At 38.4% G+C, this 72,089-nt stretch overlaps 2 protein-coding genes and 1 pseudogene across 4 annotated transcripts; all 3 read right to left on the bottom strand.

The window, feature by feature from the left end:
• Window positions 1-20,753: 20,753 nt before the first annotated feature.
• Window positions 20,754-24,100, bottom strand: LOC103973512 (4-coumarate--CoA ligase-like 4). The gene is made up of 4 exons (XM_009388092.3): window positions 22,290-24,100; window positions 22,146-22,213; window positions 21,942-22,044; window positions 20,754-21,098 (listed from the first exon to the last, which is right to left on the bottom strand). The coding sequence occupies exons 1-4, from the start codon at window positions 23,679-23,681 to the stop codon at window positions 20,973-20,975; spliced, it is 1,689 nt and encodes a 562-aa protein (XP_009386367.2). The 5' UTR covers window positions 23,682-24,100; the 3' UTR covers window positions 20,754-20,972.
• A 241-nt stretch (window positions 24,101-24,341) lies between these two features.
• LOC135679046 (uncharacterized) lies at window positions 24,342-43,952 on the bottom strand. 3 transcript variants are annotated; one of them, XM_065192420.1, is made up of 18 exons: window positions 42,088-43,952; window positions 41,715-41,786; window positions 41,412-41,616; window positions 41,214-41,328; window positions 36,942-37,037; window positions 36,742-36,823; window positions 36,602-36,661; window positions 36,467-36,519; window positions 36,214-36,380; window positions 33,474-33,684; window positions 33,061-33,118; window positions 32,894-32,950; window positions 32,437-32,682; window positions 27,126-27,190; window positions 26,987-27,043; window positions 26,740-26,833; window positions 24,824-24,964; window positions 24,342-24,745 (listed from the first exon to the last, which is right to left on the bottom strand). In XM_065192420.1, exons 1-18 carry the CDS (start codon window positions 43,699-43,701, stop codon window positions 24,632-24,634), a joined length of 3,507 nt encoding a protein of 1,168 aa, XP_065048492.1. In that variant the 5' UTR covers window positions 43,702-43,952; the 3' UTR covers window positions 24,342-24,631. The 3 variants fall into 3 exon arrangements, with proteins under 3 accessions (XP_065048492.1, XP_065048494.1, XP_065048495.1); XM_065192422.1 differs by having other exon boundaries at window positions 41,412-41,589; XM_065192423.1 differs by lacking the exon at window positions 36,942-37,037.
• A 1,064-nt stretch (window positions 43,953-45,016) lies between these two features.
• Window positions 45,017-48,222, bottom strand: LOC135679045 (uncharacterized; annotated as a pseudogene).
• Window positions 48,223-72,089: the final 23,867 nt, after the last annotated feature.

The following is a 72,089-nucleotide window of genomic DNA, read 5'->3' as shown; positions in this document are numbered from 1 at the left end:
GAAGTATGTTTTTACATGTGCAAGATTAACTATGATAGCAAGGCATAAAGCAAAATGAAGTCCCAAAGTCAAGAACGTGATTTTGTTGGGAGTTCGAGAGTTCATCGGAAGTACGGACGTTCGTCGAAAGTTCTATAGGAACCAGCCGAGGAGTCTCGGAGCTTACCAGAGAAGCTTATCAGAACTCAACAAGAAGATCGTCGTGAAGTCTAGGAGCTTCCCGGGAGTCCACTGGAACATTGTCGAGAGATCGTCGGAAGTTCGTCGGAAGATCACCGGAAGCTCGCTAGAAGAAACCAAGACCTAGGGACTTGTTTAGCTTAAGTATGCCTTAGATTTCATAGTTAGCATGTAATTGGGATTGGATTTGGGCCAACCCAATTAGGGGCTAGTTGGGCCCATGTAAGAACTATGTTGGGCCCAATGAAAGTCTCAAATAGTGACCCAAGAAGTGACACCATCGTGGCACAGTCTTCAAGACTGTGTCAAGCGGTGGTACCGCTAGTCTAGGCGGTGGCACCGCCAGTTTAGGCGGTGGTACTGCTCCTGGCAGAGTGCTAGGCAGTGGTACCGCCAGTATGGGTGGTGGTACCGCCTAGTGGCCCAGTGCCAAGCGGTGGTACTGTCAGTCTGGGCGGTGGTACTATCCAGCGCAATGTTAGTGTCAAACTTTCACTAGCGGTGGTACCGCCCAGCACAAGCGGTGGTACCACCTGAACATAGAAAACTCGGGATAAGATGTTTTTAAGCTTTAAGTTTGAATCAACTTGAGGCTTATAAATACCCCTCTCATCCCTAGTTAACACACACAAGACTTGAGAGTAAAAATAGAAAGAAACGCTGCTGCAATCTTATGTGAACTCCTCTCAAAAGTTCTAATCGTTAGAATAGTTTGAGAGAGGAGTAAGTGGGGGTGTAAGGGTTATCTCCTAAACCAGATAAAAGGAGAATCGAGTTGTAAGAAGGAGGTTGATCTTCGCCTATAAAGGAAGATCGATAGTGGATGTCAGTGGCCTCAACGGAAGAGGAATCGATGGAGTGGATGTAGGTCACGACGACCAAACTACTATAAAAATCTAGTTTGCTTTACTTTGAGCAATTTACTTTAAACCGTAAACTGTTATCTCATTAATTACTATGCTCCTCTTATTGCTTTCAAAGTTAAGCATTTTCGAAATCGGTTTTATCATACGAAATGAAGAAATTTTCATAACCGACATGATTTTATCGCTGAACTAATTCACCCCTCCCTCTTAGTGTTGACCCCTTTCCTAACAATTGGTATCAGAGCCTCATTATTTCTTATTTGGTTTAATACCCTAGTGAAATAGGTCTTTTTGGCTTTCAAGAGGGACTTTCTCTCATTTATCCTCCCTTTTTCAATGGGACGGACTACACTTATTGGAAAACTCAAATGAGAGTTTTCTTGCTTTCTATTGATTTAATTTTATGGAATATGGTCGAAAACATATTTCAAAGGTCTTCGCTTCTAATGAACGATTGGAATGATTTAGAGAAGAAGATGTTTTCTCTAAATGCTAGAGCTATGAATGCTCTATTTTGTGCCTTAAACAAAAACGAATTCAATCATGTTTCTTTGTGCGAAACGACTTTCAATATTTGGCACATTCTTGAAATCACACACGAAGGCACTAGTAGATTAAAAGTTTTGAAGATTAATCTTTTAATGCATGATTTCAAATTGTTTAATATGAAACCAAGCGAAACCATTGTTGACATGTATACCCATTTTACGGATATCGTCAATAGTTTAAAAGCACTTGGTAGAAGGTTTTCGAATTTTAAACTTGTAAATAAGATTTTACGATCGCTTTCTAAAACTTGGGACTCTAAAGTAACGGTCATACAAGAGGCCAAGGATTTGAACCATTTTCTACTCGAAGAACTTATAGGGTCTTTGATGACATATGGAATGATGTGTAATGTACGTGAAGAACTTGAGAACCACATTCCAAAGAACAGGAAGGATTTTGCACTTGGAATACTTGAAGACCACTCGAGCATAAGCTCAAGTGATGGTGAACTTGAACTCATGAAATTTTTAAAACAAGAATCGAAAATTAAAAATAAACTTAAAAAGAGCGGAACTACTTGTTATGAACATATGAAGAAGTTGCCAAAAAACAAATCGAGCTGCTTCGAAGACGAGGAGAAAATCAACAAAGGCGAGGTGGCAAACTACGTCTTAACGGCTTTCGATGATGAGGTAATCAAAATGCCCTTAGTTTATTTCGAAATTACATGATATTTTTTCATGAGTTATTTTTAATTTAGTTTAATTGTTTTTCTTGAAAATTATATGTTTAATAATGTTTAATTAAAATGCAAAAATAAAATTGGATCATGGTTACCTTTATAGTGATTTTAAAAAATTACATGTTTTATGATAAACATATAAAATGATTTTGATTAAAAATGCCTTATGAAATTGATGAAATAATGTAATGATGATTTGATATCATGCCTAATGAGTTTATATTTAGAAATGATGCATGATGATCTTTGCGATTTTTACCGTAATGAAAGTTATTTTTCAGTTTTAAACAAGATGGATGGTTTTCATACAAAAACTTGAGCATATTGATTTCAAATCATGTTTAATGATTTTATAATTTGAAATTATGCATGATAAATCTTACGATTTATGGATTATCGATTTTTACCATAACAAAAGTGGTTTATTGATCTTTGTCGTAATAAATCTTGTACTTTTGGTTTTAAACATGATACATATTTTGATTTGGCATAAATGAAAAAGGCATGCTTATAGGAAACAAACAACTTCAAATGAAACACAAAAAAGGAATACATTTTACATCTCTATCTTATTGATTTTTCGATAAGAGATTAATGAATCTATTTGTATCACTTTTATGAATCTCTTGGACCATGAAAATGATTTTGATGATTTAAATTTGAATGACTTTTTATCCAAATCTTTCACATATTCTTAATGAAAATCTTATATCTCTTATGCTACTTTTTGTTATTTACTAAAGAGGAAAATTATCCAAATGAATCATAAATAGTCTTTCAGTATTCATGAATTGATTACAACTTGAAAATCTTTTATGAATCAAGATTTTTTTATGATTTCCTAAGAATTCTTTTCGTCGTTTTATTTAAGAGGAGATTTGTTAAAATGAATCATAGTTTCTATTGATTTCTTAGAATTATAACTTGAGAATTATTTTTATAAATCAAGATTGTTTACTATGATTTGTTCTTTTCGCTATTTGAGTTATCTAAAAAGAATCATAATATATCTCTTGTTATTCACAATTTGTCTTCACGAATTGTATGTCTCATCACCAATTTTTATTGTTAATTTTCATATGATGATATGAAATCATACAATACTCATGATATTATACAAATGAGAAGTTATGATCATGCATGATAGGATATAATGACATTTAGATATCATCATGATTTGAAATACTATGATTTGTTACTACAATGATGTATTATGAATGTCTTAGTATCATATATGATATGCTCAAAATAATGATGAATATTTTGAAATAAATATTTATATCATATTTGATGATTTTACATTTTGATAATGTGCATGATGAGTTGTAGTGATAATTGATTTACTTTTGATATCATGCATGAAAAATAAAATGTAAGATTGTAAAATTGTGCATAGTTCAAGTTGAAGCTGATGCACAAACATATTGAAATAAGGTTGCTACTTTACCTTTATCATGCTTGGAAAATTATTGAAAAGGGAAAAAGAGATACAAAATTGTATTCCTCTCTTCTTTTTGACAATGACAAAGGGGGAGATAGCAAGCTTGCATAAGTCAAGAAGATGCAAAAACTTACTTGCTTGCTTATACATCTAACGAGAAGATGCAAACGTACTTTATGTAGCTTGCTTCATGCAAAACATTGTATCTTGCTAGCTTATTATCTTGCATTATTTTTCAAAAACTTGCTAGCCTTCATACTTCAAATAGAAGTAACACTTGCCAAATTGCTAGCTTGATTATTGTAAAATAATGTAAAATTTTGCTAGCTTGCACTTTGCAAAGGAAGCAAAAATGACACTTCTCAAAAGAGAAGAAAGAGCTTGCTATCTTGAACATCACAATCTTACCAATTTCGAGAAGCTAAACTTGCAACTTGCACATTGCAATAAGAAATAAGAATCGCTAGCTTACTCACTTCAACAAGAAAACTATCTTGCATTTGCTTTCGAAATTTTTGCTAGCTTGTATATTTTAAACTAGCTATCTTGCTACCTTGCAAATCTAAAACTTGATAACTTGCATGATGTAACACTTGCTAAATTTTCTAGCTTACAAATTGCATGATGATAAAACCTGATATTATGTTTTTTATGCAATGATTTGAACTTATATCACAAACACTTGATAGTTGAAACTTCTCTTTTCGTTGATGACAAAGGGGGAGAAGTATGATCATGTTATGCATGATGACATGTTGCATATGATCATGTTATGCATGATGACGTGTTGCAAATATTCATGATAAAATTTACAATGACTTGAATTCAGCTTGAATTCAAGATTCTATCCATATGGCATACTGATAGGGGGAGTTTGTTTAAACTCCGGGAGTTAACTCCGTCATCAATTGGTTATCATAATAAAAAAGGGATAGATTGTTGAATCTCAGATTTTGATGATGAAACCAATTAATAGTATTTATGATTTGATATACATTTTGAGTGATGTAGGATGCTTCGATTAGGATGAGATAATTAAAGCAGGAACAATCATGTTGGGCCTCGGGAATACATGTCAGAAGATTGGACGTCGAGCCAGTGGATCGGTTGACGTATCAACAGAAGGCTTCAGGCCATGGATTTGGGCATCGGGCCAAGAAGAGTGGATATTGCACGAAGGAAATCGGAGTTATAGAGTCAACTGGCCGATTGGGTAATAGGCCGCAAGAGAGGATGATGCGCCAAAGAATCGGACGAAGCGTCGATGGACCAATGATATGCCGGACAACATGATTCATATTTAGTATTAATTGTCTATATCGAAATATGTTTTTACATATGCAGGATTAACTACGATAGCAAGGCATAAACCAAAATGAAGTAGCGGAGTCAAGAACGTGATTTCGTTGGGAGTTTGAGAGTTCGTCAGAAGTACGGACGTTCGTCGGAAGTTCTGTAGGAACCAGCCGAGAAGTCTCGGAGCTTACCAGAGAAGCTCATCGGAACTCACCAAGAAGATCGTCGTGAAGTCTAGGAGCTTCCCGGGAGTCCATTGGAACATTGCCGAGAGATCATCAGAAGTTCGCTGAAAGATCACCGGAAGCTCGCTAGAAGAAACCAAGACCTAGGGACTTATTTAGCTTAAGTATGCCTTAGATTTTATAGTTAGCATGTAATTGGGATTGGATTTAGGCCAACCCAATTATGGGCCAGTTGGGCCCATGTAAGAACTATGTTGGGCCCAATGAAAGTCTCAAATAGTGACCCAAGAAGTGACACCATCATGGCACAGTCTTTGAGACTATGTCAAGTGGTTGTACCGCCAGTTTGGGCGGTGGTACTGCTCCTCGCAGAGTTCTAGGCAGTGGTACTGCCAGTATGGGTGGTGGTACCACCTAGTGGCCCAGTGTCAGGCGGTGGTACTGTCAGTTTGGGCGGTGGTACTATCCAGCGCAATGTTAGTGTCAAACTGACACAAGCGGTGGTACCACCCGGACCTAGGAAACCCGGGATGAGATACCTTTAGGCTCTAAGTTTGAATCAACTTGAGGCCTATAAATACCCCTCTCATCCCTAGTTAACACACACAAGACTTGAGAGTAAAAATAGAAATAAACGCTGCTGCAATCTTATGTGAACTCCTCTCAAAAGTTCTAATTGGTAGAATAGTTTGAAAGAGGAGTAAGTGGGGGTGTAAGGGTTATCTCCTAAACCAAATAAAAGGATAATCGAGTTGTTAGAAGGAGGTTGATCTTCGCCTATAAAGGAAGATCGATAGTGGATATCGGTGGCCTCAACGGAAGAGGAATCGACGGAGTGGATGTAGGTCATGACGGCCGAACCACTATAAAAATCTGGTTTGCTTTACTTTGAGCAATTTACTTTAAACTGTAAACTGTCTTCTCATTACTTGCTATGCTCCTCTTATTGCTTTCAAAGTTAAGCATTTTTTAAATCGGTTTTATAGTACGAAATGAAGAAATTTTCATAACCGACATGATTTTACCGCTGAACTAATTCACCCCTGCCTCTTAGTGCCGACCCCTTTTGTAACAATTTCGAGCATGTGTCAAATATCAAAAGTCATTTCACAAATAGATACTCGATTGAATCATTTTTATCTAAAGCATAAAACAAGGCATTCATAGCCTTGGCAGTTAAAGCGAAAGTCTTCTTCTCCAACTCATTCCAATCGTTCATTGGAAGAGAAGACTTTTGAAAGCCATTTTTCACATAGTTCTATAACTCAAAATCTATTGAAATTAGAAAAATTCTCTTTCTAGTCTTCCAATATGTGTAATCCATCACATTGAACAAAGGAGGACATGTAATTGAATGACCCTCTTGATTACTGACAAATGTCATCTCTCTTGGGTTCCAAACCAAATGAGAGTGACCGAGCTCTGATAACAATTGTTAGGATTAAGAGCGACACTAGGGGGGGGGGGGGGGGGGTGAATTAGTATAGCGGAGAAAATTATAGGTTTATAAAATATTTCGTTCATCAAAAACCAATTTCGAAAAGTGCTTGACTTTAAAATGAAAGAACTTGCAGTTATCTAAGAAAGAGCAATGATAGTAATGAAAAGCAGAATGGAAATGAGCATACCGGAATTTATAGTAGTTTGGTCGTTGTGACCTATATCCACTTCCGATTCCTCCTCTATCGAGGTTACCAACGTCCACTAATGGTCTTCCTTCAATAAGCGAAGACCAACTACCTCTTTAAGTGCTTTCTCCTTTTCACGGGTTTAGGAGATAACCCTTACAAGCCTCACACCTCTCTTGAATGATCTCAAAACTTAGAAAGGGAGTAGGACTCTTACACTTTTACAATACTTTTAATACCCCAAGAACTCAAGATTTTATTCACACTTTCATACATTTTCATGCAGAAAAAGACTCCAATGGCTTCAAAATTGGAGCCAAAAAGTGTCACATCCCCGGATTTCAGGGTACTAGTGGTACCACCGGCATTACTGGACGGTACTACTGCCTACAGAGCTCGAAGACCGAGCTCTGCCAGTACCACTGCCCGACAGGGGTGGTACCATTGCTGGTAACATTATCTGCTAGCGATACAATCACCCAAACCACTTGGGAGACAGGGTCACCAAGCTGTGCCACCGCCGGCCGTGACTTCAGGTGCTGAATGGGCTATTCAACCGGCCTAGTTCAGCCCTGTTAAGAGCCTAGTTAGCCCCTAACTAAGTTAGTGGAATTACCTCCCAATCCTAACTCAACTTAAGCTCTAACTATGATAATTAAGACACTTAAATAAGCAATCTCTTGTCCGGTATGTCGATTGTTCTTTCGACGATCTTCCGGTGAACTTCTCGGTGAACTTCCGATGAACATCCGGCGAACTCTCAGTGAACTCCCGACGAATTCTCGGCAATCTTCTGACGAATTCTCGGCGAGCTCCCGACGAACTCTCGATGAGCTTTCGGCAAACTTCTAGCACATCATCCAAGTCTTCGATGTATCATCCGATCTTTGACTCCGACCTAATATTTGATTTATGCCTTCATTGCTATCGTAGTTAATCATGCAACACTTATCTCAACATATAGATTAGATTAAACACTTTATCAATTAATTTCATCATCAAAATCTGAGATTCAACACTCATTTCATAGGTTATTAAAAACTCAATAAGTTCTTCAAGTGAAAAATAGTTCAAATCCTTGGCCTCTTGCATGTGTCATGCCCCCTGAAAGATACAAGAGTTCAAAGATAGCCACTCGACAAATGCAGAACTATAATGTCGTATCATTTGAAGCATGTTTTGTTCATAACAATGGAGTAAGGGCTAATTGGAGCATAACAATGGCAGATGAAACATTTTGGAACATATCAATGGCGGATGAAATACTTTGGAACATATCAATGGCATATGAAGCATTTCGGAGTATATCAAAGGCATAGGAAGCATTTCGGAGCATATCAATAACAAATGAAATATTTCAGAGCATATAGTATTTCGGAATATATCAAAGAACAAATACGAAACAGAAGCTCAAACTTCGCATTTGATGTTGCATACATTTCATTCTTATCCAAAGCATATATAGAAGCACATAACCAAAGCTCTGGATATCATATCAAATAAATAGAGGCTGAAGTGGGATCCCAAACATAATCTCCCATATTTAGGAGCGTCATCCATCCACGTCTGGATGAAGACAGAGAGGGCCGACAAAGCATCGCAGGCTCTAAACATATACCTTTTACCATTTATAGCAAAGCTCCAGATAATCCCTTTACCATTTCTGGTAAAGGTCCAAATAATCCCACAAGTACCAAAGTACAAAAGGAGCATTATGAACAAATAAGTTGGCACATATTGGAAACATATGTGGAACAACAAAATGCATGTGGCTATACGAAACATTACAAACCTAAACTTTACATGATAGATGTAGGTATACAAATAATTGAAGGACAAGAGTATACAAAAATTTAAGTAATAATGTAAAGCTCAACTGAAGTAAAGATGTTGGCTAAAATCAATTTTCAAAGAGAAGAAACAAGAAGAGGTGAAATCAACGAAAGCTCGATTCTAGCAGAATTTAAGAGGCACATTTTATGAATTATTTGGATAACCAATTATGCTCCAATTTATACAAAATAGGTGTCATTCAAATGATGTGTCAATCTAGTTTTATAAAAATTAAGTTTTGTATGAATTGGAGTTTACACTAGGGAGTTATAAATAATTTCGTAGTGAAAGATCTGAAAACATCAGCTCTGTTTTACTGAATCCACGGGATCGAGGAAAATAAATGTTTCAGTTTACAATTGCACTCTAAAAATTTCAAATCAGGTAATAATAGAAAAAAATTTGAGTCTAGTTTCTAATAAATCACACTTTGCATGAATCTGATTCCCAATAGAAAGTTACAAGTGGTTAAGCAATAAGAGGTCAGAAATTATAGTTCCTATTTTGCAGAATTTGTAGGGTTAATTGAAACAGAAGTCTTAGTAGACATTTAAACTCCAAATCATTCGATCTAGGTATCAAAATAAATGTCTTTGAGTCTACTTTCAAATGATTAGGTTTTGCCTAAATCAGAGTTTAGTGCTAAAATTTAGGTCTGAAAAAATATATAGAGGTCATATTACTAAAAAATTATAGATTCATGGCTTTGTATCAAAACGAAAGAAATGTTTGGTGCTAAGCTGAAATCTTTCAAATTATATAGAATTAAAATGAAAACAGAGATTAGGATTACTATTGGATGGGGTTAGAACACTTATCTTAGAACAGTTTAATTCCCAAATGTGGAGAAATTGATGCAAAACCTCAAGCAACATTTCTTCTTCTTCTTCTTCTTCTTCTTCTTCTCTCAAACCCATGCTGGCTGCAGCTCTTAAGTTTTCCTCCTTTAGTTAAGCTTTCCTTTAGTTTCTTCTCTAATTGTATTAAGTTTAGCTAATTCAAGGCTTGTAACGTGGCATGCATGCATGAAAGAAGCCTATGTGTCATCCTTCAAGCAAACATAGGTGGCACCAACCTTAGGTTAGCTAGTGACACATGTCCACCATTTTTTTTTCTTTATCTTAAATCTGAATCTTTCATAAATCATATCAAATTTCTAATATTTACTCTTAGGTTCCTAGCCATAAATTTTTAATATAATATTATTTAATAAAAATTTATTAAATAATCCTCATATTTACAAACAAGCATTTACTAAATTTTTAAAAATGAGGGATATTACAGAATGACCGTTACTTTAAGGTCTCAACTCTTTGGAAGAGATCTCAATATTTTGTTAATGAGTTCAAAGTTAGTGATAGAACCCTAGCGGATTCTAAGCTTGGGGTTGATCTCTTTAGGGGATCGGCCTCCTTGGAACTCTATAGGGGTTCCTTCCTCTAAGTTGCTGCTCAAAGGTCGCTAAAAAGATTCATTTATTGCTTGTCAAAAGATGATGAATACATGACAATTTATAGGGTTTCTAAACCCTAACTCATAATAGGACTCCTACTCAAGACTCCTACTTCTAACCAACTCCTAATAAGACTCCTTACTCTAAGAAGCAACCTCCCAACTAACCCTAACCCTAGCCGGCCTCTTCACCTCTTTCATAGGGGTCGGCTATGTAGGTTTTACATGAATGCCCCTTTCATTAAAATTCAATTAGGACTATCCTAGCTAGAGTCCTAATAGACCCGCCCGCCCTCTTCAAATCAGCCTTGTCCTCGAGGTTGACGATCCATGAATTTTAGGAATTTGATCTTCAAGTCGTCATAGTTCTCCCAAGTGGCATCTTCTGCTAGTAAGTTCGCCCACTATATTAGCACTTCAATAGTGGGTCATCGTCGTCGAGTCATAATCCGTCGATCAATAATGGCACTCAGCTAGGTCTAGATTTCTCCTTGGGTAGTCAAATTTGGTAGATGGCTTTGAGCTATCTCGTTTTGTCCGAGCTTTAAACATGAAACATAGAAGACTTGATGTATTCAAGACCTAGCGGGTAAGTCCAATCTGTATGCTACCTCTCCGATGCACTCTAAAATTTGGTAGGGTCCATAGAACCGAGGTGAATGCTTCATAGATGCTCTAGTCTGGATTGATGTTTGCTTATATGGTTGGAGCCATAGGAAGACCAAATCTCCTATTGAAAATTCTCTTTTGCCTTTGTGTTGATTATATTACTGTGTTATCCTTGCTTGGGCTACAGTGAGATTATCTTTTAGTAACTTCAGCATTTTGTCTCTGTCTTGTAGTTCCCTATCTACTTGTTCTACTTTAGAGGTGTCCAACATATATTTTTGGATCACAATGGGAGGTCTGCCACACATAGCCTCGTAGGGAGTATATTATATGGATGAATGACAAGTTGTATTACACCACCACTTGGCCTAGGGAAGCCACTTTGTCCACTATTTTGGTCGGTCACTGGTAAAGCATCTGAGGTATGTCTCCAAGCACATGTTCACCACTTCAGTCTGCCACACATAGCCTCGTAGGGAGTATACTCATTTTCAATTTAGTGCCCTGCATCTGGAATAATTCTGTCCAAAATCTGCTTATGAAAACCCTATCACGATCACTTATAATAGATCTCAGCATTCCATGTAATTTTATAATATTCTCTATAAAGATTTGAGCAATACTAGAAGTAGCGTAGGGATCACAAATAGCGCAAAAGTGAGCATATTTTGTAGGGCAATCCACTATGACAAGAATTGTACTTTTTCCTTGTGATAAGGGAAGCCCTTCGATAAAGTCCATTGATATATCAGTCCATATTGAGTCCAGGACAGGTAGAGGTTATAGCTTTCTAAGGCTTGCCATTGTCTCGCCTTTTTGTCGTTGACATACATCACATTGAGCCACAAATTTAGCAAAAATATTTTTCATCCCTACACAATAAAAATTTTCCTTAATTCTCTTATAGGTTCTAAGGAACCCAAAGTGCCCAACCACAGGTGTGGAATGCATCTATTGAAGGATGGTCTTTATGCAAGTAGAATTTGGAACCAGCATAATGCGTGTCCCTTATAACACAATTCTTTTGAGTCCCAACTATAATGAGCCATGGAGCTTGGTGCTTACTCCAATGTTTTTATAATCTTACTAGTCTCTAGATCTTCCTACCATTCCCTCTTAATATCCTCAAGGAAGTCGTTGGTCGAAAGTGAAACGGCTAAGAATTTCTTTCCCCTCTTAATATCCTCAAGTAGCTACAAAAGCACATCTGCAACAACATTTTCTTTCCCCTTTTTGTAAGTTCTTTCATAATCATATCCAAGAAGCTTTGTTACCCATTTTTGCTGCTCGGGAGATGATATCTTCTGCTCCAAAAAATATTTTAGGCTTTTATGGTCGGTCTTGATTTGAAAGCATCGCCTAATTAAGTACAGTCTCCATTTGGTCACCGCATGCACAATCGCGAGCATCTCCTTATCGTAAATAGTCATTATGAGATGGGAAGGAGATAATGCCTTACTAGTATAAGTGAGGGGTGACCATCTTGCATTAGTACAGCACCAATTTTGACTCCAGAGGTATCGGCTTCAATAACAAAAGTCTTGTCGAAGTCGAGTAGCACTAGTACGGGTGTTGTTGTCATGTTTAACGTAGGATTTTGTGCTAGATTTCAATCTAATCCTAAGCTATCTCATCTTAAAGCCATTAAAAGAATTCTTAGATGTCTTAAAGGAACCCCTAATCTAATATTATGGTATCCAAAATCCAAAAACTTTGAATTAATTATTTATGCTAATGCGGATTTTGCTAGATGTAGAATAGGATTTTGCTGGAACATGTCAATTCTTAAGTCATGCACTTGTGTCTTAGTCTTGTAAGAAACAAAACTTGGTTGCATTATCTACAACCGAAGCTGAGTATATAGTAGCTAGTGCATGTTGTGCACAAGTTGTATGGATGAAAAATACATTAGAAGATTATAGCATTCAACTTAAGAATATTCCCATAAAATATGATAATACAAGTGCAATATGTTTAACAAAAAATCCTATTCAACACTCTAGAACTAAACATATTGACATTATGCATCATTGTATAAGAGATCATGTTAATAACCATGATATATCTTTAGAGTTTATTGATACGAAACATCAATTAGCTGATATCTTTACAAAACCTTTAAATGAAGAACAATTTGATTTCATTAGAAGAGAGTTAGGGATGTTAAACTATCCGAATGCATGAGTTTGTTGTATATCTTTTCCGGACTTTCTCGATAAAACTTTCATGAATTTATTTTATTTCTATCTTTCTCTTAACTTGGTATCAAATTTACTTCGTACCCTTGCTCCCCATCACTCAATGATTTTTTATACACTTAGTCCCTTTACTCATGGATTTTTGGATAAATGACTTGATCTTTTATTCATTTCATTGAATCTTTCTTCCTTCTATTTACAAGAAAAGGGATTTGATTTATGAAGTTTTATTCATGGATTTTTTATCCTTCATTTGATGCTTCTTTCCCATGAATTCTTCCTCACTCTTCTCATGAAAGAAGAATTTTTATTCATGGACTTTTAGTATGTGATGATCATTTGCAAGAATAGGGATTTGATTTTGTATGGATATCTTGATCCTTTTAATGAATCATTTCTCTTTACTAAAATAGAAGCTTGATTCAATGAAACTCATTTATTATAGATTTGACTTGGTTCAAATCCTTTCATGAAATTGGTTCTTGATTTTTATGGAGAATGAATTCCTCCCTTACTCTTCTTCCTCTTCTTTTTATTTTTATGACAAAGGTAGAAAGAAACTTGCACATCTTAAGAAGAACCAAAAAGCTCCTAAGCAAACATGCTAGCTTATCCATTTCAAAAATCAAAAGTAGTTATCATGCAAAGTTTTTGCTTAACTTCTCATTTTTGCTAGCATGGATAAATTGGTGTAAAACATACTTGACATGTTTTTAAACACTTGCATTGTTGAATGGTTCTCTTTTTTGTTGATGACAAAGGGGGAGAAATGTGACAAATTGATGACAACTTGGCATTATGAATGTTTGACATAATGTTTAAAATGTATCATATTGTAAATGCTTGAATGTATTGCGAATACTTAAAATATGATTAGTATCATCAAATACATCGTAAATACTTGAAAAATATCAAAATGTATCGTATATGCATCATATGTATCGTAGATACTTGAAATGTATCATAAATGCTTGAAACGCATCATAATGTGGCATGGATACTTGAAAATGTTTCATTCTTAAAATCATTCTTGATTTCGTATCAAAATGATAAATGTCTATTATTATTATGATGTATCAAACTTATCATACTTAATTTCCTACTTCCAATTAGTATCATGCCTCGGATTGATAAATTGTCATCTTTTATCAAACTTAAAATTTGAATCTTACTAAATTTCATATTTGAAATTTGTTTCATACTTGAAAATGATCATTCAATATTGGACTTGAAAATATATGTCATGCCTTGACATCATTTTTATTGTGATAAATATGTGGTATCATATTTTGAGATGGTAAAACATGATTAGTATCATGATGTGCATGTCAATAAGTTTAAGTGCATATAACTTATCAGTTTGATGCTTGAATTCAAAGACCTTGAATTCAATAGTGTCTTTTCTCAAGTATGTCATATAGATAGGGGGAGTTATGGTTAACTCCGTCATCAATTTATTATCATCATAACAAGGCAAAGATTGTTGAATCTCAGATTTTGATGATGAAATCAATTGGTAAATTGTTTGATCCAATCTATATGTTGAAAAAAGTGTGCAGAATTAACTACGATAGCAATCAAGACATAAAGCAAAATGAAGTACCGGAGTCAAGATCGAGAATTCATTGGGAGTTCGAGAGTTCGTCAGGAGTCCAGAGGTTCATCAGAAGTGCCACCAGAATTAGCCAAGAAGTCCAAGAGCTTGCCAAAGAAGCTCGTCGGAACTTGCTAAGAAGATCATCGTAAAGTCCAAGAGCATGTCGGGAGTCCGTTGGAAGATTGTCGAGAGATCATTGGAAGTCCGCCAGAAGATCACTGGAAGCTCGTCGGAAGAAACCTAGACTTATCAAACTTATTTTATTTAGTGTATGCCTTAAAAATCGAAGTTAGCATATAATTAGGGTTAGGATTGGGAAGTAATCCCACTAACTCAATTAGGAGCCAATTGGGCCCAAAACATGGTTGAGTTGGGCTGGATAGAAGGCTCACTCGGCCACTTGGAGCATTGCCAAACGATGGCACCACCCAAGGTGGGTGGTGGAACCGCTTGAGGCTCAGCCTCCCAGGAGGTTTGGGTGGTGGTACTACCTAGACTAGGTGGTGGTATCATCCAGATTGGGCGATGGTACCGTCAACAGTTAATGCTGCTAGTCAGTGGTATTGCCTTGTCAAGCGATGGTACCACCAGAGCCCAGTCTCTGAGGCTCTTCAAGCGATAGTACCATCAGACTGGGCAATGGTACCACCTAGTGTCAGTGCTGCAGGCGATGGTACCACCTAGTGTCAATGTTGTAGGCGGTGGTACCTATAGTACCTCAAAAATTGAGGATGTGACACATTTTAGCTCCAATTCTGAAGCCAATTAAGGGCTATAAATACCCCTTACTTCTCAGCTAGTAAAGTACAGAGAAGTGATAGGAACTGAACCAAAACTATAGTGAAACAGCTTACAAAAGTTGAAAGTTCACCTCCATCGTTTCTAAGTGTGAAAGTTTGTAAAAGGAGAGTGAGCCACTTGTAAAAGTTCTGTAAAGGGGTGATTGATCTTTACCCTCCAAGAAAGATCAATAGTGGAAATCAATGATCTCATTGGAGGAGGTGTCGGTAGTGGATGTAGGTCGGATGACTGAATTACTATAAAATTGATGTGTTCTCTTCTTAGTGCGTATTTTACTTTTGTTGAATTCTACTTTACTTTGTTGCAAATTGTCTAATCTCCTCCTCTCTACTCACTTACAAATTTATTCGAGTCAAACGTCTTTTCAAAATGTTTTCGTCGAACTACAAGTTTCATTGCACGAAGTTTTCCAAAGTTGTTTAAATTTGTCGATTTTATCCGCTACACTAATTCACCCAACCCCCTCCCCTCTCTTTGTGTCGTTCTTAATCCTAACAAGTATTATGAAAAGATAGAAAGAGAAGAAAAGAATAGACTAATTCTCCTTACAGATTAACAATGATTTTTTGAATCTAAAGATGGTGCCCCTGCAGATCTGATAAAGTTCTTTCTAAATGGCATCGAAAGGTATGCGTCATAAATCTGATATATTATTATTTGATTTCAATCCTGGCATAAATTTTTTTTCATGTTATATATAGTATATTACAGATTTTATGCTTAGAATTAGTATCAGAGCCTAGTTTCTTAAAAAAAAAATTATTTATGATGCTAGAATGATCTATGTATATTATCGATCTAACTTCCTATCTGGTCCATCTTGTCACCTACTTGCGGGTGATGTGAGATTCTTTGTATCGCGGTCTTTGATGATCGCGAGGCAATGGTGGTGGCTGAGCAACACCAACTATAGTAATAGTGCTACATGCAACCGCTTGTTAGGATCATATCGGCACTAAGAGGGGTGTGAATTAGTGTTTTTATAAAAATTACGTCGATTTACAAATTTTGTTCGATGAAATCGTATCGAAAAGCGTTTAAACTTAGAGAGCACATTCGTAAGCATAGTGAGAGTAGTAAGCGTCACGCCCCCTGAATTTAATTCTCATTCAGGAGGTGTGAACCTAACTCAAAATTGATAATATTAGAATTCAACAAACAATCCAAGATCCAAACACATATTTGAGGATACTAAGAAAATATTCAAGTCAGAATTTACCTTTACAATCCACAATTCACAAAACCTATACAGTTTATAATCATACATCATATCACTTAATGATTCATAAAATACAAAGCCTACTCAACTAAACCATAACCATATCATAAATCCATAGTTGTGAAAATCTATACAATCACAAAACCAACATGTACCACATGTTTATATCATTACATAATTTTAACTTAACATTCCCAAAAGGAGGTACTTTTTAAATATTTACAAAACTCATAAGTTCATATTTACCATAAACATTCTATTAGATACCAAGTACACTTATACAACAAAAACATATCGTCCAATAAAGGTTTACCCAAAGTCTTCTAGCTTTCCACTGCCTTGGCCCAATCTAAACATTTTAGCGAGCAACAAGCTATCCTGAAAAAAATTATATAGCAATAGAGTGAACATATAAACCTCAACAAGTGACTAACATATCCGTGCCAAAGAGGACATTTTCGAACAAATAAGGTTTCAAAATACAAGGCAGAGATACAAGAGTTCAAAAATAGCCACTCGACGAATGCAGAATTATAATGTTGTATCGTTCGAAGTATGTTTTGTTCATAACAATAGAGTAAGGGCTAATTTGAGCATATCATTGGCATAAGAAGCATGTCCATGACATATGAAATATTTCAAAGCATATCAAAGATGTAAGGAGCCTTTCAGATATCAATGACATATGAAACATTTCGGAGTATATCAATAACAACTGAAACATTTCGGAACACATCAAAGAACAAATGCAAAATAGAAGCTCAACATCGCATTGACATTGCATACTTTTCATTATTATCCAAAGCACACATAGAAGAGTATAACTAAAGCTATGGATATCATATCAAATAGATAGAAGGTGAAGTGGGATCCCAAACATAATCTCTCATGTTTGGGAGCGTCATCCATCCACATCTGGATGAAGCCAATGTGGGCCGGTAGAGCATCGTGGGCTCTAAGCATATACCATTTTCCATTTTTGGTAAAGGTCTAGATAATCCTTTTACCATTTCTGGCAAAGGTCTAAATAATCTCACAAACACCAGAGTACAAAAGGGGCATTATGAACAATAAAGTTGGCACATATCGGAAACACATGTGGATCAACGGAATGCATGTGCCTATATGAAACATTGCGACACAAACATGAACTTTACATGATATATGCAAGTATACAAATAATTGAAGGACAAGAATATATAAGAATTTCAAGCAATAATGTAAAGCTCAACTGAAAGTAATGATGTTGGTTGAAATCAATTTCCGAAGGGATGAAAAAAGAATAGGCAAAATTGACCAAAGATCGATTTTGGTAGAATTTTAGAGGCATATTATATGAATTATTTGGATAACTAATTATATATAAAATTTTATGATACTATTACTTCCTTCGGATTTAAAGAAAATACTATTGATTAGTGCATATATCTAAAGGTTAGTGAAAGCAAGTTTGTTATATTAGTCTTTTGTGAATGATATTTTGTTTGCTAATAGTGATTTTGGTTTATTGCACAAAACCAAGATATTTCTTAATAAAAATTTTAAAATGGTTGATATGACTGAGGCAATCTATATTATTGGCATTAAGATATTCAAGGATAGATCTCAAGAATTATTAGGACTATCTCAGAAAGGATATATTGAGTAAGACTTGAAGAGATTTAATATGTAGCTTTATTCAGCCAATAATACACCTATTACTATATGTGAAAAATTCAATCAAAACCAATGCCCGAAAAATAACTTAGAAAAGAATCAAATGAATGATATTCCTTATGCATACACAATTGGAAGTCCATTATATACTTAAACCTGTCTAAGATTAAATATCAGTTTTGCAATTGTAATACTAGGTAGATACCAAAGCAACCCAAAAATAGAACATTGGAAAGCTGCAAAAAAAGTAAAAAAATATCTGCATTGGATAAAAGATTATATACTCACATACAAGAGATCATATCAACTTGAAGTGATAGGATATTTTGTAAATTATCTCAACGGTAGGAAGTCCACTTCAGGATTTATATTCATGTTAGTTGGAGGGGTAGTTTTTTGAAACAGTGTAAAACAATCGCTTATTGCATCATCAACAATGGAAGTTGAATTTATGACATACTTTGAGGTCATAAATCAAGCTTTGTGGCTATGAAATTTTATCTCAAGACTTGGCTGTAATCGACTCAATTATCATATCGTTGAAGATATTTTGTGATAACACTACAATAGTTTTCTTCTTTAAGAATGGTAAGTACTCTAATGATTCTAAGCACATCGAGATAAAGTATTTGATAATTAGAGAAAGAGTCCAGAAACAACAAGTACCAATTGAGAACCTGAGCACCACCATGATGATTACTGATATATTTACTAAAGCTTTATAGTCTAAAATATATATAGAATATGTTATTAGAATGAGACTTGTGAGCAAGCCAAAAAAGATACGGTGATACATATTATATGGCTACTATTATTGATATTTATTTTACTTAATTAAATTATTTATTTTTACTAGCCTGTTTACATTTATGTTTATATTTATGTATATTATAGTTGAATGTAATAATATGATTGTCTTAAGAAGATAAATTACAAGGGTCATTATGGACTATATTAAGAAAGGCTAACAATGTTATAGTACATAGAAGGGAGTATAACATCGATGACATATAACAATTATAACTCATATTGATAGTTGAACTTAATATAGTATTATTATGTTTATTGGATTTATTGACTAATTTTTAAAATTCGTGATCATGTATAAAATGCTTTTCAAAATTTTCAGAATCAAATTAGGTAAAATTATTTTCAAACAAATTTTATTTTATTTATTTTAATTTTAATTTTTTTTATATCTTATCAATTAATGGACCGAGAATGTTAGATTGTGTAGCTTTGTTTAATTGATAAGATATATTATAGACTAATTAGATTCCGATGAAAGTTATAGCCAATAGAAAGAAAGTTCATATTAAGATAGGATTCCTTAGAAGATGTTTTTGATGGGAGAAACTTTTCTAATTACTTATCTTAGACCCTCTGTTATCGCCTATATATAAACATGACTTCTAGGGACTAAACAATATATGATGTGTTCGACACATGATATATGACGGACGTAAATATATGATCGTCATTGAGAGATTACAGTTCCTCTCTCATTCTCCTTGTCTCTAATCAATCAATCTAAGTAGTACTATAAAAATTTAGGAAGAGAGGAGAAAGAAACTCTAGCTCTTCTTGCAAATCAATAGTGGTTTTTCAGATCGGAAAATGATACCCCTCCTATAGATTTGATAAAGTTATTTCTAGATGATATCGATGCACATCGTAAATCTGATTTATTATTATTTAATTTTAATCAAAAAAATTTCACATTATATATAGCTTTATAGCTTTATGCTTACAGAATCAATAAATAACGTGTCGATTACGCATTAATGTCACAGAATTTGCAAGAGTCCACTACTGCCACCTCCTCTAACACGTGTATTATTCTTTGACCATAAGAAGGGCATAGGGTATGGAATTGTGAAGCAAAGTTCTCTCTGAGAAAAGAAACTACTTGAAATTTCTAAGCTCTGGTCAGAGTGCAGAAGGTTTGCTTCAGATTCAAGTCGCAAAATCCAAAAGTCGGCACCTCTAATTTTTTGTTACAGTGATAAGCAATGCACCAAGCTTGCTATTTTAGATTCTGAGGCTAAAGTTAAAGGTAATGAATTGTAATTATTCAGAAATGAACTAAGACGAATTAATTGACCTTATACCGTATAGCATTTGATCTAGATTTCATGATTGTTCTGTAATCAATTGAGAGTAAGTAGTTCATCTTCGGCAACCAGAAAGTGTTTTGGTGAAGAATACATAATAACTGAGGTGACAACACATTTAAGGAATATGGCAAATCTCAATTGCGCAACTAAGATATGTCTGCATTTGCATTACTGGAGCAGTTCTTGAACTACGAAGGACAAAACTTCTGCATGATCTTGAAGGTATCTTTGGTCATTTAATACTTTGGCACTGCTAATAGCAAGAATTTTCAGCAAAGTGTTTCTGATTTTTGAGGGTTGTCCTGTAGCAGTAACCTCCTATCAGAAATTTAGAATCCATTGCACCATTGTGAGTCTATTCAGTGGATTTAAGTAAAAATAACCTCATTGTGATGTTCCACTTATATCTTCTAGACTTGCAAATATATTAAATATTTAGAACATGAATAAGCCATCATTTAATTTTTTAAGTTTACCTTACGGCAAGTACAGCAAACACAAACGCAATACGTGAATACCAAAATAGTTGATACGATAGATATTGCCCGTCATGTATGAAAGAATCATATATGCCAGCAGTTGGCGACTTGTATTCATCACCAATCTGAATTGTTTCAACTGAGCTTGCAGTAGATAGAAGTTGTACCTGAAAGAAGAAAGCTGCTACAGTTTTGGCAAGATGGCAGGGTGGGTTTTATCCATCAACTGTTTTCTTAAGATCTTGCCTGCAGGTGATCTTGGAATGGTGCTTATGAAAGCAACTCTTCTGATCTTTTTGTAGGGTGCCACCTGATCAAATTTTGGACAGTCAATCCATGATAGAAGAAGCCACAGTTTAACATGCACCAAATTTACTCATCATTTGTGTGCAGTTTTGTTGTTAAATTTTAGTCTCATCTAAAAGCTAAAGATAATAAGATAAGACATTCTTAGATTATTCATCATTATATGTGGAACTTAAGCCACTTCATCAAGAAGCTTAGCTGAGAGATGAGAAATTTAGATACTGGAGAATTATACTTGGAACAGAGATATCAATAATCAAATAAGCTAGTTTTTATCATTTTGCATTCTAACAAGTTCAGAGTGACAAATGGAATTGTTTGTTGAACATACAGCAAGAACAGAGAGACTCGTGGTGATGAATTATAGATCCATCCAAGAAACAGTGTTGATGATTCCTTATGAAGCTGCTATGTTGATTCAGTGTCATAGTGATTTGGTTTATAATGTCACATGTTAGCAAGATATCAAGCTGTAAAATCTGACAAATGAACCCTTAAGATCTCGTGGTGAAACTCGAATGTTAAGAGTGACAGGTTTCCAGTGGATGAACACACGGAGACGAGCAAATAAATGACAACAAATAGAAACTGGCCAGAGCCTCAGATCTAATGATAAGTGAGGCTACAAGCTTTTTTTTTTCCTGGGAGATCAACAGTCTTTCATGGTCTGAGATAGTATGGATTTCATCTAATGCAGGAAGAATAAACGAAGCTGATGATATTACAGCAGTCACTCTTGAATGATATTTGTGTTATGTTATATTGTCAATGGAGAAGTGCTTCCAGGATCTATCCAAATTACTGCAGACCTAATAATGTTGAGAGAGAGAGAGAGAGAGAGTTGAACCTGAGCTGCCACAAACTGGATGATCTCCTCACTTGTCAATTGGCTCTCAGGTGATCTCACCACATAAGCCATGGGCACTTCACCTGCCTCTTCATCCTCCAGCCTGCAATGTACTCCAACAACAACTATTATGAGGACATCTGTGTTTTATGATGGATCACCGCAGAGTCGATGATAGCTACGACCAAAGAGTGTGAGACTCACGGCACTACTGCAGCGTCAAGTATGTGAGGATGGGCTAGAAGCACGGCTTCCAGCTCTGATGGAGTCACCTGCAATCCATTCCATGCATCAGCTTCCGTTCCTTGTGTGTGTGTGCGCGCGCACTGTTCATGGCGATGCAATTACCTGGTACCCTTTGTGCTTGATGAGCTCTTTGATGCGGTCCACCACGAACAAGAAGCCATCCTCATCGAAGCGCACCAAGTCACCCGTGCGCAGCCACCCACCGCCAGGCAACGCCTCCGCCGTGGCAGCCTCGTCCCCCAGGTAGCCCTTCATTACCGTGGGCCCCCTCAGCCAAAGCTCCCCGACCCCACCGGGCCCCACCGCCCTCTCCCCCGCCTCCGCCGCCACCACCCGCGCCTCGAAGCCCGGCAGCAGCTGTCCCACTCCCCTCCCATCCGGCCGCCTCGACGCCGCCACCGAGAACGTCGCCGCCCCGCCGCTCTCTGTCAGCCCGTACCCCTCCCTTAGCTCCACCCACGGGTACCGCCGCCGGAACCCGCTCGCCGCCTCCGCCCCTACCGCAGCCGCGCCCGTCGCCACCCTCCGCAGACCCGACAGGTCCCACCCGCCGGAGAACTTCGCCAAGGCCGCCACCACCGGTGGCACAGCCGGGATGTTCGTCACCCCGTGCCGCGCCACCGCCTGCATCGCCGCCCCCATCTCGAAGCGCCGCATTACCACCGTGGTGGCCCCCGCCGCAGGCAGCCCCAGAGCGAAGAACGCCATGCCGTACACGTGGGACATCGGAACGAAAGCCAGGTAGACGTCACCCTCCGACCCGCTCACCTCCGCCGACCACCGCAGCAGCGACACTATCGCGATAAGGTTCCCGTGGGTCAACATCACCCCCTTGGGCGCTCCCGTCGTACCCGAAGAATACAGAACGACCGCCACGTCGGACTGCCCGCGAGCGGGGGGCGGCGCCTCCAAGGGGTCGCCCCACTCCATCATCTCCTCCGCGGACGGCGGCCCGTCGGGGTCCCCTGGCTCCCGTTCGGTGAGGAGGGTGGGGACCCCGATGGCGGCGGCGGCCTTGTGGGCCTCCTCGGGAGCGGCGATGGCGAGCGTGGCGCCGGCGTCGAGGGCCTGGCGGGCGACCTCAGCGGGGGTGTGGAGGGGGCTGGCGGGGCAGAGGACGGCGCCGGTGGCAAGGACGGCGAGGACAATGACGGGGTATAGAACGGTGTTGGGGGAGAGGAGGAGGACGACGTCGCCAGGGCGGAGGCCGAAGGCGTGGTGGAGGGCAGCGGCGAGGGAGAGGGCGGAGCGGCGGAGGTCGGAGAAGGTGAGGCGACGGCCGGTGGTGGAGTCGAGGAGGACGGGGCGGGTCGATTCATGAGAGGGGAGGAGGGAGAATACGAAGGAGGCAGCGTGGAGGGAGGGGTCGGAGGGAGGGCGATGGCGGGGGGCGAGGCGGTGGAGGGAGCGAAAGATGCCTGAACGAGGGCAGAAGCCGCTCCGGGTATCCTCCTCCTCGTGCTTCAAGTGCTCGACCGGCGTAGGCGCGTCCATCGTTGTTGTTGGTGACAAGCGGACGTTTAGCTATCGAGAAGTCTTCTCCATGTTTCCGGTGTTTGTATTTGGAATTTTGGATCGAACAAGAAGACATGAGCTGGGCGTTAAAACCGTTGCAGGTGGCCCTGAGGACCTGTGGTTGTCTGCTTATGCCGGCCGATGGAACCAAGAAATTGCAGGTGGCCCATCATCTCACATTAAGCTTATTTTTCAACATTCACTCGAGCGTCAATTTAATTCCATCATCTAAACAATTCGATCAATGCTTCACGGACGTCACATATGTCGCGTACATGTCAATCCAGTGAATCTGAATGATCAAACAGCGAAGAAAAAGTAATCTGAAAGCCGGCATGACCCAAACATTGGTTTAAGGTCGAAGGTCAACATGAAGACCACGAAACACCAGGTAAGCAGCATGTTTCCATCACACGCAATCCGTGAAGGTCACCCTGTGCAGGACTCCCAAATAGAATTTCCGTTCCAGATGACAGGGGAGTCACGTACCCATCTCACCACCTTGAATGGAAAACCAGATTGTGAGTGGGAAATGTTCTCCTGAGTGGTAATAACAAAGCCCTTGGGAATTTACATTCTCACAATTACAGTACATGAATCTAGGACTTGAGGGGAAGGAAAGAGAGGAAGAGAGAGATGGAAAAAAAAAAGAAAGAAACATTACTCAGAATAAGATATGCCGGAACACTTCAATATCATCTTCCTCTACGTATGTGCAGTAAATTTCACTACTCCTTTCAAGGAATCCTATGGTTCCTATTGAACTTGCATACGAAGATTGCTCCAGCTCAAAATTTGCTCAAGGGTGGCCCTTCCTGTACATAGGAGACCCTGTGTATGTACATAAAAATATGAAAAGACAGTGCAGAAAGCCACGGCTTTTCCAGCATGACCAAACAAAAAATAGCCTGCATGCTTCAGCACTGCCTTCAGTTCACTGCTGGCTCCACCTGTGAGGAAACCGGGATAGCTGGAATTGACTTGTGAAGCATAGATGTCCCTTCGAAGACTGTTGTTCGAGCACCATTTAAAAACTGATGCAGCTGCAGGGCAAATCAACATCTACAGGTTATTTATTTCCAAAAATCTCCACATGCTACTACCAGAGATCGATCACCTACCTGGTCCAAGGTTATTTTTGTAAACCCAAATTTTTTGGTCCAAATGGATTCAGCCTCGTCTGCTGCAGGGAGCAGAAAATGCTTCACATTCAGAGATCCCAGCAGTCTCTCAATGCACGAAAAAAGTGACTGGAAGTAACCCTACATGATGAACATAAATTAGTCAGATTTCAATGTTTCTAAAGGCATGTAAAGAGCACCATAGGACCTCAGAAGTTTGCATATATAAAAAAAAAGCAAGGGAAGATTCTTTTTCCATGCCCTTGAAATCTTGTATGCTACAAAAAGTTCCATGCAAAACAAGCAAGCCTCATGATACACCATGTAACACAATCCAAATCATAACAATTGGACCCATGGCATTGGTATCATATTTACAATGACAGAAGTGCTACCCGATGAAGGACCCAAAAAACTAACAAAAAACTGGGAGCTAATTCCATACAATTTTGGATACAATTAAAACATACTGTGTTTGTAGTGATATTTAATTACAAAGTATTTCTCTTGTTAAGTTTCAGTCAAATTACAACTAGGTGTATTCTAAATTAGGATTTTACAATTAATTGACTACAAAGTATTTGTGTTTCTACAATTATTTTTTTACTACAAAGAATTTCTGTGTTTGTACAATTATTTTTATCCAATTATTTTAAGATTTTCAGGTATCATGATACAGATTTCTGTCTAATGTTTATAGAGTCAGTTCAACATACTTGAATGTGCCCTTAGGTTGTCAGGCAAATGTTCTTTGAGAAGTCCCAGTTAGGTAGGAATGGCAACTAGTTGGAACTGGAAAAGGTCAGTTAAGTAGATAATAAATCATAGAGTAAAACGCCTCATTATCTTCTGTTTTCTTCCTATGTGTAACTTCTATCTCTTTCCCACCATCATTCTCATCTCTCACACTTTGTATTCCCGGGGAGGAACATTTGCCTGCTATCAGTTTCTTTATAACTTGAAATTCACTTCAAAACTTCAAAATTTTCATCTTCCTTCTAATAAATGTTGTGAGGGATATAACAAGTTCAATGTCGAATGTGAAAAATGAGAAACTTGGAAAATGATTACTTGAATGAGGTTGAAGTACACCAGATAGAGAATGTTATAGGTCAATCAATTAAAACTTTCCAACAAAGAAGATATGGAGCATGATGCTGCAAAAGCAAATTGATGCTTCTAGATTCAGAATAAGAAATTAAGTTCTAGTTGGCACTTTTAAGTTGTTCCCATCTTTCTTCTGCTACACTGTAAAGGTCTTTATTAGCTTATTATCAGTTTTTATTTGTGTATTTAGTAGTTAAATACATTGTACCTGAAAGTGTTTTTAAGTTAAAAATACATTGTACCAGCTAATTTAGAAGTGTTTTTAAATACATTAGAAAGTAAAATCTTTTTTGGTTGTTTATCACATCATATTGCTACTAAATGTATATTAACCCTAAAGATTAGATTAGAGCATAAAGCATAGTGCATCAAGCTCCTTCCCCGTGGCTCTCTTATAGTTCATCTTTCACTCACATAATATATGCATTTGGTACCCTAATGATCACCTATAAAAATGTCCAAAAACTTATGTTTCTTCGAGTAGTTCTACAACAGTAGATTTCTGAAACAGGATCCTAGAACACTAGATGCCTCAATGCCTATACGGAAAAAATTAGCTGGACGTTGTACTTGGTTCCTGGCAAACCAACAATACCTATTAGCACAAATATAAACAGCAGCATAATCAACTAACTGAAACAACTGATCTCACAATAAGCACCCCTCAAAATTGAAAATAGTATCAGCATTTGAATTTATTCCAATCCAAGATAGGATTCACTGCCCCAAGTTAGTGGTTAAAAATTATCAAAGATACAAGTTACAAGGCTTTCAGATAACAGAAAGGCACTTAAGTGGCATCCACTCACCTGTCCTTGGTGTTCCCTGCTTGTTGCAACCAACGGTAGTTCTGCAATCTCACTTCCCAAAACACGTAAAATTCCTGCTGACACAACAGATGACCTGCACCAATTAACATAAAGTTATAACATTACAGATTAGTTAACAAAGACCATTCCTCCAGAAATGACTCAGGTAAGTTATAATATTAGCTATAATATTACAGATTAGTTAACATAAAGTTATAATATTACAGATTAGAGAAATGACACTTACCCAACAGTTAAAACGGCGCAGAACATTCCTCCAAAATCCTGGTCTCTCACTGTTCTCCTATCAGATAGAAATCAATAAAATTTAGCAGGGAGAAGAAATTAAGAAAACAGAATTAGAACAAAACAGTTAAATATCATACCCATAAACCATGGAGGGAATAAGATCTCGTCCTGTTGTAGCCTCAATAATTGGATCAAACGACTCCTACAGAAAAAATAATTGCAACAATTTTAACAATATTTTTCATTGCACTCTTGTGCAGAAAAAATCACCTAAAAAGGCAAACAAAACAATGAAAACTACAGAAGAAACAATATTGAACTAGCAATTACTACTTGTGTAGAAGCATAGATCATGCAAGCGGAAAGCTGGTCATTTTTAATCATATAACAAATATTTTTCATCAACACTGTCAATGTCAGTCCCAAGCCTGGATGAAGGTGGAAGGTTCCATTGGGTCACTAATAAGCAACGTAAAACTATGTCAGATCTCATGATCATGGATCTTAACTGATTTCAATATAAAGTTAGGTTGTCACACAAGTGACGCGAGGAACCTTCATCGCCTAGGTGTTCGGAATTGCAAATGGTGCCGCCCAAATATCAGAACTCGGATGTGGTGACAACTAGGCAAGAGTTCTCTCAGTTTACTTTGGACCAATGAGAATAAAGAAGTTAGTCCAAGATTAACGAGTTAAGTTAGGAACTTGGAATATAATAACACCTTCAAGGAAAGGATTAAAATTGATAGACACTATGATCAAAAGAAGAATAAATATTATTTACTTACAAAAGACTAAGTGAATAGGAAAAAAATCTAGAGAGATTGATAGTACAAGATTTAAAATTTAGTGCATTGAAAAAGTTAAACACAGAAATGGTGTAGAATTGTTGTTGATAAGGATCTTAATAATAATGTTGTAGATGCAAAAAGATTTGAAAATAGAATTATAGTTCTAAAATTTATGAAAAGATAAGATGTTTTGAATGTCATTAGTGTTTATGCCCCACAAGTCGAATTGGATGATGAAACTAAAAAATAATCTTGGGAAAGCTTATATGATATCATTCAATGAATGCTTATAATCGAAAAACTTATAATTGAAGAAAATTTAAATGGTCATATAGGGAAAACATATGATGAATATAAAGAAGTACATGGGAAATTTGATTATGGGGAGAGAAATTAAGATGCTGGTATGATTTTGGATTTTGTAACTTCATATGATCTTATAATTGTAAATACTCACTTTAAAAAGAGAGATAAACATTTCATTACTTACAAGAGTGGTCACAACTATAATTAAATAGATTTTTTTCTCACTAGAAAGATAGATAAAGTTATTTGTAAGAATTGTAAAGTTTTACCTAGCGAAAATTTGACGAATCAACATATGTTAATGGTATTAGATATTTACTATAAAAAATGGAAGAAGAAAAAAATAGTAAAACAACTGCTTAGTCTAGATGGTGAAATTTTAAAGATGATAATATAAACACTTTTAAGAATAAGATAAATAGATAGACGACTTAGAACTTAAATGAAGATAATATTAATATTATTTGAACTACGGCTAATAAGACTAGAAGCTTAACAAAAAAAATTCTTGGTGAAACTAAAAGTACAGGTACAACCTTAAGAGAGCATTGGTGGTAGTTGAAGGAAGTTTAAAAAATATTTTTTACTAAACAAATCATGATTTAAAAATTAACAAAATTATAAAAATGAGAAAATTTTTAAAAGATATAAAAAATCTATCAAAAAGGCTAAAAACATTGTTGGTATTACAAGAAATAAAACTTATGATAATTTTTATAATAAATTAGGTACTACAGATGCGAAAAAAAATATATCGAATTGCTAACACTATGAAAAGAAAAATATAAGGATTTAAGTTATTTTAGATGTATTAAAGACGAAAATCAAAGAATACTAGTTAATGAAAATGAGATTAAGGAAATATAAAAAATTATTTTTATAAATTATTTAATGAATATTCCACACAAGACTTAGATTTAACAATAAATAATAGTGGTAAATTTAATAATCATATATTTATTTGTAAAATTAAAACTACTGAAGCAACAGACGCATTAAAGAAGATAAAAATAGCTAAAAGTGTGGGGCTTAATGATATCCCTATCAAGGTATGAAAAGTTTATAGGATAAGGAAGTAACTTGATTAACTAACTTATCTAACAAAACCATGAGATTCAAAACGATCCTGATGAATAAAGAAAGAATTTTTTTAGTGCCAATTTACAAAAATAATGGTGACATAAAAAAATATTCAAATTATAGATTAATTAAATCATAAGTCATACTACAAAATTTTAAAAAAGAGTTACTGAAACTTCGAAAGTAGGATAAAGGTTGAAACAAATATCTTCGAAAATAAATTTGGTTTCATGCTTGGAAGATGAACCATAGAAACTATTTATTTATTAAGATAATTAATGAAAATGTACAAAGAGAAAAAAAATTTGCATATAGTTTTTATTGACTTAGAGAAAGTCTATGATAAAGTACCTAAAGATTTATATGGTGATTTCTATAAAAAATGTATCCACTAATTATATTGATGTTATTAAAGATATGTATGATAATGTAGCTATTAGTGTTAGAACTATAAAGAGTGTCTAATGAGTTTCATATTAGCATAGGATTACACTAATAATTCATATTAAGTCACTATATTTTTACATAAATAATAAATGAATTTACTAGTCCCTTACATGATAGACATCTTTACTAATCGTTTACATGATAAACTTGAGCTATTGAGGCAAGCCTTAAAAACTAAAGATTTTAAAATAAGAACTAAAACTAAATATATAAAATGTAATTTTTGTGATTCTAGAAATAAACAAAAGAATATAGTTAAATTGGATGAACAAGAAGTCTCATTAAGTAAAAGCTTTTAGTATTCAATTATTAAACAAAATAGGGAGACCGATAAACATATTATTCATAAAGTAAAAACAAAATGGTTAAAATGGCGAAATACATCAGGAGTCGTGTGATCATCAGATACCTTTAAAATTAAAAACAAAAATTTTATAAGACAATTGTGAGACCAGCATTACTTTATGGATTTAAGTATTGGGCATTTAAGAAAAGACATATAAAAAATGTTTGTGCAGATGAAAACATTGAGATGGATGTATAGAGTTACTAAGAAAAATAGGAAAAGAAATACTTTTATTCATGAATAACTAGGTATCGCTTCGAAAGAGAATAAGATGAGATAAAATCATTTAAAATGGTATGGGAATATGCTGAGAAGACCTCCAGATGTAGTAGTCAGAAGAGGTAAAATAATAAATGTTAGTAATACAAAGAGCGATAGAGGAAACCCTTTAATAGAAACTATAAATAGAAACTTAGGTATTTTAAATTTAATTAAACATATGACTTTTTGCTGATCCTAATAGCAACAAAAGATCCATGTAGCCAACCCTAAATAGTTCCGATCCCAATGGAGAAGCATATTCTGTCACACATTCTATCTTCTGTACACCTTCCCACCTACTTCCACATCCTCTATCCAAACTACATTGCTTATAGATTTTAATTATTTCTCGTGCTTCTTATAAATTATTCAAGCTCCTGCAACACCGCACCTTTGTTCCCGTTCCTCTCAGGCTTCATCTTCCCATTATTTTTTTGCTCCTTGCTTCATTACCTAATCTCTTGTGTGAACTCTTTCCTATATTTCTACTTATCTACTTATGTTCACCATTTACCATATCGTAGCTAGTATAATAGCTAAATAGCTTGCTTTCAATTTTGTTATAGATAATTTTAAAGTTACTAGTTTCACAATCTTTTATACTTCACAAATGCAAACCAACAAACATGCCTGCATTCACATACCACACACGAAATCTACAATATTTCAGCTGCCTTCATATAATGTTCACTTTGCAGACCCTAGGATTCATTATATAGCAAGAGAGAGAAAATGAGTTTTCAAAATGAAACAGTAATGAAAAAGTGAATAATATAAAAACAAATTGTGGGCAAAGAAGCTGAAAATATGTGATTAAAACACCCACTGATTAGAGCAAATGTCAATCTCTGTTAAGGGTGGTCTAACTTGACTTACCAAACATGTTAGTGCCGATAAACAATAGACAAGATGAATAATGGTTGCTCTTTATATGAAAGAAAAAAGTCATATACTAGTGTAGATGGGTAAATGGCAAAGAAGATAAAAAATGGATAACAATAGATGACACTTGCAAATAAAAGGGAATCCACAAAATACGGTGCATCATAAAGGGCATGGAGCTACCATGTTTCTGCCTTTTCTACAAGAAAGGATGAACCGCACTAAATATATCAGGGACAATTCAATTTCTGTAAGGCTCCACAGGTTCACTTTAAGATCCTATTTAGTATTGGGAATTTAATGAAGTATTTCCTCAAAATCTCAGAATCTCACTCAAAAACAATTTTAACCCCACACTGAATTAGGCATTTAAAAAATAATGGCCAATCTGAACATGGGATTTTGTGTGCCAAGAATACCCTTGGAACTTGGAAATCCTAGGCATAAGGGGCTAGGAAATTCCAGAATAAACAAAAATTATGCAATAAATCCCCCATTGAAACACAAAAACAATATGGAACATTAAAATCCCAGATTAGAATTTCAAAAGTATAACAAATGCAAAATATGTATTTCTAGTGGAACTTCAATCCCCACTAAAACTAGGATTTGGAACACTTCTGAACAAAGATCCTTGGCTTTCTAATCCTTATACCAAAGAAGAGCTTGGGAATGCTGGTATATTTTATATTTCTATTTTTTGGTGTGTTGGGCATCAAAACTTATCATACCAACAGTTACATACTACCAAAATGGGTTCAAGACATGAACTAGTAATCAATTCTTTAAACCAAGGTAAGCAATACCAAATGATGCTGCCCGATACGGACGGTACATACCGGTCCGATGGCATACCGATATGTGGACCACCCGCTACCAAGTGGAATGAAAAATAATAATAAAATTATATATATATATATATATATATATATATATATTTATTTATTTATTTATTTATTTATAAATATTTTAGAAAAAGACGACGTTTGGCGACGTCGTCGAGGCTACACGACGTCGCCTTTAAATAAAAAATATATATATATAAATATATATATAATCTTATTTATATATATATATATATATATATATATATATATATATACCGAGTGATATACCGCTCGGTATACAGTTTCGTACTATATCGAGCGAACGTCGAAACTCCGGTACGGTACGAAATTGCAGACCATGCTTTAAACCATCTTGGTATTAAGCTCTAAGAGTTTCAAAGACTAGTAAGATCATATTATTCAACATGATTAAACTTTTATGAAGAGGAGATATGGTGGCACGAATAATAAAATAAGTACCAATTTATAGTAGCATTTGGTCACTTACATGGAAAATGGCAACTGCTCTTGATAGTAATAGTTTACTATCTGCTGTGTCAGTTTTTCCACTTAAAAGTCTCCATCTGATATCAACATCAGCATCTCCATTTACACCCTTGTTCTCCAATTTCTTCTTTATGATATCAGTATTCAATTCTGGAAGCGGTTGGGTTCCACGGAAAAGAAACTCTTGCAAAGAGTTCCAGATTCTACTGCAGTCATCGCAGCAGAACCACTCCCCTTCAGGCAGTTCCTGCAATCAATGACAAAGTTTGATTCTAGTCAGCTTTGATATATTCTGCAATAGGCCAAAAACTGACATTCTTTTGGCCTAGGCATCAACATGATGCCATAACTATTTTGTCTATCATGCAATTGGCACCATAGGCAGTCAAATATTTTACTTAAACTTTTAAAATTACAAGACTACAAATGCCTTGTATGGGGGAAAGACCAAGTGTCACCTTCAGATCAGCCATCATTTGCTCCCTCAAACAACCCACATGATATTCCTTCTCGCACTGAACATGTTACGAATGTCAGTCAGGACTCAATAAATAAGTTGAATCAGAACAGATGGAACAATAAACAATATACTAAAATAATTTTTTGTAAGAAGTCATAATCATACTTGATCACAAATCATAACTGTTCGATCATCAAATCTAGATTTACTGAAATCATGGCTCCTGCAGAACATAAAGAGAATTAGGAAAGGAAGAATAAAAAGAAGCATGTGTCAGAATATCAAAATTATGTAACTGACTATTTCATGATTGACCCCATACAAAATTTACATCTAAAAGCACAACAGGAATGGATGTAATGGCATAACAATGATAGAGTCAGAAAGAAATAATCTCTTTACATTTGTTGCATATAAAATTCGGTTCAGATCCAACACAAACACAGCAATCCTGATTCCTTAACTACAAAGCTATATGAGCATTAAAGCTATCTTCTTAGTTTGTTATGAACTAAGAAGATATTGCAAGTCTAAAAATGCCGAAGGAGCAGGAAAGTAGGTCTAGTGGAAAAGCAAACCTGCAAAATGCACAACCACCAACATCAGTCTGCGATGTTGTGACAATACGTATACTTCGTTTAAATATCTGCTCGATGGGATCAACTCCAGCAACTCTTCCAGCAGCAATTGCATTATCATTACATGCGACACTCCTTTCTCTTTGATGGAGGTTTATACAATACTGGCAGTACCAATCTCCCACTGGTATGCTTGGCAAACCCACACAACCTGCAACAAGCATAAAAAGGATCAAAACTGCATGACACCATAGCCATATTAGTTAACCAAATATGCACAAAAATCACTGCATGCAAGATATCATTCCCACAAATCAAACTCCTATTAATTAACAACCATTGATATCCCTTTAAATACAACGCAAACGGAAAACAATTACTCAGTTACTTTAATCTTTTCACAGCATACAAGTTAATAATAAGCATGAATACAATAACTTAATATTGTTAACTGAGGCAGAAAGGTTTAGTACCAAGATACTATACATCAATATAATCCTATAAAGGTTTCTAGTGTTGCCCTACAAAGTTTGTAGTGGGAAATACAGACTGAGCAGATCCACAACCTAGGCTCGACTCTGGGGGTCACAACATAGACCAGGCCAGGACATCATATGCCAAGAACCTGACCATAACAGTATATCAAACTGTCAAGTCTTTGGTTCTAAGGATTAAAGTTTGGAAACCCTTCACTAACAGAGACACGAGACCCCCACTTAGGACCCTTCATTTCCATCTAATGACCGCTCACTGACCACTTAAAACCAATTGCCACAAGATCTAGAGAAAAGATGTAGCTTGAGACATGCAAGAGAGCTTGGGAGCATGGAGAGATGACAGTATTCCATTTCCCTCTAATGACCATAACAGTATTTCATATTTTTCTGGCTTATTCGTTTGATTGTTTGTTTATTTTTCTTCATTACTCCTATTCCAGTGGCATGGAATGAACCACCAGTCGCAGGAGACACCTTGATACCACCATAACATAAATAACCATATAAATCAAAACAAAGGATACAAAATTTTCTTTTATAAAATACAAAGATTCATGAGATGTCCATAAACCATCCAACTTTCCCCCTTGTTTCCACTTTAGTTATGAAGCCAGCATGTGACAGAAAGAAGCAAACAAGAACAAATCAGATACACATGGAAACTTCTAGAAGACTAACAAGATTTTTCATTTCAAAATCATACCATCCAGTGTTTTCTTGGAACAATCAACTATTTTTCCAATCAATTATTTTTAGTTTTAGTAAGAACAGTGATTTAAAAGGCGCTAAGATCCCAAAACGCTCGAGGCACTAGGCGCTCGCCTCAGCGAAGCGAAGTGCTCTAAAATATTAAAAAAAATAAAATATATATATAATATAATTAATAAATATAATTATTTAAATAAAATATGATATTAAATTAAAAACAAATATTAGCAGTGCTAAAATCCAAATAGTATATTATTAATCTAATAAATAAAGATTATTTTGAACAGTAATTAATAATCTACTGTTAATAGTATATTTACCATTAACAACAATAAGGAAGAGTAGAGACCGAAGAAGTCGCAGTGAGAAGTCGACGATAAGTCACAGTGAAAGCTAAGTCACAAGCAATGGACAAAAGCGGAAGCTGTGGAGTCGTAGACAGTTGGAGGCAACAACAGTGGAGTCGTGTCGCGGACAGCAGCGGAAGCTGAGAAGACTCGTTCGGTGATAGAGGAAGACTCGAAGGCAGCAAGAGAAACCGTCAACAGTGAAGGCAGAGGGAGAAATCGTCTATGGCGAATATAGAGGGAGATATCGTTGGTGGCGAAAACAGAGAGAGAAGCGTGCATAGGGTTGGAAGTCGAGGTCGTGCGCTGATAAAACTGCATGCATTAGTTGGTTTAATCAAACCAACTAATACAAATTTAAGCAGTTCGATCGCCTTATATCAACCGGGCGCTCGCCCAAAGCGCCCGACGCCTAGGCTCTGAGCGCACGCCACCTCTCATTGAAGTGCGCCGCCTGGCCCTTAAACAAGGCACTCGAAGCACCTAGGCAAACGCCCAAACGCCTTTTTAAATCACCGTGTAAAAAAGAAAAAAGCAAAGCACACAAGCCATGTAGAAATTTTGTATAGTAATTTATAAAATGATGTATTTTGGTCATACAAACATCGGACTGTACTAAGATGTTATAAATAAATGTCACCAAAATAAGCAGAACCTGGTCAACAATTCAGCCTCAAGAATTCAACCTTTGCAAATTTCTTAATATATCAGATTAATCTAAATAACATTTTGAAGCTGAATGTAACAATCTACAGCGACCCAGCTTGCTTATTACTTGAGTGCAATTACTACATTGTGTGATCAACCTTCCAAGTTAAAGAAGCATCACACCAGTTAATGGTAATTTATCAACCAAGCTGCTGAAAAATTAGCACTATTCTCATGTCCACCTAGTAAAGCACAATGTTAGCCATGACAAGAGAAAAAAAGTATGGATAAGTTTGCTCAAAAACATCTACCAGGTTTATAAAAATGTTAGGCCGTAACCATGACAAGGTAATTCCAGCAAAAAAATAGGAAACTGACCTAACATTTCAACCAAGCAACTGAGATGTCATAGTTGTCATGCAAAGTACATTACGTATCATCCAAATCAACTAATTAACTATCAATTGTAGTTCAAATAACTTAGGCACGTATTTCTTATTAAGATATATTTAAAAAATCCCAACAAAAGCAAATACCTACCTGTGTGGAAGGCCCTGGGACATAGATCACAAAGGAGTAGGTCTCCACCATCTGCACAAATGCTGCAAAGGTCATCATTCTCATTGGCTGATAATTTCCGATCTTTTGATAGTGAAACTGACAATTCATGAAGGGAAACTCCATTGGAAGTGTATATATTATTGTAACTGTAGAACAAAAATAAAAAATGATAAAGGAGAGAGAAATGGCAGGAGTTTAATCAAAAAGTTTGGAACTTCTATCATTGACTCACGGTTTTCGACGTGCAGCTCTACCAGCATGGGCTTCAAACTGTGAAGGACTGACCTGCACAGTTAGGATAACAAAGTTTAAACTTTGAAGTATAGGGACCAAGAAGTTAGTAAATTTGATAGTGCAAATAATTAACCACAGTATTGCAGCATCGACAGTATATTCCGGAATCTTTTATATAGCCTTCAAGTAGCCTCTGCAAAATTTGTTATAACAGACCTCATAAGCAACTAGATAAATCATAATAAGAAACATTTAACCACTAAAATGCACAACCTTTCCACGAACATAGTATCCAACTTCAGTTCCCTCTGGTAAGATGCCACTCATAAAGACCAACTTGTGCAAGCCCAGATCCCTAGTAAAAATTAGAAATTGAAAACAAAGAAATCTATCATAAATTGAGCATAAAACATAATATGAATGCTATGAATAAATAGTAAAGTAATAATATTCAGTGGAGTTAAAGTACCAACTTTCTGGTTAACCTTCCCAGGCTACTTTTCTTAATTGATGATAAATTCTTAGATGAATTATTGGACATGTCTGGTGTGGAACTTGTCCTTGATAACCTGAACCACAACCCCAGTCATATAAAGGGCATATACAAAAAGAAGTTTAATAAAAGATGAAACAGGAGCAAAATGCAAGTACGGAATGTAAGAACATTTTACGCTTTATCCTAACCAATGTAAAGAAGAAGTCACGTCCTTAAAGAGGGAAACTCATACAGAAAGATAGACACTCCTAGTTTTCAAGGCCAGAGCCTTCTAGTCTATGTAAGACAAACAAAACACAGTCAACCATACAAACCTCATAGAAGCATTATACAATAACACAAACTTAGAACACCCTATATTGAAGTCCTAGCTTAAGCAAGCCTTAACACAATTTTCAGATCAACAAATAAGATACAATAACTTGTCTCACGAGGAGAATAGACTGTTATAGAATCAGAATCAGAAAACACCTTGTGTCACACAAGTACAAATTCAATAAACATATTAGCTATGTGCTCATGCATATTGTTTGTTATGCCATGTATCAAAATTGCACCCACGGACAAGGAACAATAGGCACCCAAAATAAAATTAAAAAAATTCAAACTCCATCCCTCACCTTAATCTCCCTACCAATAAAAACAAATTACTACAACCAAACTCATTATTACAGAATTAACGATTTATGAAAGCATAAGTAGCATTTCATGTGCCATTTGATAATATGTTCTTAGGATTCTCTATGTCCTACAACCCATGCCACCCATCTTCATCAAACACACTGTACAACATACAATGAGTTCAATAAGAACATTTAAAATGATATGATTCAAAGCAATATACATATATAACCAGTGATTTAAAAAGCGCTAGGCGCCAAAAGGCGCCACGGTCCAAAAATGCTCGAGGCGCTAGGCGCTCGCCCGAGCGAAATGAGGCGCTAAAAATTAATAATATTAAAATTAATAGTATTAAAATCAAAATAATAGTGTTATACTGTATACAATTAACAGTTTAACAGTATACAGTATAATAGTATACTGTATACTTTTAACAGTATACTATATACCTTTAACAGTATACAGTTAAAGGCGGGAGAAAAGTGTAAGGGAAGACCGAGGGTGCTGAGAAAAGCGGGAGTGGCTACGGCGAGCGACGACAGTGGCAACGGCAGAGGCAACAGTAGTAGCGAGCAGCGGGAGCGGGAGTGACGAGCGGCAACAGAGGCAGCGACAGCAGCGAGCAACGGTAGCGACTGCGGGAGCGGGAGCGACGAGCGGCGACAGTGGCAGCGGCAACGATAAAAGTGAGCAGCGGTAGCGAGAGCGGCGAGTGGCAACAGTGGCAGCGATAGCGGCGACAACGAGCAGCGGGAGCGGGAGCAGCGAGCGGCAACAGCGACAGCGAGCAGGGTTAGGGTTGGGGAAGCCGCGCTGATATCGGTGCTTTAGTTGGTTCAATTGAACCAACTAAAGCACTGGAGACCGAATCAGACCTAAACCGCTAGTTCGGTTGCCTAGTTTAACCCAAGCACTTGCCCGAAGCGCCCGGCGCTTGGGCTCGAGCGAGCGCCTAGGCGGCGCCTCTTTGAAGCGCGCCGCCTGGAAATGAAGCGAGGCGCTTGGGCCTCGCCTCACCTCGCCCGAGCGCCTTTTTAAATAACTGTATATAACATACGAGTCATCATTGTTTCTTACATGAAATTTCATCAATTTTCTATTCCTTTACATTATGAGGCAGCATATATATTATATACTATTATATAACATGAGAGGCCTCTTGGGAGAAGCCTTAGTGACACAGATATCAATGTCACCTTTACATTTTGAGACAGCATATATACTATTTTATAACATGAGAGGCCTCATGAGAGAAGCCTCGGTTACACAGATGCCAATGCCACCCTGGCATCAGATTCAAGCCATTGACACAATCCAATTTAATTTTTTAGGAAAGATTTAATTTTCTTCCTAGGTTGTGAGGGTCTTTCCATGCGCAATCAGCACTCACTATAAAATATTAGCAGAACTTCCATCTTTTTTATCTATAATTTTTGTTTTCTTTTGTACACAGATTATCTCCATGTGTGCAATCATTGTCGGAAATTTTCCTTTTCATTAAAGGGCGTTCTTTTCCTAACATACTTTTACTGATTTCATTGTTGATAGCATAAGTTATTGATCTCATTACTTTTTCTTAACATATTAAGAATTAAGTCAATTAGAAGATTAATCACACATACAATGCACAGACCAAACAACCATCAGTCAAAATAAGTAGCCTAAAGTAGTATACAATACTGATGGTGATAACTATTATGATAAACCAAACAACCATCAATTTAAACAAAGTAGACCAAATAAGGTATAAAACTAAAGATAAAAAAATAAAAATCCTACAAAAAAACCAAGATTTTGTTTTCTAATTCATAAAATAAGTTGATTGATATGTTATCAAGCAGAAAGCGAGCATAATTAAATTTTGATGTGCTAAAGAAGATAAGACAAAATTAAACTTTCATGAATAAGATTGAGCAAAATTAGATGATTGAAAGGCAAAAGTTAACATAAAATTATATGACAAAGTTACAATGGAAGAAGTTATTGCCCAAAGTTTAAATTCTAGCAATCATCCTATCAACAAAAAATCTGTGAACTTGTTGATTAAAGCAACTCCATTATCAACAAAAAGTTAGGAAGTTGAAGTACCATGTTTCTTATTTGTATTTCAATTTTTTCTGCCAAAATACTTGCTGCCTTGAGCCACTTAAGATTATCAGGAACACAATATGCCTCGTATACCAATACAATATATTGATTGTGTTTCTTGATTTGGAAAAAGAAAAAGTCACAAGTAATATTTTAGTTTATACCAATGTTGTCAAAGGCACCAGTCATTAAAAGGTTCCTAGCTTCCAAAACACTCAAGGTGCTAAGTGTTTGCTTAGGCACTCACCTGAGCGAAACAAGACGTTTTCCAATATAAAATTTATAAAAAAATTATAATTATGGGAAAAATATTAAAATAAAAATTTGACAATACATGAGTTTAATATTATTTCATATTCAAAATATCACCACTACTACATCTAAGTAAATTCATTTAACCATCCCTAAAGTATTAAAATACTACACTGTTCAAATCGAATAACAATCCTAAAACTAAATTTGTTATGATTCAAGATGTTAAAACTACAGTAATAGTAATGAAAAATGTAATCCTTTAAAAAATTCATAGGCTATAATTAACAAAAATTAACATTACCATTAAATTCAAGAGAGATCATGGCTGATGGGGAGAGAAACAAGCTGAAAAAGAAGAATTAGAGAAAAAGGATGCTCGGCAGCTTTGCTGGGAAGACGTAGAGAGAGGCATGAGGATGACAGCCATGGTCTAATTGCAACAGAGGCCTACCCGGGGGAGAAGCACAAAGGAGGAGGGAGAGAGATGGAGGGAGGCTGTCAGGAAGGCTGGGAGCAATGACGGATAAGAAGAAAGAGGGATTAAAGGAGAGAGGGGAGGAGGGAGAAGCATGAAGGAGGGAAAAGGGAGGGTGTCGTCAGGGACACTCAGTAGGGGCGATGGTAGAGGAGAGACAACAAGAGGAAAGGAGAGAGGGGAGGGGGGAGAAGCACAGAGGAAGAGGAGAGAGGAGGGTATCCAGGAGGATCAACGGGGCAACTACGGATGAGGGAGAGAAATAGTGGGAGGGAAGGAGAGGGGTGGGAAAAAGGAGAAGCGCAGAGGAGGCAGCATGGGGTGTCGAGGAGGCTCAATGGGCTACACAAATGCTTGGGCCGCCCAATGCCTATGCCTATGCCTATGCCTAGGGGCACACCTAAGCACCCAATCGAAGATGCCAACTTGACCCCTGTTTGAGGTGCTCGAAACTCATCTCACCTGGGCACCTAGGCGAACGCCCGAGAGCCTCGTGTTATCACTGGTTTATACCATGGTTCTATGTTTCACTCAGACCGATTCATACCAGCCCGATAGCCTGTTAGGTCAGTGGCATGGACCACAGCATGTGCCGACATACCGTCACAGGTCTAACCAGGTACCAGCACAGGTTCAGTATCTGAGAATGTCAAAGCATGATCTGTACAACAGTAGAAACAGTAACAAGAACATACCACCAGCAAATGATGGGTAAACTAACAAAACATACCCAAAGCATTATAGATCAGATTCCTTTATGACAAAGCTAGAGAAACAAAACCAATCTTTGACACAGGACAAAGGAAGCACCTGGTAGAGCTGACCACTCCATTGAGTGGGCTTGGAGTTCTCGAAAGTTGCTTTAATTCAAGACACGAGTCACATAACCATGCAAATTTCCCAACACGCGAAGTGGAAAATGACACTACAGAAAATTGGTGGCATGCAACCATGTCAATAATCTTAGTGAATGTAATTAATTCATAAACTCAAAGTAGAAAACATCACCTTTGCATTTTTGACATGTAAAGCATTTCTTTGGAGGCACTGGACCAATTGCACCTTGAATTGCAGCCTCCAACATGTCTAAAGGAGCACCATGGCATGCTTTCACCACATCATGGAGGCTATTACCATTTTGCAGGTAAATGAAATCCGCTGGGTGCTTTTTTGTGCTGCCAGCATGCTGCTCAAACACATATGCTGAAACAACCTTTATGCCACACATCCAAAAAATAAATAAATAAAAAACAATAAATTGATCTAACACGATGTTAACTAGCACGAAGCTATAACAGAGAAAATACTTACAATCGAGCTATCACAAGTAGCACAAGAGCACAATATACCATTGCCCTTAATCACACCGTGAAGCTCAATTTGCTGTAATAATAATGTCATAAAGACAATTCCTGATCAAAATCATAGTGTCCATAAAGAATGTACAGGAATAACTATATATAGAGTGACCAGCACGGTAACATAGACAAAAAGTCGACCATAAAATAAAGCACAAGACATACAGAAAGAACAAAAGGATCCAGTTGAACTAATAAAGAGTACAATTTGGCTTTTAGATTCTTTTGATGTCAGAAGATTAATTCCAAATCTCTTTCAGCAAGAAAAAACATTAAAGAAGACCAAGACAACATTGTGAATTCTATTTATGGAGGTTGCAGCATACCTTTCCATTGGATGTCATATACTTGACCGGCAATCCCTCAAGCAATCCAGTTGACAGCAATTCCCTCACATTACCAGGTAGCTTTGTCAGAGAAATCTTCTTTGACATCTTCAGTTCCATCTTATTCTTTGGGGTTGAGTTCAAAGACCCATTAACAGAGTTTTCACCACCTTTTGTTCCCTCTGATCCAGTGGACTCACCGCTAGCGCCTGCACCAACATCTGATCCAGAATCTTCTTCCTCAGACTTGATACCAGACCTCCTGTTGGGCTTCCCTGGAAATTTGTCATCATCCATAATGCTGTCATGACCACTTTCCATACTAGAGATAATCGCTATTGGACCTTCCTTTTCTACAGGAGGAACCTTCAATAATGACCTCGTAAACCTCCTCACAGGCTTCTGTGGTAGGCTATTTTCCATCTTTCCACCATCTTGATAGTCCATTACTGTTGGTGTTCCCTGTAAAGGTTCTTCATTATTCATTGTCAACGCTGGAGGAGGGCTTTCAATAATTGATACTTGTACTGTATCCTCAATTTGTGATGCTCTGGAGCTTTCTAATTGATTCTTGGATGCCAAGTGATCCACATTCAACTCAGCATCACAATTAATCACTATCTGGTTCTTCACAGAACAACGATTATCAAGGGAGATGCCATTCGATTTGCATGCAGCAACATCATCAAGAACAATTGGTGCATCAGCAGCAGATGCTAACGCTTGGACCCAACGATTAGGAGATTTCAACAGACCACCAGCTTTGCCCCTCAATGGAGATCTGACAAATACTTTGATAGGTTTCACCTGTGGAGCAGCAATCTCCGTTGCAGATTCACCACTACTATCGATCAACACGGGGTTTTCAAAGATACCACCATTTGCTAAAGAAACAGCATCCGATATGGGCTCATCGTCACGATCCACAACGGTAGGGTCTTTGACGGGCTTCATCTGTGGAGGAGCAGTCTCCGCTGCAGGTTCACCACAACCGTCAATAGACACTAGTGTTTCCAAGACAGGACCATTCGCAGAAGAAGCAGCATCTGCGGTAGGCACATCGTCACGATCCACGACGGTTGGGGCTTCAACGCGGCTTATCTGTGGAGGAGCAGCCTCCGCGGCGGATTCACCACAACCATCAACCGGCACGAGGGTGGCCAAGGGGGTCCAAATCGCTGACGGAACAAAATCCGCCGTGGGCTCATCGTCACCATCCACAATGACTGGGGCAGCCACAGAATTCATCCGTGGAAGAGCGGCCTCCGCGGCAGATTCACCACAAACATCGACCGACACAAGGGTTTCCAAGGGGGTCTGGTTCGCTGATGAAACGACATCCGTGACAGGCTCATCGTCACAATCCACAACATCCGTCACGGTCGCAGCCGTCTGCAACGGCAGATCCCCACCAGATTTCCTGCGCTTCTTGCTCGCTCTAGGAGGAAAAGCTGCTGGGGCGGCGGGTGACCTGCCGGAACGGGTACGGCCGAGGGAAGACGGAAGCTGGGCCTGGGACCTGAGGGCAAAGACGAACTCCCGCTTCAGTCCAGAGCGGACGGCGGAGCGGAGCACGAAATCCTCCGAATCGGGGGGCCCGCCGGCGCTGTCCATGGGATCCGGCGGACGGGAGGCAATTGGTTACCGGAATGACATGCGGAAGCGAGGGGTTCCACGGGGCCACCGGCGGTATGTGCGGCGGCGGCCGATGAGGAGGAGGAAGAAGAGGAGGGGGGAAACGGGAGTCAAAGAGTTGGGAAAATTAGGGTTTGGCCTCGATTTATATACGGGAGAAGATAGGGAAAAGAGAGGGGCCGCGTGTTCTCTGGAAGGGGGAGACGAAGCGGGCAGGCGAGGAAAAACATTAATAATAATCATAATAGGAGTAGCCTCAAATAATAACAATAGCAATTGGAGCGAGGACACAGAGAGCCGAAATAAAATGGGAAGGGGCAAAACGAACCCGGTCGACATACCGAGTGACTAATCTACTCACCGGACCGGCTCAAACCGGGCGGGTCAAAAGGCAAGTGATCGGCCACGTTTTGTCAAACGGCAACACCGAGGCTGCGGGTATGGCCGAGCCTAATCGAAGGCCGGTTCAGTGAACCGGTTGCAAAATGAGCCCAAGCGCGTGGGTATCTTGATAAATGAGTAGTAAGAAAGGAGCCTCGTGGGGGGTTAAATTGTAACACGAGACGGACAAAGGTTTTGGGACGGAGGCGTCACGAGGAAGATGCAAATGTTGAAATGGAAAGCGGAAGAACATATTTATATTTATTATATAAAGAACGCCCGGGAATTTTTGATTTGGAGAACCGGAGATCGAATCGACCACACGTTTCCTCGATCTGCATCCACCCCTTGGGCCACCTACCACGCGATTGGAGGAGTGACGGAGGGCATGCGGGACCCAGATACGAGGGACAAAAGCAAATTGCGGGCGTCACGGAGGGCACAGTTTCGGGACGTCTAAAACTTGGGAACCAAGTTATACTCCCCAGGTGGGGCACATTGTTTCTTTAAGATATTGATTTTTATTAAAGCACAATGTTAAAAATTAGACACCTATTTACCAAAATAATGGACCGGAAGTTATACTCATCCAAATTTGGAAGAATTTGAACTATATTAATTGGTAAAGAATATGATAGTTGATAATAAGATTTTAGGATCAAACCTTATCTTTATCGACATCTTGTACATTAGTGTTGGCGTATATAACAAAATCACAGAGGGACAGCTGCAAGTGACTTGTTTTATGTCTTTTATATTCAACATACCAAACCTACAGATCTAACATATTTACATAATTTAAAGGCAGTGAAATAGGTATGGTCCATGCAACAACATGAATTCATTGGAGTCGTGAAAACGTGAGAAAGTGAAACAACACATTTCCAAGCAGTAGCTGTTGTAAGGCAAATAGTAAACAGAAGATGAATCAGAACCAAATATATAGAGGTACCTGCTTGGAAATTCTCGAACAGAACCCATGATTCCACCAAATATGTTACAATGAAATGCAGTTCATATCAAGAGACATTTGCAATCTCATCTTTATGAACTGTACTATCTCTGAAAGTCAAATTCATGTAGCCCAATTGAATTGCTTCACTGTAACTTGAGCAAAGATATTAAAAGGTGGTTCTGATACTTGCCGTTGGGATTTCAGATGAGGACACTCAGTGGTCAGTTGACATAGGATCCTCCCTTGACGTATATGAAGCAAGGCAAAGTGACCTTTCAGCTTACACCTGATGCTCGGTTGGGAAGAATTTCCAACTCTTCCAGATGCTCAGTTGCTGTGTCGCGGCCTTCTCACTGGCCCACCAGTCTGAACCAACATTAGGCTCTGACAATACCCCGTCCATCAAATTTGAACTCTTTAGCCGGAGAGAGGGAAACAGAAGCCAGTACTTTCTCAGGCAAGTCATGGCAGGTATCATCAGTGCTGATTCTCCTGCTATCTGCTACTTTCATTTACAAGCAGAACGAAAACTCTTGTGTAGTTATTCAAATGATGCTCTCTGATCCACCAAGTGTTCATTATTCTTAGGCATGGTAGCAGACTCCTCTATTGATGCAGCTGCCGATATCTGACGATCTAAAAGTGACCCACCATTTTGAGTATGTGCTGGTGTAAGTTGCCGTGCAGCAATCCCTTCAGCAATTAAGATTTTTGGTGGTCCACCAATAGGGAACAATTGGAAGTAGCCACCAGCACAGGAATAGAATTTGGGATCAGGGAAAGGCGATGAACTACCTGAACAACCCGAGCTTGGTGATATGAGGCAACCTATTGGGCTTCCAGGATAGAACTGGTAGGATTGCAGCTTATACACCTCACTCTTCTTGCAGTTGGTATCGAGGGAAGTAAACAACAATTTGGCTACTGGCACCTCAGGAGATGAAGGTGTTCTGCAATGCAAGGGTTCTGGAGAGGGGTACAGTGAGCAGTCGAAGGTTTGGCTGTGAAGGTGGAAATGACAGGAGGTGAAACTCAGCCGCTGGGAGAATACAAACTTGGTAACAGAACAGAAAGAGATAGAGGACATACAGGAGATTGACCAGCAGATGAAGTACCCGATGGCAGAAAGGAAACCGGAGAGAAAGGAGGTGCAACATATAGAAGCCTCGGTTCAGATGGATGGCTTGCATTTTTTAGTGCAGGGGCATCCGACAAAGAAAATGCAGGTTCAGGAACAACGACTGTATGGTTGATGCGCCTGTCATTTCCATGAGACCCGAAGCACCAATACACACTGAGCCAAGCAGTTCATCTTCTCCTCTGGATGTTAGAAGAACAAATAAATGTTGATGACACCCAAAAGAGGAGATATTTATATAACATAAATACACATACATGCATAAATTCAGCTTCATCTGTTCCTAGACTTGTAAAATGTTGTTTAGTGCTTATGGCTCCCACAAACAGCGCATCTGGCTATGATCAAATATGTGCAACCTTGTACCTGCTCACAGATTGTTTTTAAGAAACTTAAACCCATGACATGTAAGTTCCAACTGGAGTAGTCTTATAACTGAGCAAAGGCCCACATTCTCCTTCCTGGTCTGTTTTTATTTTTAATTGTCAGAAACAATATTAGTGAACCAGCTTTATACAGCCTGCAATATGTTTTGGTTAGAGGCGTCCTTAACATAGATGAATCTATCACTATTGTTTCTTCCAATAGACTTTTAGTCCCCATATCTAATCACAAAGATGCTGTTCTCAAATCTAATGTAAAACTTCCAAAAATTGGAATGTTTACATTTACCATATCATTAATGATACCCATCTAATTCAGTATATATATACCTGTTAGAAAATAGTTTAATGTCACTTGAATATATAAGGGATGTCAACCCCAACAAAGCTCAATACCAGGAAGGGATCCATAACTATAACTGAACTCAATAAAACATAGCACGAGTACGGCCATCAAATGTTTGCAAGATAAGTTGTCATAAAATGGAACACAATAAAAGTGAGTGCATCCGAAACATAGCAAACAGAAATCATTTCCCACCTGAAGATTGAGTGAGGGTCAATCATGTACTCCACAGATGACAGTTCCCAAGCTTACAATAATGCCCAATGTTAGACGGTGCCATCCAATGATATCAGTTCAAGAACAGATGAATACAAATTGCACGGAAAATGCATGAGTACAGCATATAAACCACTAATACCCTACGAAGAGGCTATTAAAAGCATAATCAAATCCCTGGGCAGTTTATGAAAATATCTTAAAATTAAGCAAAATTAAGATAGAATAAAGAAATCATTTCACAATTCTCCTTCAAGTAACCCTAGCAACCACATTATTAGAACCTATTACATAATGGGTCCTTTCCTAAAAGCTTAATCTTTTGGAATTATTGGTCATCCAATTCAAGATATTTATCATGATATCATAGCTTCTGAGTTCGAAACATGTATTTGCCCCACTTTATTTTACCAAGTAATTAGTTAAAAAAATTATTTATGCATCATCATTCTTCGTTTGGGCTTGCGCCAAGCAATTGGGTTTACTTTCACGTGAGCGATGTTAGAACAGTGGGCTCTTTTTCCTAAAAGCTTACGCTTTTGGGATTACTGATCACCCAGTTTGAAATATTTATCACACATCAAAAGAGTCACTAAAATACGAAAAATAACTGAAACATACAACAATGCCTCACAGATCTGAAGTGACTAAGATATAAGCAAAACAAAATGAATAGCCAAGTCGGAAACGCGGAGCACAAGAACAAAAAAGGAGTATGACGACTCACCGGAACCGTGACCTGCTGGACCCGGCTTTCAGCAGAGACGAACACCACTGCAACAGCATTCACGGTCTCCACGCTATTATGAATTCCCCTCATCTCTTCTTCCTCTTTCTCAATCCGAATAGATCATTTCTTCCCAAAATCTATCCTCAACTCCGCTAAATCCTGCCGATCACTTGTCAATTCCGATAAGAACAGCTCAAATCAACGCAGAAACCAAAATCCCGACAAGAATCACAAAACCCTGGAATTCGCGCCTCGAATCGCCGACGGAAGGGATTGGGAAAGTGACGGCGAATGCGAGGCTAAAGGTTCGAAAGAAGCCGAACTGAACACCTCGAAAGGAAGACGCCATCAAACGCGGGCGTCAAGTCGGCGTCTCACGCGCATCAGAACCGTTGGAACGGGAAATGACACGAAACGAACGGTCTCGATGGCTTAAAGGCGTGTTAGTAATTTTCCGTAAAAAGCTGGTGCAATTAGTGGAGTTTATCTTTCTTATTGTTGACTTATTGACTAAGATCGCCCAGTGTTGACTCGATGGTCGTTCTTGCACTCCCACGTTATCATCTTAGTTAATTATGATTTACATTTAGATCTTTATATTTTAAAAATAATATTAAAATTTTTATATTTATAAAAATAAAATATTTAATCTCAATTCTCCTTCCATCGTTAAAAAAATCACAATTGTTATTACGTGCAAAAAGAATATGAATGAAAAAAGATAAAAATATAATTATTTTATTTTTTAATTATTAATTTTATATAAAATGAAAAGGATCGATGTCCTCCTCTCCTCTTCATTCCAACTTTCTTGGCCACCGCATTTGTTCACCCACCGCATCTATTCGCCTACTCCTCCTTTGCTAACTACATCGTCGCCCATTATTCCAGTAAGAATCAAGAACTTACTCTGTTTCATGGAAAAATCAAGAATACAGTGATTTATCCTCGTTTTTTATGCAATATAAGGATCTCCCTCGTCACAATATCAATAGAACTCTCTTTCTTATAAGGGAATAACGGGAACTCACTAAATTTGCTTGAAGGGAACAATCAAGAAATTTTTTGTTTTAATATATTTTATTTTATCTCTTGTTCTAATGATATCCTCCCCTCACCTCCCCTCCCTCTTTACAGAACTTGATTGTGGATAAAAATTAAAAACTTTCTTGTTTTGATAAGTATTGTACGTATATAATTTCAATTCTTTTTGTATTATTAGAATGGTGATGGGAAAAAATTGAAAAGAAGTTCAGAAGCTGTTATCTCGAACCATTAGTGGTGTACGATGAATAGTATTATACAATTTTATCTTTTTATGATGCTCTAGTCCATCATCCTAAATTTGACCATTATATTCCTCAAAGTAGTCATGTATCGTTGCAATAATTTAATCAAATGATATGATCTTTGAATGCAAGATCAGAAGCAATCTTGTATTCTCTGTCTTATTGATTAACTTTCTTCCACTGCTAATGAAATCTTAAAACTCTTTGGCCTATAAGTAGATGTGTCATTATCTATGTCACATTTGTATCATTATCTATATCGGATCTGACTCATTGGCAGCATTAACTTATTAGTTATTGTGTAAATCAATATTGTTAATATGTTGTTTGGATGTTAACAACAGCAAGCACCTAATGGTCCATGCAATTGCAGGATTCTTCACATTTCAAGAGGCAAATTGCAACAATCTTTCGAGACTGAGTTCCCTGATCGTGTCAAGCTTCCTACTACATATGCAAGAGACCTATTTGAATATTGCTGTTTCAGAACCTTTCATGTGGTGATCAAGAGTCTAGATTATTTGGCCGATAAGGAATTCCATCAGTTAACTTTTGATATGATGCTGGCTTGGGAGTCCCCTGGTGCCAATATATTTCAGTGATTTGTAGAAATGCTGAAGAACTTGTATATTATCTCCAAGGGTGAAATGATTGCTTTGTTATTAAAGAAAATGATTACAGAACTTGCAATGCTGAAGAACTTGTATATTATCTCATATGGCTGTTCTTGAAGCAAGCTCTATGACATCAGTTTGCATGCTTGATCTCTTTGCATATAAATTGGACTGTGAAAGAACTCATAATTCATGATTAGTTTGATAATTGGCTGCAAAATGAATCAGTTTTTTTTTTTTTTTTTTATTGAATCTCGTATTTTGATGATGAAACTAATTGATAATTATGTTTATGTTTTAATATGTGTTTTGAGTGATTAAGGATGCTTCGATGAGTGATTAAGGATGCTTCGATCAGGATGAGACAATTAAAGCAGGAAAAATCATGTTGGGCCGAAGGAACATGTCAGAAGATTGGACGTCGGGCCGGTGAATCAGTCGACGTATTAATAGAAGGCTTCGGGCCGTGGACTCGGGCATCGGGCCAAGAAGAGCGGGTATTGTGCCAAGGATATCGGAGTTGCGGAGTCAACTGGCCGATTGGGCAATAGGCCACAGGAGAGGACGATGCGCCGAAGAATCGGACAAAGCGCCGAAGTTTATTTTACATGTGCAGGATTAACTACGATGGAAGTAAGACATGTAATAGGAGTTACGCCGGAGTTCGAGAGTTCGACAGAAGTCTGGACGGTCGTCGGAGGTTTTGCGGGAACAAATTCGAAAAGTCCAAGAGTTTGCCAAAGAAGCTCATCGGAACTTGCCAAGTGGATCGTCATAAGTCCAGGAGTTTGACGGAAGTCAGCAGGAGCATCGTCGAGGGTTCGTCGGATGTTCGTCGAAAGTTTATCGGAAGCTCGCCGGAAGAAGCAATTGACGCACCGGAGCAAGTTATAGTAAATTTCTTAAGAAATATCGTAGTTAGCATGAATATTAAGCTAGGAATAAGAGGTGATTCCATTAACTTAATCTGAGGGCAATTGGGCCCTTGATAGACCCAAATTGGGCCGAATGGATCAGCCCATTCAGACCCAGATTTCCTGCCAAGCGATGGCACCACCAGGGCCGGCAGTGGCACCGCCCAGGAGCTCAATCTCCGAGTGAGACTAGGTGGTGGTACCGCCCCTGTCAGGCGGTGGTACCACTTGGGCTCAGTCTCCGAGCGAGACTAGGCGGTGGAGCCACCCCAGTCAAGCGATGGCACCGCTTGGGCTCAGTCTTCGAGCGAGACTGGGTGGTGGAACCGCCCCAGTCAGGCGGTGGCACCGCTAGAGCTCGGTCTCCGAGCTCTGTTAGGCGGTCGTATCGCCCAGTCTAGCGGTAGTATCGCCAGGATCCCAGAAATCCGGGAGATGACATTTTTGAGCTCCAAATTCAAACCAGTTCGGGGCCTATATATACCCCACCCTTTTTTGCATGAAAGGGCACCGAAAATCCAATCTTACTCTATGATTTTTAGAGCTCAAAAGTGTTGTATAAGCTAAAAGTTCTCCTCCCACTTTTCTTCTAAGTTTCGATCATTCAAGAGAGGAGTGAAAATTCTGTACGGGTTGTCTCCTAAGTGTTGAATCTCGGATTTTGATGATGAAGTCAATTGTCATTTGTTGTCTAATCTATGTGTTGAGATAAGTGTGCAGGATTAACTATGATGAAAGTTAGACAAGCAGTAGGAGTTGCGCCGGAGTCAAGTTCATGATCACGTTGGGAGTTCGAGAGTTCGACGGAAGTTCGGACGGTCGTCGGAGGTTCTGCGAGAACAGATCCGAGAAGTCCAGAAGCTTGCCAAGCGAAGCTCGTCGGAACTCGCCAAGTGGATCGTCGCAAAGTCCAAGAGTTTGCCGGAAGTCCGCAGAAGAATCACCGAGGGTTCATCGGATGATCGACGGAAGTTTGCCGGAAACTCGCCGGAAGAAGCGATTGACGCATCGGAGCAAAGCTGCAGAAATTGTCTTAGATTTGATCGTAGTTAGCACGTTGATTAAGTTGGAAAATGGGAGGTGATCCCATTAGCTTAATCTTGGGGCAATTAGGCCCCTGAAAAGATAGAAATTGGGCCGAATGGAGCTAACCATTCGGACCCTGATTGCACTAGGAGGTGCAACCGCCTAGGCCAAGAGGTGGCACCGCCTGGGCTAAGCCTCCCAGCGAGACTGGGCGGTGCAACCTCCCCAGCCAGGAGGTGGCATCGCCTGAGCTCAGTCTTCGAGCTAGACTGGGCGGTGCAACCTCCCTGACAGAGAGGTGGCACCGCCTGGGCTCAGTCTTCGAGTAAGACTGGGCCGTGCAACCTCCCTGACAGAGAGGTAGCACCGCCTGAGCTCGGTCTTCGAGCTCTGCCAGGCGGTGCAACCTCTCCAGTCAAGAGGTGCAACCGCCTGATCCCGAAATTCCGGGATTTGATCGTTTTGAGCTCCAAATTTGAATTGGGTTGGGGCCTATAAATACCCCATCCATTCAGCACTGAAGGGACACTGATCCACACCGAATTCTTGATCTTTTCAGTGATTCTAAGAGCTCAAATTTGTGTAAAGTCCAAAAGTTCTCCTCTTTTCTGTTCTTCAAGTCTTGAGTTGTAAAGAGAGGAGAGAAAGGATCTGTAAGGGTTGTCTCCTGAGCCCGTCAAAAGGAGAGAAACTGTAAAAGGGCAGTTGGCCTTCGCCCATTGAAGGAAGGCAGCTAGTTGACGTCGGTGACCTCGTCGGAGGAGGAAGCCAAAAGTGGAGTAGGTCAAGACTGACCGAACCACTCTAAATCTCTGGTTTGCTTTTATTTCGAGTACCTTATCATTACTGCAAACCTCCTACATAACTACTGCTCTCTGCGCCTTTACGAACAAGTTCTAAGTGCTGATCTTTCCGAATCTGGATTCAGACGTCAATAGGTGTTTTCGTACGATCTTTACATTGCAGCTTACATTTACATCTTGAATCTGTTTATAACTGCGAACTGTCTTCTGCGCTTTTACGAACGAGTTTCCTTGCAGTTTACATTTACATTTTGATTCTATTTATAATTGCAAACTGTCTTCTGCAATTTTACGAACGAGTTTCAACATTTAGACGTAAAACTGCATTTAGACGTAAATCGGCTTTCCTTGCACAATCATCAGATTTCAGTTTACGTTTACGTCTTGATTTCAACTGCATACTGCCTTCTGCGAGTATACAAACGAGTTTCAAAGTTCAGACGTAAATCTGCGTTTAGACGTAAATCTGCGTTTAGACGTAAATCTGCTTTCTGCAGATTACTTTTTGAGCTGTACAATAGCAACACATTGTCTTTATACTTCTGCTTAAACTGCGCTTAGACGCAAACTGTGTTTAGATGCAATCTGCGCTTAGACGCAAACTGCGCTTAGACGCAATCTGCGCTTGGACGCAAACTACGCTTAGACGCAATCTGAGTTTAGACGCAATCTGCATTTAGACACAAACTGCGTTTAGATGCTAACTGTGTTTAAACGTAAACTGCACTTAATCATAAGTAATCTTAGAATCGGCTTTTGCATCAAAATAGTTTTTATCGAACGAACGCAGCTTTCGTTTTTAATCGCTGAAAGATTTCTGCTGCACTAATTCACCCCCCCCCCCCCCTCTTAGTGCTCTCGATCCTAACAATTGGTATCAGAGCAAGGTTAACTCTCTAACGGACTAAAACCCAAAGAGAAATGGCATACGCCGGAAACCAAGAGGGGCATTCTATTACGCGTCCACCCATGTTCAATGGGACGGACTACACCTACTGGAACACCCGAATGAGGATTTTTCTTATTTCTATGGATTTTGAACTGTGGAATCTTGTCGAAAACGGATTTTCGAAGTCTTCTCTTCCAATGATCGATTGGAATGATTTGGAGAAGAAGGCTTTCACTCTTAATGCAAAGGCTATGAATGCCTTATTTTGTGCACTTGATAAAAACGAGTTTAACCGTGTTTCAACTTGTGAAACTGCATTTGATATTTGGCACACACTCGAAGTGACCCATGAGGGCACAAGTAGAGTAAAAGAGTCAAAAATCAATTTGCTGTTACATTCTTTCGAACTTTTTCGGATGAAACCGAGTGAAACCATTGGCGACATGTTTACCCGTTTCACGGATGTCGTCAACGGTCTAAAAGGACTCGGAAAGAGCTTTTCAGATTTTGAGCTTGTTAATAAGATACTAAGATCCCTTCCTAAGAGTTGGGATCCTAAAGTCACTGCTATTCAAGAGGCAAAAGATTTGCGAAATTTCCCTCTTGAAGAACTAATCGGGTCATTAATAACCTACGAAATGACTTGTAAAGCTCATGAAGAGCAAGAAGACATCCTTCCAAAGAACAGGAAGGATATGGCACTCAAAACTTCTGAATGCCACTTGAGAGAAAACTCAAGTGATGAGGACTGTGATGATGACTTGGCACTTCTAACAAGAAAGTTTAAAAAGTTCTTTAAAAGAAACAAGTTTAAGAATGATGCAAAAAATAAACTTGAACCCAAGAATGACCAAGTAATCTGCTATGAATGCAAAAAGCCGGGACACTACAAGAGTGATTGTCCCCAAGTCAAAAGGAGAACGTCAAAGAAAAAGGCGCTTCAAGCAACATGGGATGACTCAAGCGCATCCGAAGAAGAGGAGTCCAACACCGAGCAAGTTGCTCATTACGCCTTAATGGCCATCGAAGATGAGGTAACAAATTCAATAGATGTAGATTTATCATTCGATGAATTATTAAATGCTTTCCATGAATTGTTTGATGAGTGTAAGACTATCAGTAGTAAATACAAATTGCTAAAAAAGGAGCATGATAGTCTTATTTGTAATTTCGATAAGTTAAATGATGAACATCATGATAGTTTAAGCCCATGCATAAAATGCCATGATCTAGAAACTCTCCAAAAAGAAAACTTGCTACTTAAGGACACCTTGAAGAAATTCGAGGTTGGTAGCAAGTCATTGAACATGATCATTACAAACAAGGGTCACGTTCCCAAAAGAAGTGGAATTGGATTCGTGAGAAGTCCTTACCAAAATCCAACCACCTTCATAAAGGGCTCCATCCTACATATTCGACATCAAGACAAATGTAACTTCTGTTGTAAATTTGGACACAAGACACATTGTTGTCCATTCAAGAAAATAAGTCCAAACAAATTGATTTGGGTTCCTAAAGGAACCATGATAAACTCCATGCAACATGATAAACAATGCAGATCTATCTTTGAGGCACCCAAAAGCAAATGGGTACCTAAAAATCATCCTTTCTTGTAGAAACCCACACCATCGCAAGCTAGGAGCAAGAGATGGTACCTTGATAGTGGATGCTCAAGGCATATGACCGGAGATCCATCTCATTTCTCTAAGCTCACTAGCATAGACGAAGGCTATGTCACATTCGGAGACAACAACAAGGGTAAAATCATTGGCAATAGAACCATAGGTAACAAATCCAACCTTTTTATTGAAGATGTTCTGTTAGTTGATGGTTTAAAACATAACCTCTTGAGTATTAGTCAATTATGTGATAAAGGATATACTGTCAAATTCGAATCTAATGCTTGCATCATTGAAAAACCACATAAAAATATGTCTATGATTGCATTAAAACAAAATAACATATACACTATTGACATCAATGACTTATGTGATGAAATGTGTTTTGCGGTTATGAATGAGGATGCTTGGCTATGGCATAGAAGATTAGGTCATGCTAGCATGAAACTAATCACTCAAGTATCATCTAGAGAACTTGTAAGAGGAATTCCTCATATCAAGTTCATCAAAGACAATGTATGTGATGCTTGCCAATTAGGTAAACAAATTAAGGGTAGTTTCAAAGTTAAGAATCAAATAAGCACCTCTAGGCCCTTACAATTGATCCATATGGACTTGTTCGGACCAATCTCTGTTAGGATCGAGAGCACTAAGAGGGGGGGGTGAATTAGTGCAGCGGAAATCTTTCAGCGATTTAAAAACGAAGGCTGCGTTCGTCCGATAAAAAACGATTTCGATATAAAAGCAGAATCACAGTGCAGTTTGCGTCTAAGCGCAGTTTGCGTCTAAGCGCAGTTTTACGTCTAAACGCAGTTTTACGTCTAAACGCAGTTTTGCGTCTAAACGTAGTTTTGCGTCTAAACGCAGTTTTACGTCTAAACGTAGTTTTACGTCTAAACGCAGTTTTGCGTCTAAACGCAGTTTTACGTCTAAACGTAATTTTACGTCTAAATGTAGTTTTGCGTCTAAAAGCAGTTTTGAACCTTGAAAAGCGTTTTACGTAGAAAGCAATTTGCAGTTATAAATGGAATCCGAATGTAAGCGTAAACTACAGTGTGAAGATCGTACGAAAACACGATTTACGTTTGAATGCAGATTCTGAAATATCAGAGCTTAGAAACTCGTTCGTAAAGGTGCAGAGGGCAGTAGCAATGTAGGAGGTTTGCAGTAATGATAAAGTGCTCAAGGTAAAAGCAAACCAGAGATTTAGAGTGGTTCGGTCAGTCTTGACCTACTCCACTTTTGGCTTCCTCCTCCGACGAGGTCACCGACGTCAACTAGCTGCCTTCCTTCAATGGGCGAAGGCTAACTGCCCTTTTACAGTTTCTCTCCTTTTGACAGGCTCAGGAGACAACCCTTACAAATCCTTTCTCTCCTCTCTTTACAGCTCAAGACTTGAAGAACAGAAGGAGGAGAACTTTAGGACTTTACACAAATTTGAGCTCTTAGAATCACTGAAAAGATCAAGAATTCAGTGTGGATCTGTATCTTTTCAGTGCTGAATGGGTGGGGTATTTATAGGCCCCAACCCAGTTCCAATTTGGAGCTCAAAACGATCAAATCGATCAAATCCCAGAATTCTGGGATCAGGTGGTTGCACCTCTTGACTGGAGAGGTGGCACCGCCTGGCAGAGCTCGACGACTGAGCTCAGGCGATTGCACCTCTTTGCCAGAGCTCGAAGACTGAGCTCGATGGTTGCACCGCCTGGCAGAGCTCGAAGACTGAGCTCAGTGGTTGCACCGCCTGGTAGAGCTCGAAGTCTGAGCTCGGTGGTTGCATCACCTGGCAGAGCTCGAATCTGAGCTCAGGCTGATGCACCTCTCTGCCAGAGCTCGAAGACTGAGCTCGGTGGTTGCATCACCTGGCAGAGCTCGAAACTGAGCTCAGGCTGATGCACCTCTCTGCCAAAGCTCGAAGACTGAGCTCGGTGGTTGCACCGCCTGGCAGAGCTCGAAACTTGAGCTCTGGCGGTGCTACCTCTTGACAGAGGAGGTTGCACCGCCCAGTCTAGCTCGAAGACTGAGCTCTGGGCGGTTGCACCGCCTGGCTGGGGCGGTTGCACCACCCAATCTCGCTGGGAGACATAGCCTGGGCGGTTGCACCTCTTGGTTGGGGCGGTTGCACCGCCCAGTCTCGCTGGGAGACGCAGCCCTGGCGGTTGCACCTCCTGGCCTGGGCGGTTGCACCGCCTGGTGCAATTAGGGTCCGAATGGTTCGCTCCATTCGGCCCAATTTGAATCTTTTCAGGGGCCCAATTGCCCCAAGATTAAGCTAATGGGATCACCTCCCATTTTCAAGCTTAATCATCGTGCTAACTACGATTAACTCTAAGACAACTTCTGCAGCTTTGCTCCGATGCGTCAATCGCTTCTTCCGACGAGTTTCCGGCGAACTTCCGTCGATCATCCGATAAACACTCGGTGATCCTTCTGCGGACATCTGGCATACTCTTGGACTTTGCGACGATCCACTTGGCGAGTTCCGACGAGCTTCGCTTGGCAAGCTTCTGGACTTCTCGGATTTGTTCTCGCTGAACCTCCGACGACCGTCCGAACTTCCGTCGAACTCTCGAACTCCCAACGTGATCATGATCTTGACTCCGGCGCAACACCTGCTGCTTGTCTTACTCTCATCGTAGTTAATCCTGCACAACAAAACAAAACTTCGATCGAGACAATTAATCCTAAGCAATTAACCAAGTTGTCCGACATGTCATTGGTCCCTCGACGCTTCGTCCGATTCTTCGGCGCATCGTCCTCTCCTGCAGCCTATTGCCCAATCGGCCAGTTGACTCCGCAACTCCGATATCCTTGGCACAATACCCGCTCTTCTTGGCCCGATGCCCGAGTTCACGGCCCGAAGCCTTCTATCGATACGTCGACCGATCCACCGGCCCGACGTCCAATCTTCTGACATGTTCCTTCGGCACAACATGATTTTCCTGCTTTAATTGTCTCATCCTGATCGAAGCATCCTGCGTCACTCAAAACGCAGATTAAATCATAAACATATATCAAGTAGTTTCATCATCAAAATACGAGATTCAACAATCTCCCCCTTTTTGATGATGACAACCACTTGATGACGGAGTTAAACTTAACTCCCGGAGTTTAAACAAACTCCCCCTATCAATATGCCATATTGATAGAACCTTGAATTCAAACTGAATTCAAGTCATTGCAATATTCATCGTGAATACTTGCAACACGTCAACATGAACATATGCATAAACTTATGCATCACATGTCATGTCATCAACATACTTCTCCCCCTTTGTCATCAACAAAAAGGAGAAGTATCACAATTAATCGTTTGTGTGTGATATTGGTTCAACTCATCATGCAATCTTGTAGCTAGAAGATTTAGCAAGTGTTACATCATGCTTAGAACATTCATGCTATCAAGTTTTAGATATGCAAGTTTTATATCATATAAGATAGCACTTTTGGTAATGTTCACGATAGCAAGTTCTACATCATGCAAGCTAGCAAATTAGAGATGTTCAAGAAGGCAACTCTTGCTTCTTGAAAATTTTGCCCACTTTGCTAGATGCGCAAGTTAACATTTTTGCCTCTTGAGATAGCACATTTGCTTCTTTTGAGATAGCAACTTTTTGCTTCTCTTTAGACCAACAAGCTAGCAATTTTTACGATATACAAGTTTCACAATATATAAGCTAGCAAAAATTTCGAAAGCAAATGCAAGATAGCTTTCTTGTGTAAGCTCATGATTCTTGCTTCCTATTGCAATGTGCAAATTGCAAGTTTTGCTTCTTGAGATATTCAAGATAGTGATGTTCAAGAAGACAATTTTTCTTCTTGAAATAAGCAAGTTAGCAGTCTTTGCTACTTAAGATAGGTAAGCTAGCAATCAAGTTTTTGCATCTTCTTGACTTGTACAAGCTAGCTATCTCCCCCTTTGTCATTGTAAAAAAGAAAGAGAGAATACAGTTTTGTAGTTCTCTTTTCCTTTTAGAACGATTTCAAAATCATGACAAATGATAAATAATCAAGTTATGAATGTCAAGACAATTTTTCATCATGAATATTTTATCATTGCATGCATCATTATCATAAGTTGAAGTATTACATGCATGATATCATATCACCATTCATAATTACATTAATGTTTCATATCATGATGGTATCAATTTTGTCAAATTATATCCTACCATGCATGATCAAAACTTCTCCCCATTTTATCATTGAAAACAAGAAGAAAGTAGGGGGAAGAGCATAAAAGTGTTAAATATTTCAATCATTTCAAGGCATTTACATCATAGATCAAGTCATGATTCGTGATTCATCATAAAGCAAGTTAGTTTTCAATCATCACATAAGGCATTCAAGGAATTTTTGAAACATAGGAGAATGATTAATTTAAGCATACAATGTTTCAATCCAATTTAAGTCATGAATATCAAAGTTTTTATATTGTGAGTATCGATTCATGACTACCACAAGATATTATTTGTGACTTCAATTTTGCAAGATCAAGATTATGATTTAGATAAAACTTATTCAAATTAAATCATTAACTTGAAGTTCATAATCAAGTCATTAAAATTAATTTCGAGATTCATAAAATATCATGAAATCATTAATCTCGATCAAATGGGAAAAGCATTTTTTAAGAGATTCTTTTTCATCTAAGCATGCCTTAGTCTTTATATGTCAAATTAAGATAAGCATAAGGCAAAGAAATCTTGTATTATGAGATATATGATATCAAGGCTCATGATTCATTTGAAAAGATATAGTACAAAGAGCAACTTGAAACATTCTTATCAAAGATCACATTTTAAAATATTCCAAGTTTCAAGATATCAATATGACACTTCATTGAATTGCATTTCATTTGAAGAAACCCTTTTTGATAAATGTAGGGAGCATAATGAACGATCTTGATTTACAAAGAGCTTCATGTTATAATTATCAAGATCATGATTATGATTATTCTCTTTTAGCAAAGAATCACAAAAGCACTTTATTTTTCATAAGAAATCTCATTGTATTATGATTTATAAATTCTTTTTCTGCACATGAATCATAGGAGGAGATATGAATGTGAAACAAATCTTTGCAAGCAAAAACACTATCATTCATATTTCAAGATGGAATTTATAAGCAGGAATCATTTCATCAAATCTATTTTCGAAAAATATTTTTTATAAGTGTATGAGAAAATCTGATTGTTAGGATATCAATTGTTAAGTGAATCCGAAAATGAAATTAACATTTTCATATATTCAGACATGATTTTTGCTATAGATCTTGAAATTAAATCAAGAAGATCAAACAAGCTCATGATCATGGATAACTTAAAATCTCATGCATAAAATTGTTAATAACCATTTAATATTACATCTTTATGAAACGTGATTTCATTCAACAATGTTATGATACACATTATTACTTCTTAACCATGATCAAAATCATTTTATTTGTTTATCATGCAATATTGTCATTTTTGAAATTATCAGCATGATCATAATTTTTGTATTTTTATTTTTAAACATGTAATTTTCAAGAAAATTAATTCTAAACTAAAAAAGAAAATATATCATGAAAGCATCAAGTAATTTTAAAATAAACCAAAGGCATTTTAATTACCTCAATGTCGTAGGCTAGTAAGGCGTAGTTTGCCGCCTCGCTTTTGTTGACTTTCTCGTCTTCAGATGAGCTCGATTCATCCCAATTTTTGTTCTTCTTCTTGCGTTTAAAGCAAGTAGTTCCATTCTTTTTGCTTTTTAATTTTCGTTTCATTTGTAGTTTAAGTTCACCATCACTTGAGCTTATGCTCGAGTGGTCTTCAAATGTTCTATGTCCCAAATCCTTCCTGTTCGTTGGAAGGAGGTTCTCAAGTTCTTCACGTGCATTGCACGTCATTTCATATGTGATCAATGAACCAATTAGTTCTTCAAGTGGAAATTGGTTCAAGTTTTTCGATTCTTTAATAGCAGTTACTTTTGAATCCCAAGTTTTAGAAAGTGAGCGCAAAACTTTGTTAACGAGTTCAAAATCCGAAAAGCTTTTACCAAGTGATTTTAAACCATTGACGACATCCGTAAAACGGGTGTACATGTCAACAACGGTTTCGCTTGGTTTCATATGAAAAAGCTCGAAATCAAGCAGTAAAATATTAACTTTCGAGTCTTTGACTCTACTAGTTCCCTCGTGCGTGATTTCAAGAGTGCGCCAAATGTCGAAAGCCGTTTCGCACAAAGAAACCCGATTGAACTCATTTTTGTCCAAAGCGCAAAATAAGGCATTCATAGCCTTTGCGTTTAAAGAAAAATACTTTTTCTCCAAATCCGACCATTCGTTCATCGGTTTGGAGGGAAGTTGAAAACCATTTTCAATGATACTCCATAAATCCAGATTTAGAGAAATCAAGAAAACTCTCATTCGAGTTTTCCAATAAGTGTAGTCCAATCCGTTAAAGAACGGTGGACGAAAGACCGAAAAGCCCTCTTGAAGAGTCATTTCTCTCGGGTGTAAATCCGAAATGAGAAATACCCCGCTCTGATACCAATTGTTAGGATCGAGAGCACTAAGAGGGGGGGGGGGTGAATTAGTGCAGCGGAAATCTTTCAGCGATTTAAAAACGAAGGCTGCGTTCGTCCGATAAAAAACGATTTCGATATAAAAGCAGAATCACAGTGCAGTTTGCGTCTAAGCGCAGTTTGCGTCTAAGTGCAGTTTGCGTCTAAACACAGTTTGCGTCTAAGCGCAGTTTTACGTCTAAACGCAGTTTTACGTCTAAACGCAGTTTTGCGTCTAAACGCAGTTTTGCGTCTAAACGCAGTTTTGCGTATAAACGCAATTTTACGTCTAAACGTAGTTTTGCGTCTAAACGCAGTTTTACGTCTAAACGTAATTTTACGTCTAAATGTAGTTTTGCGTCTAAAAGCAGTTTTGAACCTTGAAAAGTGTTTTACGTAGAAAGCAATTTGCAGTTATAAATGGAATCCGAATGTAAGCGTAAACTGCAGTGTGAAGATCGTACGAAAACACGATTTACGTTTGAATGCAGATTCTGAAAGATCAGAGCTTAGAAACTCATTCGTAAAGGCGCAGAGGGCAGTAGCAATGTAGGAGGTTTGCAGTAATGATAAAGTGCTCAAGGTAAAAGCAAACCAGAGATTTAGAGTGGTTCGGTCAGTCTTGACCTACTCCACTTTTGGCTTCCTCCTCCAACGAGGTCACCGACGTCAACTAGCTGCCTTCCTTCAATGGGCGAAGGCTAACTGCCCTTTTACAGTTTCTCTCCTTTTGACAGGCTCAGGAGACAACCCTTACAAATCCTTTCTCTCCTCTCTTTACAGCTCAAGACTTGAAGAACAGAAGGAGGAGAACTTTAGGACTTTACACAAATTTGAGCTCTTAGAATCACTGAAAAGATCAAGAATTCGGTGTGGATCTGTATCTTTTCAGTGCTGAATGGGTGGGGTATTTATAGGCCCCAACCCAGTTCAAATTTGGAGCTCAAAACGATCAAATCGATCAAATCCCAGAATTCTGGGATCAGGCGGTTGCACCTCTTGACTGGAGAGGTGGCACCGTCTGGCAGAGCTCGAAGACTGAGCTCAGTGGTTGCACCGCCTGGCAGAGCTCGAAGTCTGAGCTCGGTGGTTGCATCACCTGGCAGAGCTCGAATCTGAGCTCAGGCTGATGCACCTCTCTACTAGAGCTCGAAGACTGAGCTCGGTGGTTGCATCACCTGGCAGAGCTCGAAACTGAGCTCAGGCTGATGCACCTCTCTGCCAGAGCTCGAAGACTGAGCTCGGTGGTTGCACCGCCTGGCAGAGCTCGAAACTTGAGCTCTGGCGGTGCTACCTCTTGACAGAGGAGGTTGCATCGCCCAGTCTAGCTCGAAGACTAAGCTCTGGGCGGTTGCACCGCCTGGCTGGGGCGGTTGCACCGCCCAATCTCGCTGGGAGACATAGCCTGGGCGGTTGCACCTCTTGGCTGGGGCGGTTGCACCGCCCAGTCTTGCTGGGAGACGCAGCCCTGGCGGTTGCACCTCCTGGCCTGGGCGGTTGCACCGCCTGGTGCAATCAGGGTCCGAATGGTTCGCTCCATTCGGCCCAATTTGAATCTTTTCAGGGGCCCAATTGCCCCAAGATTAAGCTAATGGGATCACCTCCCATTTTCAAGCTTAATCATCGTGCTAATTACGATTAACTCTAAGACAACTTCTGCAGCTTTGCTCCGATGCGTCAATCGCTTCTTCCGGCGAGTTTCCGACGAACTTCCGTCGATCATCCGATAAACCCTCGGTGATCCTTCTGCGGACATCCGGCATACTCCTGGACTTTGCGACGATCCACTTGGCGAGTTCCGACGAGCTTCGCTTGGCAAGCTTCTGGACTTCTCGGATCTGTTCTCGCTGAACCTCCGACGACTGTCCGAACTTCCATCGAACTCTCGAACTCCCAACGTGATCATGATCTTGACTCCGGCGCAACACCTACTGCTTGTCTTACTCTCATCGTAGTTAATCCTGCACAACAAAACAAAACTTCGATCGAGACAATTAATCCTAAGAAATTAACCAAGTTGTCCGACATGTCATTGGTCCCTCGACGCTTCGTCCGATTCTTCGGCGCATCGTCCTCTCCTGCAGCCTATTGCCCAATCGGCCAGTTGACTCCGCAACTCCGATATCCTTGGCACAATACCCACTCTTCTTGGCCCGATGCCCGAGTTCACGGCCCGAAGCCTTCTGTCGATACGTCGACCGATCCACCGGCCCGACGTCCAATCTTCTGACATGTTCCTTCGGCACAACATGATTTTCCTGCTTTAATTGTCTCATCCTGATCGAAGCATCCTGCGTCACTCAAAACGCAAATTAAATCATAAACATATATCAAGTAGTTTCATCATCAAAATACGAGATTCAACAATCTCTACATCGAGTCTAGGAGGTAGCAAATACGCCTTTGTTATTGTTGATGACTACAGCAGATATACATGGACCTACTTCTTAAAACAGAAAAATGAATGCTTTAGATATTTTACCAAGTTTTGTAAACTTGTTCAAAATGAGAAGGAATCTATGATTTCGTCAATTAGAAGTGATCATGGTGGAGAATTTCAAAACCATGATTTCAAAGAATTCTGTGAACTCAATGGATACAACCATAATTTCTCTACTCCAAGAAATCCTCAACAAAATGGGGTAGTAGAAAGAAAAAATCGAAATTTACAAGAAATGGCAAGAACCATGTTGAATGAACATGGCCTACCCAAATATTTTTGGGCCGAAGCTGTAAACACTGCATGCTATATTTTGAATAGAGTTCTAGTAAGACCCTTACTCTCCAAAACTCCTTATGAGTTATGGATTAACAAAAAACCAAATGTCTCATATTTTAAAGTCTTTGGGTGTAAGTGTTTTATCTTGAATGAAAAGGATAACTTAGGAAAATTCGATGCTAAATCTGATGAAGGAATCTTTCTTGGTTATTCTTCGGTTTCTAAAGCTTTTTATATTTTCAATAAAAGAACCTTAATTATTGAAGAATCCATCCATGTTGTTTTCAATGAGATTTCCGAAATTAAGAAGAATGATCTTGATGATGATGTTAACTTTGATTCTTTGAATTTAAACGAAACCCCGTCTCCAACTAGCAACTTGGATGCATCCACTTCCTTACCCAAGGATTGGAAGTATGTAGATGCTCATCCTAAGGAGCTAATCTTAGGAGACACATCAAAGGGGGTTCAAACACGATCCTCTTTTAAGAATTTTTGTGGCAATGCCGCCTTTCTCTCGCAAATTGAACCCAAATGTGTTGATGAAGCCATGAAAGATGATTCATGGATTATCGCAATGCAAGATGAATTGAATCAATTTGAGAGAAATGAGGTGTGGACGCTTGTTCCTAGGCCAAATGACCATTTAGTTATTGGTACTAAATGGGTCTTTAGAAACAAGCAAGATGAAAATGGTATCATGGTTAGAAACAAGGCTAGATTAGTGGCCAAAGGTTTCAACCAAGAAGAAGGTATCGATTACGAAGAAACCTTCGCACCTGTGGCTCGATTGGAAGCCATAAGGATGCTCCTTGCCTACGCTAGTTGTAATAATTTTAAGTTATTTCAAATGGATGTTAAAAGCGTTTTTCTAAATGGCTTTATTTCCGAAGAAGTCTATGTTGAACAACCTCCTGGCTTTGAAAATAATAGTCTCCCTAATCATGTGTTTAGATTGACTAAAGCTCTCTATGGTTTAAAACAAGCTCCAAGGGCGTGGTATGAGAGACTTAGTTCCTTTCTTATTGAAAATAATTTCATAAAAGACAAGGTTGATACTACATTATTCATCAAAGACTTTGAAAATAATTTTCTCATTGTTCAAATTTATGTTGATGATATTATCTTTGGTTCTACGAATGAATCTCTTTGTGAGTCCTTTGCTAAAACTATGAGTCGTGAATTCGAAATGAGTCTAATGGGAGAATTAACATTCTTCTTAGGTCTACAAATCAAACAACTAAGCAATGACATCTTTATTAGCCAAACTAAATATGCTATGAGTTTACTAAAGAAGTTTAATATGAATAACTCAAAAGCTATTAACACTCCTATGAGCACCTCCACTAAGTTAGAAATTGATGAAAGTGGAGAAAGCTTCGATCAAAAAACCTATAGGGGTATGATAGGAAGTTTACTTTACCTCACTGCAACTAGACCAGACATAATGTTTAGTGTAGGACTTTGTGCTAGATTTCAATCAAACCCTAAGATATCTCATCTCAAAGCAGTTAAAAGAATACTCAGATATCTTAATGGTACCACAAATCTAGGATTATGGTACCCAAAATCAGAGAAGTTTGAGTTAACTGCTTATGCTGATGCGGACTTCGCTGGTTGTAGATTAGATAGAAAAAGCACATCAGGAACATGTCAATTCTTAGGACATGCCCTTGTTTCCTGGACATCTAAGAAACAAAACTCGGTTGCACTATCAACAACCGAAGCTGAATATATTGCAGCAAGTGCATGCTGTGCACAAGTTGTTTGGATGAAAAATACCTTAGAAGATTATAAAGTTCATCTAAAAAACATTCCCATTAAATGTGATAACACAAGTGCAATATGCCTAACAAAAAACCCTATACAACACTTGAGAACAAAACATATTGATATCAGACATCACTTTATACGAGATCATGTTACGAATCATGATGTAATCATAGAATTCATTGATACGAAACATCAACTAGCTGACATCTTTACAAAACCTCTAAGTGAAGAAAAATTTGATTTCATAAGAAGCGAATTAGGAATGTTGATGTGTTAGAATAGATAAACTTGTTAAAATTATTTTTCGGACTATATTGAATGATCAAATCACTTGATTACCATGTTTCCATGAGTATTTTTGAAAATCTGTACCATGCTTTTTGTTGATGACAAAGGGGGAGAAACATATGAATTGATAAAAACTGCCATGATCATGTCATACTTGCAAAATACTTGAGTGATGCTATGAACAATGTTATGATTATGCCATCCTTGCATCACCAAGAGATATATGAACGTGTGCTATAGTTTGCATTATGCCCTGAGTTGATATCTTATCATGTGAAGAAAATGCAAAACTTGCTAGAATATTTCAAATATGTGCATCATGAAATAGTGCTTCACAGCTTTATATGATAATGTTCAAACTACATGATGAATAGTTACAAACACAATCATACAAACTTGATGATGTATGTCAAGCCTTGACATCATCTTTGAAGAGATACATCATGATGAGTATCATGATGGGAGTATTGATAAGTTTAACTGATCTATCTTATCAATACGTCACTTGAATTCTTAGGTCTTGAATTCAAGGTTGACTTATCTCAACTATGGCATATAGACAGGGGGAGTTAAGGATAACTCCATTATCAATTGATTGTCATCATCAAAAAGGGGGATATTGTTGAATCTCGGATTTTGATGATGAAGTCAATTGTCATTTGTTGTCTAATCTATGTGTTGAGATAAGTGTGCAGAATTAACTACGATGAAAGTTAGACAAGCAGCAGGAGTTGCGCCGGAGTCAAGTTCATGATCACGTTGGGAGTTCGAGAGTTCGACGGAAGTTCGGACGGTCGTCGGAGGTTCTGCGAGAACAGATCCGAGAAGTCCAGAAGCTTGCCAAGCGAAGCTCGTCGGAACTCGCCAAGTAGATCGTCGCAAAGTCCAGGAGTTTGCCGGAAGTCCGCAGAAGAATCACCGAGGGTTCATCGGATGATCGACGGAAGTTTGCCGGAAACTCGCCGGAAGAAGCGATTGACGGATCGGAGCAAAGCTGCAGAAATTGTCTTAGATTTGATCGTAGTTAGCATGTTGATTAAGTTGGAAAATGGGAGGTGATCTCATTAGCTTAATCTTGGGGCAATTGGGCCCCTGAAAAGATAGAAATTGGGCCGAATGGAGCTAACCATTCGGACCCTGATTGCACCAGGAGGTGGCACCGCCTGGGCTAAGCCTCCCAGCGAGACTGGGCGGTGCAACCTCCCCAGCCAGGAGGTGGCACCGCTTGAGCTCAGTCTTCGAGCTAGACTGGGCGGTGCAACCTCCCTGACAGAGAGGTGGCACCGCCTGAGCTCAGTCTTCGAGCTAGACTGGGCGGTGCAACCTCCCTGACAGAGAGGTGGCACCGCCTGAGCTCAGTCTTCGAGCTAGACTGGGCGGTGCAACCTCCCTGACAGAGAGGTGGCACCGCCTGGGCTCAGTCTTCGAGTAAGACTGGGCGGTGCAACCTCCCTGACAGAGAGGTAGCATCGCCTGAGCTCGGTCTTCGAGCTCTGCCAGGCGGTGCAACCTCTCCAGTCAAGAGGTGCAACCGCCTGATCCCGAAATTCCGGGATTTGATCGTTTTGAGCTCCAAATTTGAATTGGGTTGGGGACTATAAATACCCCACCCATTCAGCACTGAAGGGACACTGATCCACACCGAATTCTTGATCTTTTCAGTGATTCTAAGAGCTCAAATTTGTGTAAAGTCCAAAAGTTCTCCTCTTTTCTATTCTTCAAGTCTTGAGTTGTAAAGAGAGGAGAGAAAGGATCTGTAAGGGTTGTCTCCTGAGCCCGTCAAAAGGAGAGAAACTGTAAAAGGTCAGTTGGCCTTCGCCCATTGAAGGAAGGTAGCTAGTTGACGTCGGTGACCTCGTAGGAGGAGGAAGCCAAAAGTGGAGTAGGTCAAGACTGACCGAACCACTCTAAATCTCTGGTTTGCTTTTATTTCGAGTACCTTATCAATTATCATTACTACAAACCTCCTACATAACTACTGCTCTCTGCGCCTTTACGAACAAGTTCTAAGTGCTGATCTTTCCGAATCTGGATTCAGACGTTAATAGGTGTTTTCGTACGATCTTTACATTGTAGCTTACATTTACGTCTTGAATCTGTTTATAACTGCGAACTGTCTTCTGCGCTTTTACGAACGAGTTTCCTTGCAGTTTACATTTACATTTTGATTCTATTTATAACTGCAAACTGTCTTCTGTAATTTTACGAACGAGTTTCAACATTTAGACGTAAAATTACATTTAGACGTAAATCGGCTTTCCTCGCAAAATCATCAGATTTCAGTTTACGTTTACATCTTGATTTCAACTGCATACTGCCTTCTGCGAGTATACAAACGAGTTTCAAAGTTCAGACGCAAATCTGCGTTTAGACGTAAATCTGCGTTTACACGTAAATATACGTTTAGACATAAATATGCTTTCTGCAGATTACTTTTTGAGCTGTACAATAGCAGCACATTGTCTTTATACTTCTGCTTAAACTGCGCTTAGATGCAAACTGTGTTTAGACGCAATCTGCGCTTAGTCGCAAACTGCGCTTAGACGCAATCTGCGCTTGGACGCAAACTACGCTTAGACGCAATCTGAGTTTAGACATAATATGCATTTAGACGCAAACTGCATTTAGACGCTAACTGTGTTTAAACGTAAACTGCACTTAATCATAAGTAATCTTAGAATCGGCTTTTACATCAAAATAGTTTTTATCGAACGAACGCAGCTTTCGTTTTTAATCGCTGAAAGATTTTCGCTGCACTAATTCACCCCCCCCCCTCTTAGTGCTCTCGATCCTAACACTAAGCCCGTGGTTGGCCTTCGCCTATTGAAGGAAGGCCTCTAGTGGACGCCGATGACCTCATTAGAGGAGGAAGCCGAAAGTGGATGTAGGTCACGTTTGATCGAACCACTCTAAAATCTGGTTTGCATATCCTTTGTGCTATTTATCTTAACTGCAAACTGCCTTCCTTACTTTACTTCAAATACGTTTCCATAAGCTTTCAAAGTTATTATCTTCATGAAATGACTTTTACGTCGGAATCGGTTTTCAACGTACAAGAGATTTTATGAAGTTGATGTTTTCCGCTGCACTAATTCACCCCCCCTCCCTCCCCCCCCCCTCTTAGTGCTCTTGATCATAACAATTGGTATCAGAGCCTCAATATTTCTCACTTGGATTAACACCTAAGAGAAATAGCTCTTTTGGCAACCAAGAGGGTCACTCTCTCATTCGTCCTCTCGTCTTCAATCGGACGGACTACACTTATTGGAAAACTCAAATGAGAGTTTTCTTGCTTTCATTGAATCTTGATTTATGGCATATAGTAAAAAATGGATTTGAAATGTCTTCTCTTCCAATGAACCATTGGAATAATTTGGAGAAGAAGATGTTTTCTCTAAATGCAAAGGCTATGAATGCCTTATTTTACGTCTTAGATAAAAATGAATTTAATCGGATTTCTTTGTGCAAAACAACTTTCGACATATGGCACACTCTTGAAATCACACATGAAGGCACTTCTAGAGTTAAAGATTTAAAAATCAACTTTTTAATGTATGATTTCGAGCTTTTTCGAATGAAGTCGAGCGAAACCATTATTGACATGTACACCCGTTTTACGGATGTCGTTAATGGTTTAAAAGCTCTTGGAAAATGTTTCTCGAATTTTGAGCTTGTTAGTAAAGTTTTACAATCACTTTCTAAAGCTTGGGAATCAAAAGTAACAATAATAAAAGAAACAAAAGATTTAAATATTTTTTCACTTGATGATATATGAAATGATGGATAATGCACATGATGAATATGATGAACAAAATCACCTTCTACAGAATAGGAAGGATTTGGGACATAGAACATTTGAAGACCACTCGAGCATAAGCTCAAGTGATGGTGAACAAGAACTACTCAATAAGAAATTTAAAAAAATAAAAAAATAAAAATTTAAGAACAAAAAGAATAGAACTATTTGCTTTGAATGCAAGAAGAAGAACACAAAGTGGGATGAATCGAGATCCTCTAAAGACGAGGAGAAAATCAAGAAAGGTGAGGTGGCAAACTACGCCTTAACAACATTCTACGATGAGGTAATCAAAACCCCCTTAATTTATTTTGAAATTACATAATGCTTTCCATAATGCATTTTTTTTTTAGTATAGAATTAATTTTCTTAAAAATTACATGTTTAAATAATATAATAAAAATACTAAAAAAGGAGAATGATTCTCTTGTTAGTAATTTTGATAAATTAAAACTTGAGCATAATGATAGTTTACCTCATGTACGAAATGCCATGATTTAGAAATAATTCAAAAGGATAACTTGCTACTCAAGGATACCTTGAAGAAATTGAGGTTGGTAGCAAATCCTTGAACATGATCTTTACCAATAAGGGTCATAATCATAAAAGAAGTGGAATCGGATTTGTGAAAAGCTCTCACCAAAATCCAACCACATTCATTAAAGGCCCTATCTCGTATATTTCGCACCAAAACAAATGCAACTTTTGTTGCAAACATCGACATAGAGCTTATCATTATCTATTCAAGAAGGTTAGTCCAAACAAATTGATTTGGATTCCTAAAGGAAGAACTCCATGCAACATGATAAGCAATTTAGATCGGTCTTTGAGGCACCCAAGATCAAATGGGTACCTAAAAATCATCCTCTTTTGTAGAAACGTATACCATCACAAGCTAGGAGCAAGAGATGGTACCTTGATAGTGGATGCTCAAGACATATGATTGAAGATCCATCTCAATTCTCTAAGCTCACTAGCATAGACGAAGGATATGTCACCTTCGGAGACAACAACAATGGTAAAATCATTGGCAAAGGAACCATAGGCAACAAATCCAACTTCTTTATTGAAGATCTTTTATTAGTTGATGATTTAAAATATAACCTCTTGAGCATTAGTCAATTGTGTGATAAAGGATATATTGTTAAATTCGAATCTAATGCTTGCATTATTGAAAAACCACACAAAAACACATCTATGATTACATTAAAGTAAAATAACGTATACACCATTGACATCAATGATCTTTGCAATGAAATGTGTTTTTTGGTTTTGAATGACGATGCTTGGCTTTGGCATAGGAGATTAGGTCATGCTAGCATGAAACTAATTACCCAAATTTCATCCAAAGAACTTGTAAGAGGAATTCCTCATATCAAGTTCATCAAAGATAATGTGTGTGATGCTTGTCAATTAGGAAAATAAATAAAAAGTAACTTCAAACCTAAGACTCAAATAAACACCTCTAAACCTTTGTGATTGATCCATATGGACTTGTTCGGACTAATTTCTACATCAAGTCTAGGAGGTAGCAAATATGCTTTTGTCATTGTAGATGATTATAGTAGATACACATGGACTTTTTTTTTTCACACAAAAGTGAATGCTTTAGGTATTTCACTAAGTTTTGTAAACGTGTTTAAAATGAAAATGGATTATGATTTCGTCAATTTGAAGTGATCACAGTGGTGAATTTCAAAACTGTGATTTCTAAGAATTTTGTGAATCAAATGGATACAACCACAACTTCTCTACTCCAAAAAATCCTCAACAAAATGGAGTAGTAGAAAGAAAGAATAGAAATTTACAAGAAATAGCAAGAACTATGTTGAATGAACATAGCCTAACCAAATATTTTTGGGCTGAAGCTGTAAACACGACATTCTATGTCATGAATAGAATTCTAGTAAGACCTTTACTCACCAAAACTCCTTATGAGTTAT

This window comes from Musa acuminata, chromosome BXJ1-7, assembly GCF_036884655.1.
Source record: "Musa acuminata AAA Group cultivar baxijiao chromosome BXJ1-7, Cavendish_Baxijiao_AAA, whole genome shotgun sequence".
NCBI lineage: Eukaryota > Viridiplantae > Streptophyta > Magnoliopsida > Zingiberales > Musaceae > Musa > Musa acuminata.
Note: the sequence above shows the minus strand (reverse complement) of the source record. Positions and strands in the feature narration are given on the sequence as shown.

Excerpts from the sequence above, each read along its gene's own strand:
- LOC103973512 (XM_009388092.3), bottom strand. The coding sequence starts at position 23,681 with ATGGACGCGCCTACGCCGGTCGAGCACTTGAAGCACGAGGAGGAGGAT. Across the intron at positions 22,214-22,289 it reads TCAAGCACAAAGGGTACCAG|GTGACTCCATCAGAGCTGGA; the intron begins GTAATTGCATCG and ends AATGGATTGCAG. Across the intron at positions 21,099-21,941 it reads TCCAGTTTGTGGCAGCTCAG|GTGGCACCCTACAAAAAGAT; the intron begins GTTCAACTCTCT and ends AAATTTGATCAG.
- LOC135679046 (XM_065192420.1), bottom strand. The coding sequence starts at position 43,701 with ATGGACAGCGCCGGCGGGCCCCCCGATTCGGAGGATTTCGTGCTCCGC. Across the intron at positions 36,662-36,741 it reads GATACTATGTTCGTGGAAAG|AGGCTACTTGAAGGCTATAT; the intron begins GTTGTGCATTTT and ends CAAATTTTGCAG. Across the intron at positions 27,191-32,436 it reads GAGCAGTTGCCATTTTCCAT|GAGTCGTTTGATCCAATTAT; the intron begins GTAAGTGACCAA and ends TTTTTTCTGTAG.